Source organism: Mirounga angustirostris, unplaced genomic scaffold (assembly GCF_029215605.1).
Source record: "Mirounga angustirostris isolate CCGP_5_RB_7025 unplaced genomic scaffold, mMirAng1.0.hap1 SCAF_4, whole genome shotgun sequence".
NCBI classification, from domain to species: Eukaryota; Metazoa; Chordata; class Mammalia; order Carnivora; family Phocidae; genus Mirounga; species Mirounga angustirostris.
In genome coordinates this window covers 120,168,742-120,240,830 of record NW_026991712.1, presented here as the reverse complement: position 1 = coordinate 120,240,830, position 72,089 = coordinate 120,168,742, and the positions used below count along the sequence as shown (strand labels likewise).

General features: G+C 41.9%; 1 protein-coding gene, 1 long non-coding RNA gene and 1 other non-coding gene across 14 annotated transcripts in view; 1 reads left to right on the top strand and 2 right to left on the bottom strand.

The window, feature by feature from the left end:
• Nucleotides 1–9,140, bottom strand: part of LOC123859449 (uncharacterized) — a 17,847-nt gene extending 8,707 nt beyond the window's left edge. Inside the window, exons 1-5 of one of the 2 annotated variants that reach the window (XR_010410883.1) lie at nt 7,768–9,140; nt 6,130–7,093; nt 4,542–4,781; nt 3,108–3,391; nt 1,901–2,056 (exon numbers count right to left, since the gene is read on the bottom strand). This is a non-coding gene — a long non-coding RNA (uncharacterized LOC123859449). The remainder of the gene's footprint in view (nt 1–1,900; nt 2,057–3,107; nt 3,392–4,541; nt 4,782–6,129; nt 7,094–7,767) is intronic. The other variant, XR_010410884.1, reaches the window with a different exon arrangement.
• A 15,602-nt stretch (nt 9,141–24,742) lies between these two features.
• On the bottom strand, nt 24,743–66,115 carry SSX2IP (SSX family member 2 interacting protein). 11 transcript variants are annotated; one of them, XM_064588917.1, is made up of 16 exons: nt 65,960–66,103; nt 50,337–50,475; nt 47,060–47,191; nt 45,787–45,956; nt 45,108–45,320; nt 42,689–42,799; nt 40,955–41,090; nt 39,077–39,152; nt 38,817–39,006; nt 35,561–35,711; nt 33,414–33,550; nt 32,915–33,088; nt 32,627–32,671; nt 29,687–29,801; nt 29,214–29,379; nt 24,743–25,596 (listed from the first exon to the last, which is right to left on the bottom strand). In XM_064588917.1, exons 3-16 carry the CDS (start codon nt 47,100–47,102, stop codon nt 25,422–25,424), a joined length of 1,902 nt encoding a protein of 633 aa, XP_064444987.1. In that variant the 5' UTR covers nt 47,103–47,191; nt 50,337–50,475; nt 65,960–66,103; the 3' UTR covers nt 24,743–25,421. The 11 variants fall into 11 exon arrangements, with proteins under 11 accessions (XP_064444987.1, XP_064444985.1, XP_064444988.1 ...); XM_064588915.1 differs by lacking the exon at nt 50,337–50,475 and having other exon boundaries at nt 65,960–66,115; XM_064588918.1 differs by lacking the exon at nt 50,337–50,475 and having other exon boundaries at nt 32,915–33,085; nt 65,960–66,115.
• LOC123860620 (U6 spliceosomal RNA) lies at nt 47,803–47,908 on the top strand. The gene has a single exon (XR_006794747.1). It is a non-coding gene; the product is annotated as a U6 spliceosomal RNA (small nuclear RNA).
• Nucleotides 66,116–72,089: the final 5,974 nt, after the last annotated feature.

Here is a 72,089-nt window from a genome sequence, read left to right as displayed (position 1 = left end):
AATACAGATGAACACAGGGGAGGGGAAGAAAAAGTAAAAAAAGATAAAAACAGAGAGTGAGGCAAACCATAAGAGACTCTTAACTACAGAGAACAAACTGAGAGTTGCTGGAGGGGAGATGGGTGGGGGGATGGGGTAATTGGGTGATGGGAATTAAGGAGGGCATGTGATATAATGAGCACTGGGTGTTATATGCAACTGATGAGTCACTAAATTCTACCCCTGAAACTAATACTACACTATATGTTAGCTAACTTACATTTAAATAAAACCTTGGAAGAATGAATGAATGAATGAATGAATGAAGACATTACCTCATAATAAAAGCAAGTTCCCTTAAAATAGCACTTCAATTTGCAGTAGTCACTCTGGATGGCTAGGTGAGGTTATTTATATTATCTTGGTCAATTATGTAATTGCTACCATTAAATTTTCTGGGCAAATGAACTCATCACTCTTTGCTTCCACCCCTACCAACTTCAAGAATTGTCATGAAGATAAATCAGACAAAATGCATGAAGACAGAAGCTTTAAACTAGGGTTCTTTGGAAGTGCACAAGTGAATTGTGTGTAAGATTGGTGTATGCATGTGCACAGAGCATTTTTCTGGTTAGAAGCTTTTATCAAACTCTTTTAAAGGAATCCATAACTCCAAAGTGGTTAAGAAGCATTTATAGTCAACCAAAAAAAAAAAAAAAAAAGATTTCATTAGAGCTATTTTAGAGACAACCTCTACCTACTTGCCCCCGCCAAAGACACATAAATAAGATAAGGATCTTGAAAAAATAGAGTTCCTGAAATTACAAGCATCCTTGTAATGCCAAGAAAGTCACTACCCTGCATGATAACGAAATTGTCGATGGCAACACCAGCAGACCTCAACCTGAGTCATAGTCAATTTGGCTACTCCGATCAAAGAATACCCTTTCTGTCAACACAAATAAAGCCTAAACAGCCTCAGAAAATAGAGTTTCTTTAGCTATCACTGCCTCATCCCCTCTACCTGCTCCTCATAATCATTTCTTGACATGCACACTGACCCTCTTGATTTCTAATTCACGCTGGTAGTAAACAACAGATTCAATGACCTAGCACTTATTATTTCACAAGGATACATTGAGTGTCTCCCAGTTTCTGGGCACTGTGCTAGCCAGGGATGTGACAGCAAACATTACGAAGCCTGAGCCAACCAGAACCAGAAGGAAGCCAGGATAGTGCTGGGGGGGGGGGGGGAGGGCGGGCGGGGAGGGTACCGCACAAGGAGAAGCACAGCAGGCCACACACACACAAGATGAACTCCTAATTTGGTCTTGATGATCAGTCAAGGAAAAGAATATTAATAAACATCCCTTAAATAGCATTCACTGTATACCAGACACTCTTCCAAGTGCTTTTTATCACTGTTTAATTCACCAGAGGATTCCAATAATGCTAGCAGAAGAACCAGTTTGCAACGCAAGGAGAAAAGGTCTCTGGAACGTTCCAGGCAGAAGTAAGAGCAGGCATAAGGCCCCGGGGTGGGAGTGTGGCAGGGCGGCTCCCGCCAGCTCACCGCGTCTCACTGTTAAGTACGGGAGTTTGCAAGCCAGTCCCTGCTGGTAGCTCAACGCCAGCCACGGCAGGGGTATTATTTTACGGAAGGTGGCAAATACCACAAATCAATCAGAATTGATTTTTGTCATTGTTGTTGTTGGTTTGGTTTGGTTTTTGTTTTTGCGAGGCAGCTCATCAGCACATCACTGCCCCGGGGCGTGGGAAATGATGACTTGACCAAGAGGGTCATTAACCATTCTGATGCGACAGGTGGAATGGCCTTCTCTAAGATTCGATCCTTGCCTCTTGAAGATCAACCAAATGAGGTTTGTTAAAGACGCGAGTATAACCAGAAAATATCTCATACCGTTAGTCCATTTTATGTTGAGCTGAGGACACACCCAACCTGAAATTTTTTGCGTGTTTATCTGGGCATCACTTCCAGAGACAAAGTTACTTGTGTTTTTTTATGCAGTTCAAGGCCGCTTTGTTGACAGATGTTACAGTGGTGTGCCAGTGTAAACTTAAAGGGAGAAAACAGATGGCATGTTAGAATATCATATAAAAATAATTTAATATTTTGGGACACCTGGGTGGCTCAGTCGTTAAGCCTCTGCCTTCAGCTCAGGTCATGAGCCCAGGGTCCTGGGATGGAGCCCTGCATTGGGCTCCCTGCTCAGTGGGGAGCCTGCTTCTCCCTCTGCCTGCCGCTCCCCCTGCTTGTGCTCTCTCTCTCTTTCTCTCTTGCATGCATGCTCACAAATAAATAAAATCTTTTTAAAAATTAAAGAAAATAATTTAACATTTTACTGGCATTTTAACTGAACTGAACTTTAACTGAACTTAACTGGCAATTTAAACTGAACAATTAGATCCCTACATTGTATCTGAAATATACATAACATCCTCCAGCTCAGTAGTTAAGCTAACCTAGCCCTCTCAAATTATGAAACCACTCTTGTTGGCATAGTGCATAGATAAAAGCAATTTTTATATCCAGACTAGATGCAAAGTCTGTGAATAAAGCACAATATCTTTAAAACTCTTAGGAAATCTTTTAGGACTAGGAGGAAGCTGTCCCCCATTTCCCTTCACCTTGAAGTAAAATACACACACACACACACACACACACAGTGTAGATACAATCAGCCCCGAGAGGCAGAAGGACAGCAGTGTTTAATACTATGTTTCTAATGTATATCCATTCCCCTATGCTGAAACCTAGACTATGACAAAGAAGTGCCAGCTTTGAGGTAGGGGAAGCTCTGAACTCTTGGAAATTACATCCGAAATTACATGGCCCATTTTGGAGCATTCAGAATGGCTGTGTCCAGAGCAAGAAGAGGCCTTTACGGAGTAGGGAGATCACTTTCAATTTTCTATGGGTTCTATTACTGTCTGTAGGCAGATCATACACCAGGTTATTTATCTGTTCATATATTGATTCAGATTTTTTTTCTGTGTAAATCTTCCACTTTGTTCAAGTTCCCAGAAATGTATTTACAGATTTTAAAAACAACTCATCCAAAAGACAACTTTTATCTTGGCCACCATCCTTCCCAACCAGAGCTTACTTTTTTATACGATCATTCTGGCCAGTCTTCCTGATGCCATCACAGCCTCTGCCTGAAGCCCAGCAGGAAGGTCCAAAGCAGCAAATGGAAACTCAGACAGGGCAGAATGGTGGATTATCCTTTTCCAGCAAAATGTCACTGGGGGCCACGAGGAGCTACACCAGGCCAGTGCACATGGCCATCTTCCCTCATCCAACTATGCTGCTGGTGACCACCAACGTGTTCTTCACTGCCTGCTTCTTCATTTATGAGGTCACCTCCGCTAAATATACTCGGGATAGCTACTGATTATGTGAAAGAGAAGAGAATAAAATGACATTTGATTCTATTATGTGCTAAACAATTCACCCATCTTCTTTCATTTACTCCTCACCACAAACTGCAAAGGAGGTGGATTTAGGCTCATTTTACAAATGAGGGCAAGTAACTTGCATAGGATTAAACATCTTTCATTTAATTACTCATCCATTCAACAAACATTCATTGAGTGCTTACTATGAGCTAGGTGTTCAATAAACAACAGGTGTTGGTTTCGGTAAACAACAGCAAAAAAAAAAAAAAAAAAGGTCCAACTTCAGGTTGGTTTCAGTTTTCCTTGTCAGTGAAAGTCACAAGAATTGAAACTCAGGCCCAAGTGTTGCAATTTGGAAATGAAGTTCAGAGAAAGCAGTGCCTCTCCCTCTAATGAACATGTGTTAAGTGCCTATAGGAGGCAGGGTCCCATGTTAGAACTGTCAGAACCCTAATACTTGGCCTCATAGACTATCATTATTGCTTGAGAATGAAGAATTACCTTCTAATAGAAGAGAGGAAACCTACCATACAAAATCAATTAAAAAACAAAGCGCAGGGCTGTTCAATTTAGAAATGGGGGTGCTTGAAGCTTTACACATACCTCACCCCCCACCAGATGTTCTGGGCAGAACATCTCAAACTGTAGGACACACTGGGCAAATCAGTATGGCGTTGATTCAAGAGAGTGGGCATTGGATTTCATGGCCCCTGGGCTGCTGGTCTGGGAAGGTGCTAGGGAGCTCTAGTCCTGGGACCCACCCGAGTGTAGACCTGGAGGACATTCATGTACATTATCCCACTGCTCTTCATAACCTTCCCTTGGCAAGGGCTGACATCCTTGGTCTTGCTTATAATTACCCAGTTGTGCTTGGGGTCTTCCTGGATGGCACATCGGGTGGGCAAATTCTAGAAATGCCTACTATAAACAATCTGAGAAAAACAATCTGATCATCTTCTCCTGCAGCTGGGAAGAATGTCACCTGATCATCTCCACTTGTCATCTGACAACCTCTGTCATCTGACCAGCTCTACCCGGTCTCAGAAAGGAATGACCCCTGGCCATCTCCACCTTTCATGAGATCTTCACGGGGAAGCTGAAAGGAATGTCAGCAAGCCCAGGGCAGGGGCGTTTACACCCACCTCTGCAGGTCATACATCGATTGTTTTCCTGATAGTCGCATGCAACGTGTAGAATCCTCGGCTCTTGATGTTTCACATATTTCCAGAGGCATTAATGTTTCCAACCTTCCCATGGGTATGCTCAAATTTAACAGTATCAGAGCAATGGAATGCCATTAAAGCAGTCACCTTTGCTGATGCTATGAAGGGGTCTTTGGGCCAGTGGCCACTGTATTCATCAAACTGGAAACAAGATTAAATCTGAAAACAAGATTGTGGGAAATGGTTAAGACATTCTTCAGAGCAAAACAAATGAAATAAAATATAAAGAACATCCCTAGTATTTATCAAGTGCTTATTTAGTTCATTCTAGCAGTCTGTTTATTCATTCATCCTATAAATATTTAGCAATATCTGCCTGGTACCAGGCCCTATGCTAAACCTTGGGATGACTTTCAAAGAGTTGGTAATATTTCCATGATGTCGTACCTGAAGGAATTCCAGGGCATTTTAGGCTTTCATTTATTGTCATTTCTCCCCAGTTCCCTACCATTCCCTTTCTGAAAAACTGCAAGTCTTCAGGAAAACCATCAGGCCCTGGGCAGCAGCTGAATTGCCCTTGGGACAATCCTCAGTGGCCACAGTCATCACCACTGTCATTTTGAGCCAACCTCCCAACCTAAACTAGAAGAAGCAGATCTAGGGTGGAGGTGGGGCAGGATTTTATCACCTGCAGGCAGAAATCTGTCTGGGTTCTTCCCAGATGAGAAAAGGAGAATTGAGAAAGCCAATTTCAAATTAAGTTGGCAAGAGCCAGAGTGAAAGAGACAATATTCTGGCAGTTTTTCATTGGCTTCTAAAACCTTTGCACTTGAGAGAACAACTAAACCAGAAAGGTTAACACTTGGATTTCACTGGATTGCCTCAAGTGTAAAATAATGTGAGCAATTTTCTCTTCTAATTTGGGGAGGGTCACCAGAGTTAGAAGGGAAGAAAACACCTCCACCTGTCCTCTCCCCACCCCTCCTTCAGCTCTGTCCCACTAGGCTTCTGGGGCTCCCTTCCAGAATGCAGCACAGACTACCTGCAGGGTTGGGGGTGAGTCTCCCATTGTGCGAGCTCTCTGAGGGATCCAGGGGAAGAGGGGCTTGGGAGTCAAGATCACAGGCTTTCTGTGATCTTTCTGCTCTGTTCCTCCCTCCAAATAAAGTCAATGAATCCAGAATTGTGTTTAAAAGAGGAAGTTGCTGGGGTCGCCTGGGTGGGTTTAAGCATCAGACTCTTGATTTGGGCTCAGGTCATGATCTCAGGATCATGAGATGGAGCCCCACTTCGGGCTCCACGCTGAATATGGAGCCTGCTTAACATTCTCTCTCTCTGAGCATGCTCACTCTCTCTCTAAAAAAGAAAAAGAGAGAGAGAGAGAGAGAGGCCCTTTACCTGAGAAGATTCTGATAATGGTGGAAGAATTGCTGGTATTCTCCTTGACTAGAAAAATAGAAACATTATTCTTGCTCCCAGAACATGAACAGCTGAGAAAGCTGTGGATTTCTGCAAAGCCACAGCAGGAAGAAAGTGGAGAAGAAATATTTAAAAGGGGAAAACTTACTAATAAGAAGCGGGCCTCTCTGTTCTGGTTTCTTTAACTTCCTAGCTCTTCTGATTCATTGACATTATGAGCCATACAGACTCAGCGCCCGAGTCAGAAATTCATTTTGGAGACATTTCAGAATATCTGAATGGTCCAGAAGAAGGGGAAAAGTTCAAAACAGAAATGTGAGGTCTCTGGCTATAAGCAACATTCAGAAAACGGCCTCTTCAGGAGAGAAGCCAATCCCTGTTATACATTCAAGAGCTTGAACTGGATCCCATGAAGTTTCCGTGTTTTGTTTTCAACATTTGAATGAAGAACCTTTAAGAGCAGCCTTCGCTTCTGCTCCCAGACTTCCACAGGACCCATTTTTATTTCAAGCCTTAAAAAAAAATTCAAAATGTATAAACAAATGATGGACAATCCATGGGGGGGGAGGGACACTTCATTACAGTAGTTAATGCGAAGGTGAATAAGTCCTGTTTCTAAGGAACTGAGCCCTACATAGACCAGGAATTATACTATATAATTATATAATATCTTTGTGGAATTATACTTTACATAAGTCTCCATTTTGTTCTAATTTTATCAGTTCGGACAAACTGGATTGTGCTGCTAACTCAGGGACAATAAAATATTCCCATCACATACAGATTTCCTGTAAACTGTTTTGCAGTAGGAAAGTTAATAAAGGCCTGGAGGCTTAAAAATTCAATTCTGTTGAGGCATTTTCCACATTTATTAACTATTTTTACCAGAGGTCTGTATGTGGGTTCTCTTAAGACATGTTGGTGGGAGAAGTGGTGAAGCTGTTAAAGCAAACAAGAAAAACAAGTTACCATTTCATTGTTTAGGCAGGTGCCAATGAGACTGGGGGAGGGGGGTGCTGTCAGGACCCGGGGTGAAGAAATGGGATAGGCGATGACCATTCACTGAGAAGTTTTTGGTTAAAGGAAAGTTATCAGTATTTCATATGTGAAATCTAAAAAAAGACAAATGAATAAACAAACAAAAAAGCATAAACAGATCCATTAAGTACACAGAACAAACTGATGGTTGCCAGAAAGGAGGAGGGTGGGGGGATGGGCACAGCGGGCGAAGGGGCATAACGTGGGAGGCTCAAGCTTCCAGTTATGGAATGAAGAAGTCACAGGGATGAAAGGCACCGCACAGGGGATCGTGTCAATGGTATCGTAATAGCGTCCTATGGGGACAGATGGGAGCTGCAAGGGAGCGTAGCATGTTGTATATATTTGTGGAATCACCATGTTGTACACCTGAAACTAATGTAATATTGTATGTCAACTGTACTCAAATCCAAAATAAATATATTTTTAAAAATTATCAAGAATAGCAGCCAAAAGAAGCTGATAGGTAGTGGGATTCTGGGAGCTCCTATGTGTTTGAAGGTTTGACTTCAACGATGCCCAACTGGAAGGGGTGCGGGGCGGGGGGGAGAGAGGCTGAAGGTGTTTGGAAGACGGTCTGTCCAGAGGAGACAGCAGGATGGCCTGGAGGGCAGGGGAGGCCTTAAGCCTGGAAAAAAAGGGATGCACCTCTTCCTTTGTGAGCAGGAGAAAGCGGCAGCGAGGGGCGAGGGGCGAGGGGCGGGGCGGGGCCCCACGCGCAGCGGGACCCAGGCCGCCCGCAACTCACCTGGATTCAACTCCTCACGTCTTCCCTTCTGAAGTCGTGTGCCCTTAAAACATACTTGGGCCACACAGGTCTCATTGTACGCTCTTCTCCTGAAACCGCTTCCGTAGTTCTGTCACTGTTGTCCCAGAATCTAAACTCCCAAGCCGGCGTGTGAAGCCCACTCTACTTCTCACCACTCCTGCCCCCACTCCCACTCCCGGTGCTCACAGTGTGGTCCCTGGCCAGGAACGGGAGGACCACCTGGGAACTTGTTAAAAATGCAAAAGCTCAGGGGGGCTCCTGGGTGGTTCTGCCGGTTAAGCATCCGCCTCTTGGTTGGGCTCAGGCTGTGAGCTCAGCGCAGAGTGGCCGAGTCAGCTTGAGATTCTCCCTCCCCCTCCCCCTGCCCCTCCTCCCACCACACTCCCAAGGGCGCTTGAGCGCACTCTCTCTCTGAAATAAACAAATAAATCTTAAAAAAAAAGAAATGCAAAAGCTCATGCCCTGCTCCGGATTTAATAAATCCGAAATGCTGGTAAAGAGGCCTGGCAATCTGCATTTCACCAAGGCTTCTCGGGGATTCTGACGCATGCTCCGGTGTGAGAAGCAGGGGCCTAGTCTTACTGAACCACACTGGCAGCTCCCGGACCACACCGCGCTGGCCACCTCTGCCAAGAAGGCGCCTCTCCCCCCAGCTCCACTCCCATTTCGCCGGGTCCTCCGCCTCTCCCCCAGCCCACGGTGACTGCCTCCCTCCCTGCGCTCCCAGGGAAGCGGTGAGCACTTCCATCATTCAGCCTTGCTGCAGCTCCGAGTTTCTGTGTCTGCCTCCCCCAGAGCCAGCGAGCTCCCCTCCCCGGCGCGGGGGGCGGGGGGGGGGGGGAGAGTGGCGACTGTGTTTGTCCTGCCACAGTCCTGGGGCTCAGAAGCTGTTTTTTACTTGAAATGCTCATGAAAAGCAAAGTACAGGGAGGGGAGCGAAGAAGAGGGAGCGAGCATGCGGGAGAGAGACAACCACGAAATGCTAACCGCGGCTGTTTGCCCCATCCGCCTGTGGGCCGGTCCCGCGCCGAGTGCCTCGCTGAAACTGTCATGTAGTCCTCCAACGCGCTGGCGGCGCTGCTGAGCCACTCGGCAGAGATGGAAACAGGCACAGGGAGGTTACATAGTTGCCCTCGGCTGCTACGCGGCAGGAGGCTATACTGTCGACCCCACGGGCTGAGAGGGGAGGGAGCTTTCTTCGGAGCCCTTATCAATACTCACTAGCTCCGCAAACGTTTCCGGGACGCCTGCTCTGTCTGTGCCAAGCTGAGCCGACCAAGAGGAACGCAGAGAAGGGCACGTGCACGCAGTTGCTTACACGGCAGCCCTGGAGGAGCCCCCAGGCTAGAGAGATCTGTAAACCAGTGAGCACGACTCAGCGAAGGACAATTACTGAGGAATGTCCAAAGAGCTGCTTAGACCCCGCAGCAGGCAGCATTGTTCTGCCACAGGTTCCCACAGAAAATTCCAGAGGTAGGTAGTCAGGGCTGTGGCGATTCCGCTCCACGGCACCCTCCAGCTTGCTGCTCCTCCTGCCCTGGGGTGTGCCCCTCACCTTCCTGGTCCAAAATGGAAGCCATCACACCTTTGTTCCAGGCTGCAGGATGGAAAAGGGGGCAACAGAAAAGGAGTAAAGGACATGTTCTAGATCCCTCCTGCAAAAATTCTTGGAAACTCTCTCATGATTCTGTGCTTACATTCCAGCATCCAGAACTTTGTCACCTGGCCCTATTGGACGGCAAGAAAGACCATACTGTATTAGCAATTGTCATGATTTTAATCAGGAAGAAGGAGAGAACACATTGGGGGGCAGACTGTAGTCTCTCCTGCAGGATGCATGGTGGCGGGTGTCCTAGGAAGACACGGGGACGGCTGGGAACCAGGTGGGAAGAACTTGGTGTGGCATGACCAGTAGTTTGGAAGCTGTCGTCCTGGCAATGAGAACAGTCAGGTAGGTTTAAGCGAGAGACAGATGGAAACTGAGCGATGTTTCCCAGGGATCTCCCTGACAGCTGTGCAGACAGGTTCTGGTGGGGTGCTGCTGTGACCCTGAGACCAGTTAGAAGGCAGTTCCCCAGTGCGGGTGAGAGGCAATGTGGGCCTGGAGCAGGGCAGTAACAGTGGGGTGAAGACGAGAGAATGGAGAACAGGAAATGGGGGGGGGCGGGAGAGGATGGATCTTGGTGGCAATTAGGAAATGAGGGTGAAGGACGGGGATGGAATTGAGGATGACACTGAGGTTCTCAACTTGAGCAATGTGATAAATGACAATGTGGCTGAAGGTGAAGGAGGCTGCCGTCAGTGGCAGGGAGAATTGATCAGTTTGATTTGGGATATGCTGAGTTTAAGGCGCCTGTTGGGTGCAAGATGTTCAGCAAGCTGACAAAAATACATGTCTGGAGCTCTGGAAAGAAGTCAGGGATAAAAGTACCAACTCAGGAGTGGGTGGGTCCAAGTGAAGCTGCAGACACGGTTTGGGATGGCTTGACCAAAAAAGAATAAGGGAACAGAGTCAAGGATGAAGATTAGGGAGCGCCAAAGTTGTGTGCATTCTCTGCAAAGTCCATTCTGATGGAAGGTTCTTTGGAAATAGAAGCTCAAGAAATCTCAGGTTGCATCCTTTTCCCAGATATCCAGGACCTGGGTCAAACTCTCCATTTCAAGATAAGGTGAAACCACTAAAAGCTTTTGCTTTCCCTGGTTGAAATACTTGAACACCAGCTAATGTTAGGTTTGGGGGGGAAAAGTCATATTTAAGGTTGAGGTTTCCATTTCTACTCTGTAATACAGCAGAGCCTGTGCCCAGAAAACCTCCTGCCTCCCTCACCGTCCAGGGAGCTGTCTTTTCATTATGCTGCCAGGCCTCGGGACTGGGCAATGCCAGCAGGTTGAGATCCGTGTGGTAAGGGATGGCAGATCAGGGGAGCCCTCTCCTACAAACAGCTTTCAACTTCTGGGTGATTTAATGCCCTTTTTGATTGCTTTCAAGAAATGAGATGACTGTTGGTCCTAGTATCTGCTTCAATTCTAGAAAGGGTTAAAAAAAATGTATATAGGGGCGCCTGGGTGGCTCAGTCGTTAAGCATCTGCCTTCGGCTCAGGTCATGATCCCAGGGTCCTGGGATCGAGTCCCACATCAGGCTCCCTGCTCGGCGGGAGGCCTGCTTCTCCCTCTCCCACTCCCCCTGCTTGTGTTCCCTCTCTCGCTGTGTCTCTCTCTGTCAAATAAATAAATAAAATCTTTAAGAAAAAAAAAATGTATATAGCATCCCTTTCATTTTAATTGATTTCTTAAAAAAGATTTTATTTATTTATTTGAGAGAGAGAGAGAGAAAGCATGAGTGGGGGGGTGGGCAGAGGGAGAAGGAAAGGGACAAGCAGACTCCTCGATGAACTTGGAGCCTCCGTGGGGGCTCAATCCCAGGATCATGAGATCATGACCTGAGCCAAAGTCAGATGCTTAACAGACTACTGAGCCACCCAGGTGCTCCTTAATTGATTCTTTTTGTCCTTGCCCTTCTCCACTGCTTCTGATCCTTGACCCCCTCCCCTCCCCACCAACATCTGCTGCCCCTGCCCCTTCTCATTTTAAGCAGTTGGCTAGTATAACCCACTTTCAAAGCACTGATTTCTTGAAATGCAATGATTATAATTTGGGAAACACTTTCAGCCAAAGACTATGATATCAAAATGCTCAGTTCTTTGGGTGGTCACTAGCAAAGTGTCTTCAACTGATGAGAATCCAAGTAAAAGGGCCTTCAATTATCTAGAAAGCACTTAAAGTCCAAACCCAACAGGAACAACAAAAGCAATCTAAAATTAAAATAAATGGTGGTTTTCATTTTTCCCTTCCTACTATCTTTTTCTTTTTTTAACATATACTGTATTATTTGTTTCAGAGGTACAGATCTGGGATTCAACAGTCTTACACAATTCACAGGGCTCACCATAGCACATACCCTCCCCAATGTCTATCACCCAGCCACCCCATGCCTCCCACCCCCCACCACTCCAGCAACCCTCAGTTTGTTTCCTGAGATTAAGAATTCCTCATATCAGTGAGATCATATGGTACATGTCTTTCTCTGATTGACTTATTTCGCTCAGCATAATACCCTCTAGTTCCATCCACGTCGTTGCAAATGGCAAGATTTCAGGTTTTTGATGGCTGCATAATATTCCATTGTGTATATATACCACATCTTCTTTATCCATTCATCTGTTGATGGACATCTTCACTCTTTCCATAGTTTGGCTATTGTGGACATTGCTGCTGTAAACATTGGGGTGCATGTGCCCCTTCGGATGGCTACATTTCAACATTTAACATAAACAAGATAGGCATACATTAAATATTTAATTTCAAGATGATTGACCAAAAAATAATCAAGGTGATTGATCAAGTAGAGTTAAATGTAGATATAGACGTAGATGTGAGTATGGTTATCTAGTATAGATATAGCAGGGGTTTAAGATGCTTGGTTGTAGTGATGGCAAAAGTCAATTTTTACTCAATTTCTTACTTTATTTAGTACTTGTCTGCCCATTAACTAATGTCTACCGCATATTAATAAATTTTTAATTTGAGATCATAAAATAAATAAATAAGATAAAATAAATGGTGGTTCAAAACCACAATGAGATACCACCTCACACCCATCAGAATGGCTAAAATTAACAAGTCAGGAAATGACAGATGTTGGCGGGGATGCGGAGAAAGGGGAACCCTCCTACACTGTTGGTGGGAATGCAAGCTGGTGCAGCCACTCTGGTAAACAGTGTGGAAGTTCCTCAAAAAGTAGAAAATGGAGCTACCTTACAACCCAGCAATTGCACTACTAGGTATTTACCCCACAGATACAAATGTAGGGATCCAAAGGGGTACGTGCACCCCAATGTTTACAGCAGCAATGTCCACAATAGCCAAACTATGGAAAGAGCCCAGATGTCCACTGGCAGATAAATGGATAAAGAAGATGTGGTATTATATACAATGGAATAGTACTCAGCCCTCAGAAAATGAAATCTTACCATTTGCACTGACGTGAATGGAACTAGAGGGTATTATGCTAAGCGAAGTAAGTCAATCAGAAAAAGACATTATCATATGATTTCACTCATTTGTGGAATTTAAGAAACAAAACAGAGGATCATAGGGGAAGGGAGGGAAAAATGGAACAAGATGAAACCAGAGAGGGAGACAAACCATAAGAGACTCTTAACTCTAGGAAACAAACTGAGGGTCGCTGGAGGGGAGATGGGTGAGGGGATGAGGTAACTGGGTGATGGGCATTAAGGAGGGCATGTGATGTAATGAGCACTGGGTGTTATATGCAACTGATGAGTCACTGATCTCTGAAATTAAAAATACACTATATGTTAATTAACTGAATTTAAATAAAATTTCAAAAATAATAAAATAAATGATGGTATACTTGTCTAAGTTGGAAAGTTTGGGTACAGGATTAGTGTAGGATCCTAGGATTAGTATAAATTAGGAATTAGTATAAATTCAGCCAAATGTCTACTATATCTCACCTCAGTATATTTGGCATGTTCACTGATATTCAACATGATGGCCCGAAAATAGTGTAAGAAAACCTCCTATCAAATAAAGACTCATTTATGGTCCTCATGCTCTAGTGGCTAAGACACGAAAATAGGCAAAATGCAAGCTGCTAACATTTTCACTTTGGAAACATGAAAAATTAAGGAAAATATGGTAAAATGTTTTATAAAGTGAAGTTTATTTTTTAAGACAGTCCTTTATTCTGAGATCATGTCCTTTTTATGTCAGGGTCTCCTGTCTCATAGAAACAGTAGTGACAGCAGATGACAGGTTCTTTTTGAATGACCTTACCTGGCAAAATTAAAACCTGGCCCACCTTCACTGTCCCTAAATTTAATTTGGAATTTTATTTGTTGGTGAAATGTCAAAGTCTGGGAATCCCTGGAGTTCTATTAGGCCTTTCCCACAGGCTTGGAAGCAAATGAGATTTTCTGTGGATTCCCTGAGATTTGGGGATTGGAGGTTGGGCGGGGGGGTCTGGTTCTCTGTCCTCTCTCACCCTGTGCTGATTATGTTGGCTGGTGCTGAAACAGGTGCTCAATAAACAATTTATTGGAAATGGTTGATCACCAGGGAATGGAAAGCTTAAATAGGGCTCTTTTGTTTGTTTCCTCCACTGATTACCAAAATGTTAAACATTTTAATTATTTTTAAAGTTGTGGTTTTTAAAATATATGTATTTTTAATAAATCAGTTATATATACAAAAGTCAAAGCAGACCACCCTTGCAAAGCAGCTTCAAAAGGGAGCCTTGCGCGGGTTTGCACACATCTGCTCCTCAAAAATATCCTCGAAAGACCTGTTTGGGCTCCGTGTTCTTAAACCGATCACCAAACCCATTTCTGCTTTTTAGAAACCAGGAAGGAGAGAGGAAGAGACTTATAATTGCTACCTAACTCTCAAAGACAAGAAAGATTCAGGCTTGGTTAGAACCAGCTTTTAAATCGGAACTTGGGTTCTCTGCCCTGCAAAATCAAAGAAAATTTTCGAAATCACTTTTCAAGAATCACAAAGAAAAAAAAAATGCCCCTTCGAATGGGTTCTTGACCCAGAGAGTTTTGATAACCATCATCGTGATTCTATTGTTATTTCCCAGAAGCCAGCAGCAAACATTTTCCGAGGAATCGGAAACTGGTAAAAATGCAGGCAGTAGCGAAGTCCGTCATAGTCACTAATCACAGAGACTCAACCCTGGGTTCTGTTACTAGGGAACCGGGAGTGCTGCTTGGTGAAGCCGGGACGTGGTAATGCTGAATCTCTCCACGCAAGAGGCTCCGAGCGGCCAGTGGGCATGAGTCCGCTTTGTGTAGAGGTCAGGGCAGCCTTAAGAGTGGATGCGATTTAAATATGGTAACAACTCTCCTCCCACACACATTTTCACTGTAGAACATTCAGAAAAGAAGAATCGTTGTATTCTACCATCTACAAATTACCTCCGTTAACATTTTGATGAATCTTCTTCCAGGCATGGATGAATAGATGGACAAACACACAGATAGCTACAACGATAGACTTACTACATGGCTAAAAGTGCATTTGAGAACCATTACTAGAGGCGCCTGGGTGGCTCCTTCGGTTAAGCGTCTCCCTTTGGCTCAGGTTATGATCCCAGAGTCCTGGGATCGAGCCCCGCATCGGGAAGCCTGCTTCTCCCGCTTCCTCTGCTTGTATTCTCCCCCTCTCTCTGTCATAAATAAAATCTTAAAAAGCAAAACAAAAAACCTATTACTAGTTATTTATGGAGAGGGGAGTCGGTAAGGTTTGGTGAAGGGAGGCTGATCTTTTAATATACACAGACATGGATTTGTCACAACTACATACTACTACGTATGTTTTACTTCCCTAATTTTTTAAATTGCAAAAGCCCAGAGCAATCACTCTTGGGAGTAGTGGGGTCCAGTCGCGAGCTGCCCTAGGTGTGCCGTGGGGGCGCAGAGGTGAGCCGGGCTCCTGCGCGAGCCTAGAGCTCGCGGGGAGGGAGACTCCGGCGCAGGAGCCCGGGCAGAGGCGCCCGCGGCAGCCCGGCTCCGCCGGCCGCTGGCACTGCACCCGGGGCGGGGGCGGCCGCGGCCCTGGGCCCGGACGACGGTTACCTGTGCTCGGCGGCGTGACGTGTGGTGCGCATCGGCCAACGGCCGCTCGGCCTGGAGCCCGCTTCGCCGTGCCGGGTGCCTCGCTTCCGCGTCGGTTCGCCCGCCTCCCGGGGCTGTGAGCGGCGGGGCAGCACGTGGGGCGGCGGCCCCAGGGCGCCCTCTGGCGGGCAGGTGCGGGGCAGGTGAGAGCCCGCGGGGCGAAGCGCGGCAGCAGCAGGGGCTGCGGGCTTCCGAAGCCAGCAAGCAGCGGGAACGCGCTCCCTTCGGGGACCTGCCCTGGTTTTCTAAGGTTTGGTTTGGGTTGGGTTTGGTTTGGGGTTTCCATTTTCTCACCGCCTTGCCTGTCCATCCGTATTTCCCTCCTCTCAGGTTGGCTTTTTGTTTGCAACACCAATTATTTTCTATTCTTCAAAAGAATGCTTATTCGTTGTAAAAAAAAAAAAAAAGGGAAAGCACAGAAAATCATACACCTTTAATCTCACCATTCAAAGATAAGCACATGCTTAAAGTGTTTTTCGTCTAGTTTTTTTTCCCCCATATCCAACAGTATCTATAATAGTGAGTGTGTATGTAAACAAACAGAGCAATGCTCTTGGAGAAGTCAGGCCTGGTGAACTGGCCCATGGGAAGAGAAGCCAGAAAGGCCAAAGGGCAGCGAGTAAGGGCCTCGTATCTTAAAAACCAGGCCTGGCTGCCTCTTGGCTTGATAAACCAGTTAATCTAGCCCCAATGAAGCTTTATCTTTTTTCGGCTCAGCTGGGGGGCACATAAGCTAAAGCTCCCTCTCTTTACAGGGAGCAAGTAGGCGGCAGTGGCCAGTGGGGTGGGGAGGAAAGGAAAATTGGTCTCCCTGTTAGCTTTACATAACTAGAAGGTTCTAAGAGAGTATCTGGCCACGCAGTGTGGCTCCAGCTACCGCCTGGCACTTTCTCCCAGGCTTCTCCCTGCCGCTGTTTGACTCATCCTGTGTGGTCTCCTGCCTCTAGGCTGTGAGCCCCTCCAGCAGGAATACGTGCACCTGGCAGAACACTGAAGTCTCTTTGGTCACTTTGTCTTCGTTTTCCTCCACACACTTTGTCACATAATACAAACAGCGTGCTTGCTCTACAAATGCAGCTTCATGACAACTTGCCCCTCTTCCAGCCAGACTGGGGCCTCCAAGCAAGACTCTCCTTTATGGGAACTGGGAAGTTGTCCTCCTCTCCTGGGTGTGGTTGGCTGTCGGATTATAGTCGTTGGTTTGGGAGTAGAGAATCTGCTTCAGAGTTTACATGGCGCAACGCAGGTGTTCCTCCCTTCCTCTCTCTGGGTTACTTGACCTGGGCTGAGGCAGAGAGAGGGGACTGTAGGAGGCCAGTCTGTGGAGGTGAGGATGTTGTGGGGCATGGGGATGCAAGGTCAAATCCTCTGGCCTTCAGCTCCCTCGAAGTGAAATAAAATCTCCTGAGATCCACACTGCTCAGCAATGCCTAGTAGAGTTTCCCCTGTGGGAATGCAAAGAAGGGCTGAGTTCCCCTTCAAGTTCTGCCTGGGTGAAAATAAAGGCTCAGGAAGTAAGGCCACCACCACCTAGGGGACACTGGTTAAACTGGCTGGGCCATGCTGGTCTGACCTGGTGGTCTTTTTTGGGGAATCAGGTAGAAAATCTGTAATACCCAGAGTTAAAGGCCTGGGTTCTTCTTCTTTTTATTTTTAGAGAGAGAGGTAGGGAGACAGAGGGAGAGAATCTTAAGCAGGAGCCCGACATGGGGCCCCATCCCACAATCCTGAGATCATGACCTGAGCCGAAATCAGGAGTGGGACGCTTGACCAACTGAGCCACAAGGTCTGCGTTCTTCTTATGCTACGTACTAGCAGTGTGTTTAGGAGTAGATTACCTGACCTCTCCTAATCTCAGTTTGTTCATCTGAGCAATGCTCAACTTCTCGCTTCTAGCAGGGAAGAGTAATGTTAACTGGAGGTTATGTTCCGTGATTGCTGTGGGGCCCAAAAGAGCCTTGAAGCTACGTTTGCAAATTTTCTCAACTTGAAAGCACTGTACTTCCTTATGTTTGATTCTCCTGCATCAATGTTGAAACCTCTGAGCTAGGAGTACGGGCAGCTTGATGGAGGAGACATTGAACTAGATGATCCTTCTAGTGGCACTGTCTCAATCTTGTCATTCAAGGACTGAGCTGGAACCATCTGTTTTGCAGTTGGAAAAAAACAAGGCTCAGAGAGGTTGAACAACTTGCCCAAAGGCACACAGCTTGGCCATGACAAGGCCAGGACTGGAGTATAGTCCATAACCAACCCGTCCTTGCCCCATCTCTAACAGGAGATGGGAAAGGAGCATTTTCTTGGGATTGTTCTGGGGTGTGACACTGTCCCCATGCAGGAGACACCGAGAAAGGGGTAGAGGATCTCAGACTCTGCTCTAAACGTTCCAAAGTGGGAGGGTGAGCCCATTATTCTTTATGCATTTAGAATCTTTTTAATAATGCTCTTCACGTGCCATAACAGAGCTGAACACTCTTAGAAGCCATTTGAAGATTTTATACACTGAGATTTCAAAATAGACAACTTAATAGGCTGCATCTATATTAAATGAGTCACTTGAAATAAAGATTCTTTCTACATTTCTCAGAACTGATGGGATGATTATCTCTGTAAGACACTGTTTGGAGAGAGACTCTGACCTGAACTTTATAAAGACCAAACGCTTTCAGGTGGGCACACTGCTGCTTTCTTGATCAGTTTCAGAGACTGAGCCCTTAGGATTCTTCCCTTTGAAAGAGAAAAAGTTAAGTCCCCAGGTGCGGAGGAGGATAAAGAGCTTTTTTTTTTCCCCACTCCCCAGAAAGCGATCCATTGCGCCCAGGGCTGAATCTTGCAGGCTGCAGGTCCTGTCTCTGGGTCCGTGGGTTCGAGGAGCAGTTCTGATGCCCAGTCCCTGGGACCGGGGCTCAAGCCACTTTGCAGGACCCCTGGGGCCCAGCGCTTCTGCTGCAGGCTCCTCAGACACCCTCCACTCCCGAGCATCCTCTCTAGCTGCAGCACGTGACAGCTGGTCTAGAGAACTCTGCTAACACAGAGATGTTGTAAAGTATTATCCTGCCCTGGGGGAGAGAAGAAAACCAGGCTCCGAGAACAAGCCTCACCAAACTGAGCCAGTGCTAGCTGCATTTCCCCAGATATGAAATTGAGCCAGTTATATAACAGTAGTTCAGCCTCTGAAAGCACACACAGCTTTGGGGAGCTGAAGATAGGATTTCTGCACAGGCGATTGTTTGAAGACATAGCCTGTTCTCCCCTCTTCATATCGACAGAACAAAAAGTGGGCTTTAAAGGCAGAATCGTCAGAGCTGCTCCTGTCACCTGCCGTCACACCACTGCCTCCATTCTTCTCGCTTTACTTCGCCCTAGCGTCTCCTAAGAGCGTGGCACGCACAGGCAGCTTCCAGGAAGTAAATAATAGAATCCCAACACCCTGGCTTTGGGAACCTCCTCTTGGATCTCTTTCCCCTGCCCAGGGTCAGCCAGCAATGGGTCAGACCATTTTTCCAAGGAATTCCAGGAGAAAATGTGGGCCAGGAGAAAAGCTTTGGATGACTCTTTCTAAGCCTCAGTGGGAAAAATATTCTGTGAACTTGAGGCAGAAGCGATGAACTTCAACCTGTAGGTTGAGAACCATGTCGATCTGGAGCAAACCATCACGAGCAGCCCATTGGCAGCCTGGGAGCACGTTGTATGCGTGCCTCTCTCTCTCTCTCTGTCTCGGGTGGGGAGCTCTGTGCTCCTGCAGCACTAGTGCAGTGGGCCTTCTCTTGATCGCGGTCTTGCTGCCCAGGCTAGTGGTTTTTGTTTTTCCCCAAGAGACCTCTGTTGTTCTCAAGAAACCTAATGAAGTGCAAGTGTGTGGGAATGACAATAGGGATATACTTGAATATGCTCTAAGTAACACTGAAAAAAGGAATTCATTTGCAAGCATTAATACCTTCCTGACACTAATTTCTCGCCACATGGCTGTGGATGAGAATTGCTCTAGGACTGGGTTTCCGCTCACATGGGCCTGGGGTCCCGGCAGCCTCCACCGGCCTTGCCAACTCCTTCTCCTGATGGGAGGGACCACAGATTTTGCATCCTGCTCTGTTGGGGCATGTCACCAGTGTTTTTTCTGTGATTTATGGGACAAGCCGCCGAATTCTCCTTTTGCCTAAGTTACTTCCAATTGTGTTTCCGTCATTTATACATGGGGTCAGGCAGAAGTTTGCTATGATGGGATTGGAGCTGCTGGGACCAGTCTAGCAGCTGGGATGGTGACCCCATGCCGGGTCAAGCCCACTCCTGTCACCCCCAAAAGAAGAATATTTTGAGGAATGTAAAAATTGCATGGGATTCAGTTTCAGGGACCATAACTAAAGTTTTATGCCAACACAATCATGTTCATGTATTTGCCTACTGTGATGGCTTTCCTGCTGAGATGGCAGAGCGGGGAGCTGTGACAGGGACCGGGCATGATGCCCCCACTGCTTTGCACTCCTCCTAGTTAGAACTGCACGAGTGCCCCTGCTTCACCACACAGTGACATTTAAAAATTCTCTTTATTACCTGTGCACAATAAAAGTGCTTCTGGTCATCGCGACTGTAGTCATGGAGGGAAATGGCACACAGACCCTAACACGGCCAAGAGTGGACCAAGACAGGGCAGAAAAAGCAGAGTGTCTCCGTATATCTTGGGATTCCTCAGTGGCCTTTAGTGTATTATGTGCAATGAGCTATTTCAATTAGATCCTTAATGCCCCAGTCTTGAAAAGGTAAATGTTCAATTCTGAATGGGATTGCCATGATAACCATTCTCAAAAACAAGAGTGAGCCTTGCACCCGGATTGAATGATCAATAGCTTTGGTGCAGAAAATTATAGAATGGCGGGATATGGATTAAGAATTGAACAATTTCAGGGTGCCTGGGTGGCTCAGTCGTTAAGTGTCTGCCTTCGGCTCAGGTCATGATCCCAGGGTCCTGGGATCGAGCCCCATGTCGAGCTCCCTGCTCCGCGGGAGGCCTACTTCTCCCTCTCCCACTCCCCCTGCTTGTGTTCCCTCGCTCGCTGTGTCTCTGTCAAATAAATAAATAAAATCTTTAAAAAAAAAAGAATTGAACAATTTCACTTAAAAAGGGATACCAAAAGGCTCTGCAGCCATCTGGAACAAGCTGGAAATGTAGGGATCAAAAGATCTGGGTTTCAAGTTTCAATTTTACCCATTATTAGCTATGTGTCTTGGGTTCTGAGTCTGTTACTAACTCTTAGGAAGGTTAATATTCTGTTATTCAAGGAATCAAAAGAGAACATGAATGTTGAGCATTTTAATAACTATAAAACTACCATCTGGACACTTCAAAACTTTTCATGATAATGAAAAGGTCAGAGAAGGTAAAAGAAGCCTTAAATACAATACAAGTATATTCCTTAAAATATATTCTTTTCCAAAATTAAGAATATTTGATCTTTCTAATCAGCGATAAATCCTTCACACCAGTGATAGGTTTTGCCGGTTATGTAAGTAAATAACGGAAGGGATGAGCTATCAAACGCACCTGCATCAGGTAGCAAACTGTCAGCGTCCAGCACATGGCTGCATTGTGCACAGCTCCTTGTCTTGGTGGAGGTTAGGTTGGTCCCATGTCTAGGTTCTGGACAAAGCAGAGTAGGTGGAAGGCCGGTCTCTTTCAAGTCTGGTCTGTAAAAATATCTAGCACCACCTGCAGTTTTCCTGATCTGACAACGTTGGAGGCCACATGTTCCTGAGGGCTATCATACCTAAAGTTGGAGGAGACTGCCCGATCCACATCAGCAAGAATTTCATGAGCAAGAGTTAAATTTTTGTATTGAGCCGCACCGACTTCGTGTTTATTTGTAACATGGCCCAGTTTATCCTAATACTTCGCACAAAGAACTAAGCTAGATGGGGTTGGAAATAGGACTCCCACCCCCAACCCCCCCCCCAAAAAATCATAAAACAAGGTTCTCACACTCTTGAGAATTTGATAGTGTATTCATGCCAATGAGGCACTGTGCTAAATTTAATTAGTGTTTTTTTATTTCTTGTTAACAAATTATCTTCTTACCATGTGTCAAGCATCCTACTAGGTACAAATATTTCTGAATCTTAAATATAAGAATACTGAGGTGGACCTTTACCAGGGACTTATCACTGACATTACAGTACCTTCCAAATCCTCTAAATTCAGTTATATGTAAATGTTAAGAATTTAAAATCTTAACCAGTCAAGTGAAATAGTTTTTGTTAATCAGATAATTTATTAACATTCCACTCCATTTTTATATCCATCCTGAAAAATATACTTAGAAAAGGACTAGAATAAACTATTTTAGTATCCTTATCAACATGCCCCAAATCTCTGCAAATGCATTTTCTATTACATAGTAATACATGTTCTTGTGGGGAGAAAATCTTCATTTTTTTTTTAAGATTTTATTTATTTGACAGAGCACAAGCGGGGGGAGTGGCAGAGGCAGAGTGAGAGGGAGAAGCAGGCTCACCACTGAGCAAGGAGCTGACACAGGGCTTGATCTCAGGACTCCGGGATCATGACCTGAGCTGAAGGCAGACGCTTCACTGACTGAGCCACCCAGGTGCCCCTGCAGGACAGTACTTTGATTGTAGAAAACAAAATGAAAACCCAGCAAAACAAAACAATGATAAATTACACAGTACTTCCCATAGGAAATAATGTAAAGACTCTTTAACTGGAAGCCAGCCATGTCACTGTCATGCACAGAAAAATCAGTCCAAGTTCTATTAAGAGACCGAATGCTTGGGTAGCATTTACCATTCTTTGTTCTAACTTAGGTTTAGATAGCCAGTCTTCCATTCAACTCAGAGGCTCTCGGTGGCGGAGTGTGTGCCCTTAGCTGTCTAAGAACGTAGTCGTAAGCCCTCACATACAACAGGTACTTCATAAATGCTTATGAAAAGATTGACACAAATTAAGGACAAATACAGGGAAAAGTGTACTTACTAGCCTTTGTGACCCATACTTACCTTAAACCCAACCGAGAGACATACTCTGAGGATTCTTACAACAGGGCAATCACATGATGGGCTTGCTGGCTTACACTGTTCCGGTCATACACACTCAAGACCTCCTGGCATCCCGTCATGCACCACGGAACGTGTTTTCCTACAAAAGCCGTGTTACCACAAACCTACGCACAAGTCTGGTAAGCTAAGGTAGGAAACATGGAACTTTTTAAGTAATAAGTGTTTTAATTATACCATAAGGAAAATAATTTGCTGTGGACTATTCTGCAAATCTAAACATTTAATACATTGCTTCTACAAAAAACAAAAAACAACCCACTTATTAAGTTAAATTTTAATCTTTTAATTTTCTGGTATGATGATTCTTCTATGTTTCTCATCATCATAAATTCAAGATATAAAAGTTTAAGAGTAGGAAATAAAACCTTTCCCTTTTCTTTGCCACTTTTGTCCTTTGAAAATTCAAAATGAAAAGAGGAATTCAAAACGGATGCCATGTAAAAACAAACAAGGTACAAGATTCCAGATTTACATATTGATGAACAAGAAAACGTTTATCAGGAGGACTTGAAACCTAAGGTTCCCTGTGGTACCATCATCTAATCACGGCTGAATATAAGACCGCAGCATAGCTGGATTATAAGTACCCTGCAAAATCCTAGGAGTTGCAGGTGTGAAGTCAGGAGCTTTCCAACATAGAAACCATTCCAATAACCTGGGAAGTTTAGCATGACTGGGAATCCCTTTGGCATTGGAATTTACAGTAAAGCAAAACGGACGCTGCTAGGTCAAACATACGACTTCTAGCAGATCTATGCAGACTTTTTACCAAAAATACAATGAACCTGGCTGTTTCATTTTACTGTTTTTTTTCACACCTTAGATTTCAAAGTAGGTCTCAAGGAATTTTTCTTTCCAATATGAGAATTCAACCCACTTAAAATGGAAACACAACAAAGAACAGATGCTCCTTTGTAGAAATCCACTGTCATGGAATGCATTATTCCCTGGAGTAAGATTTACTTTAAACATTAAAATGTTCTTTTCTGGCAAAGGTTATCATGGAAACCCCTGACAAAAAAATTCCTGACAAATGTATCATGGACTATTTTAAAAAAATTTGATTGCCTTTCTTTGATCACATGACTGCTCAATTGTAAAAAAAATTAAAGCTGTTTTTTTTTTTTTTTTTTAAGATTTTATTTATTTGACAGAGAGAAACACAGCAAGAGAGGGAACACAAGCAGGGGGAGTGGGAGAGGGAGAAGCAGGCCTCCTGCGGAGCAGGGAGCCCAATGCGGGGCTCGATCCCAGGACCCCAGGATCATGACCTGAGCTGAAAGCAGACGCTTAACGACTGAGCCACCCAGGTGCCCCAAAGCTCAGCTCTTTCTTCTTTTGGAATATGGTATGATCCTAGAAATTTTCTATCAGTTCTAATATTTTAAACCGTGAAGAAGTGACCATGCATCAAACGAAGGTCATGAGTGGCTGCTTTAAGAGCCAGCTTCTCGAGACTATAAATGGGGTTATTTTGTTACAGGTGGTTTCATTAAAGTAAGACACTCAGTGATGGTCTATCAGCCCTGAAAAAATGGTGCTGCTACCCAAACTCATTTATAGTGAATGGACGACAAAAATAAGACTATTTTTCAGATGATGAAGGGAACAGCCATAAGAGTGAGTGTATGTCTGTGGCTGAACTGACTAGAGAACGGGAAGGCAGACGAGCTTTGCAGGATCTAGCCAGGCCGATCTGTGCAGGCTTCTACGTACACACAGGGTTAGGCGCTGAAGCTTTCTCGTAAAAGTCCTGGGCCTACGGTGATCATCATCAATAACGACATGAAGAAACATGCAATCAGTTCTGAAAGCGAGATGACCCAAGTTTGTCCAGAGTGGGAGGAGAATAGTAAGATAAAATCGGATGCTTTTTACATTGTCAGATTTATCATTAGCAGCTAACACCCTGAATTTATTGGCAACTATACCAAGCCCGAGCTGGTAGAGATGTTGCGGTACTGGTCCCCATCTAGTAAAGAAAATATCACCATAAATATCTTCTACCATCCCAAATATCTTAAACCAATATTCTTAAATCGTTTCATTCAAAGGTATGTTGTCATCTTGCCTGTACTACCCTATCATCAAGAGTCCTTGTAAAATTATATATAAAAGTCTACTGCTATAGAAATCTCAGAAATGTCAGGTTAGCAATGATAATTATCTAAAGAAGTTAGCTTCGTGGAACAGCTTTTGAGTATTTATTGCTCAGATGCATTCAAAAAATTCTTGAACATAACGTGGCAATGGCTCTCATACATCTGTAAACAGAACACCACTAAAAAATGTTATTGGCATGAAATACTATAATATGGATGTGTAAAATTTTTAAATCTTAAAGCCTCTTAACATAATCGTGTATATCTATGTACAAAACATACATAAATTTCACTTTATTTAAAACATATGAAAGAGGAAATTTCAAATCACACTAAACATAATAAATATAGAACTTGCTTTGTTAAAAATCTACAGTATACATTCAAGTAAAGGCTAAACTTCCAACGCCAACTATATATGAGACAAAATTAATCATTTACAATAATCAGTTTCCTAAAAGTGCTATTTTTAATACCTATAAGAGGAAACTCATTCTAGTGCTTCTGTTTCCATCCAAACATATACATTCCTTTATTCACAGAACCAGATGCTTCTGTTACTCAAAATATATATCCAAAGCTTTTATATCCTTTTAAATAGATTCAACATATTAGCTCTTTGGGGGAGGGACAGGAAAGTCCAAACAAACACCTCAGACCATCTTCAATCATTAGATATGACCGACTTTATGACACACCCTGTTTCAACTCAGATGTGAAATCTGATGAACGTGCTGATGAGAACAATTCCAGTCCACACGTCTAAGGTAAGTCATCTTTTTCTACATGGGAGTTTGTGTAGGTCGAGGAACACCCACTGTAGCAACCTTCCTGTGATCCAGGTCTTGAGGCCATGCTCCATTTCTGATTTGTACCTTCTCTTCCAACCTGATTTGGTTTAGTTTCTTCAGGAGTTATATTCAGTACATTGATGGAACTGTTGGGAAAAGACAGATCTTAATAATCATCTCCTCCTCCTTTTATCCTTAAGCTCTGCCTGAAGGCCTACATTCGAAGTGCCCCCTTGTCCTATGCTAAGTAAATTTTGAGGACACACAGATCAGGAACAAAGAAGTGTTTCAAAATGGTCTAATTTATCACTTTTATCTTATATATCCCACCTATTTATCTGTTTACCCATCTACTTACTTATTTCTTTGGTCTACTCTGAAGCTCTCTACACAACTGAAGCCTAAGATAGACAGAACATGTGGGCTTTGAAAGCTCGTGTCCCCCGATGTCCCCATCTTCCGGCCACTATTTTATAATCTCTTTATTGTTTTCTTCTTTACACATCCATTTGCTCATGCATGCTTTCCTCTACCCAGCCATTCACCCACATAGCTATTTAACGAGAGCCTACAAAGGCAGTAAGGAGTCCGGACTCTGAAGTCAGATGGTTTAAGCTCATCCCAGCTGGACCGCTCAGCTATGTCACTGTTCTTCAGCTTCCTCAGCTGTAAAATGGAAATAATAGTATCTATCTCATAGGGTTGGGTGGAACTGAGTTAACACATATTAAGCGCTTAAATCAATGCTCAATTAATTGTGTCACGGAGTAACAATCTTAGTGGCTGACACAGACACAGCTGCTACCCTTCAGTGACACAATCTGAGAGGTATGCTCTGTGGCCAGCCGCAAAACAGAAAAATCTGGGGCGCCTGGGTGGCTCAGTCGGTTAAGTGTCTGCCTTCGGCTCAGGTCATGATCCTGGAATCCTGGGATGGAGCCCCAGGTCAGGCTCCCTGCTTCTCCCTCGGCCTCTGCACACCGCCTGCCCCACTCACGCTCTCTCTCTCAAGTAAAATGTTAAAAAAAAATCTGCCTAAATGATTTACTTTCAAATCTAACGGGGTAAGTCAACAAATGATACACTTTTATCAACTGAATATCTTATGTAATTTTTTTCACAAATGTACATTTTTTCCCCAAATGTGCGTTTTTTGTGTCTTTGGTTTACTAACTCAACCTCAGTGTGGCAATCCTAAAAAGAAATGTTGCTTTAATTCTAAAAATCGAAACCCAAAACAATTAAAAATTTTACTTACGCTTATTTGCCAATACTTAAAAAAAAAAAAAAAAAAAAAAAGGAACTTGCTTATAATTCAGCCCTCAGAAACCCTGCCATCTCAGACGAGATGGGATCAAGGAGCAACTAAATTCTCTCCATAAATTTGTACCCGAATTACTTTGTATAAGATTCCATTCTACAGTGAAGGAGGAATGAGGTTGTTGCCGTAAGTATTAGCTACAAATACTCCTATTCGTTTTGCTATGATCTTATTACAAACCCAGATCCAAGGTGCTTCAGGAGCAAGGAGTCCAAATTTACCAAATAACTTAAAATTTTGAGAACTATGTCAGGCTCCACAGCTTCTCTCCTGGTAACTAGTAACACAACTCTTTTCTAGGTTTTATCTTCAGAGCCCGGTGACCATGAACATGAAGAGCTCAATGGAGTTTCTTTAGGCTCAAAATTCTGTTTCTATGCCACTGATGTTGTTTCGCCCTCGGACTACATGAGAGAGAAAAGCACTTTTACAATCCATATAGGTTTACATGTATTAAGTACTGTTTTAAGTGCTCTGTATGTGTCATCACTGAAATCTCCTAACACCCTGTGATGTAGGTACTAAATGCTGGACTTACCTTTGTTAAGCACAAAATAATGTCCCAAAGGATTATTATGTCAGATATTTCTTAACTAAAAATAGTAAGATTAAAAAGTAGGAATTGTAGAGACATAAAAATAATCGAGGCAACTGCTATATTCTCTCTTGGACACAGAATGCATTATTTGAAATTGGTGACTAGAATTTGTGTTATTTATACAGATTGTTCGGATTGGTCAAACTTGGGAGTTTAATAACATTCTGTATAAGAAAATACTCTGAGCTTACAGTACCTTTTGATTGTAAATCAAACTCACTTCCCATACTCAACCCATCAGTTAATCTGTTGGCTCTAACTGCAAAATATATTCCAAATCCTGTCCTGTCTACCTTCATGTGACGACCCTTGTCTAAATGGCGACTGTCTCCCCGCGACTCCCTGGGAGCCTCCTAACCACGTCTCCTGGCTCACAGCACGGGGCTCCTACAGTCTGCTTCCCACATGAGAGAACAGTCATCTTTTCAAACAGACTTTTTTTTCCCACTCTACTGCTTACACATCTCCAGTGCTTTTCCTGTTGCCCTTAGAACAATATCTGACCTAACAGATACCGACTAAATACTTTACAAATGAGATGTCAGGTACGTGCATGTGTGTGGGGGCAGCAGAGCGGGGTTCTGGAGGAACAACATGGTCATGAGTTGATAATGGTCATGAGAGAAGCTGGGTGATGCGTATACAGGGCATCATGACCTTATTCTCTCGACACTTGTATGTATCTGAACTTTTACATAAAAAAGTTTGTATCCTCATCTACTCACCCAGGGCCTTATAGGATGTGACCCCTGCCCACCTTCCACCAACCCCTCTCACCTCTTGGTCTTGCTCGCTAACACCACTTGCCCTCCACAAACACACCAGCGTCCCGCCTTTGGGGTCCCTACACTTGCCTAGAGGACTCTTCCCACGTTCTTTCTTGCCCCTCAATGTTTAGAGTCCTCATTCTTTTACAAATCAACAATATATACAGGGCTTCATATTTTTGTTTTGAAATTCATTTATTCAACAATTCTTGGTCCAAGGACTAGTGGGTTTCTTCCAACACTTAGGTCCACATCAGCCTCTCACTACCACAGATCTAGTGTGCCAGAGCCCCGACCCCTGCTCTCTCGGGCACGTGCCAAACACGCAGGCCCCCGTGACACTGTCTCCCACTTTGGTTAAGAGGAAAGATCACCACCACACTTTCCAAGGTATCCCTTTGCTCTTTTCTATTCCTCTCTCACTAGGAATGTTCTATGTGCTCAGCTTATTAATCTTGGAATAGGCTCTGAGGTAAAACATTGACATTATACCTTAGAAAATGATTTAACAACGTGAGACAGAGAAAAGTACCAAAATGCATCCGTTAATAGAAATATATGGGTTTCCTGGGGAAGGGGAGCAACTTTTTTTGACCCTGTCATCCCTGGGCACAGATCTTTACCATTCACGATGAGGACATTTTTCTCAGTTCTTTGCCCTTCAACACCAATAAAATGGGCATAGCAAAAGAAATTTTAAAATATATACTCTGCAAAGACTGTGAAAATATCCTTCTATTTAACAAAATTAAAGAATTCAAAATACTAAGCGATTCCTGTAAATGAGACTGTATTTTAATTATTTTGTATTTTGGACGTGAAATGAAAGGAACAACATTATATGATCTGGCTCCCAGCAGGCAGGGACCAGACCCACCTCATTCGCTACTGTATTCCCAGCACCAGCAGGTGTCCTTATATGATGACCACCCAATAAATATTTGCACAATGAATAATCAATCTACTAAATCCCTCTCCAAAGCCACTCCCGCTGCTAACACTACAGACATGCCTACTTGCCCCCAGCAGTGCAGATCCAGCAGTGGGACAGACCACCTGCTAGACCCCCTACAATACCTATGTGCAGATGCACAGGAACGCGTCTGGCAAAAGTCCGAAGTAGAAGGAGAAGCAGGAAGAGACTTAGTAAGTTTGGATGTGCAAACCGGAGACCCGTTAGACACACCGTGAGGCTTCTTCTGCCATGGCCTCGAGTGCACTGTAAGACTGTCCCGATCAGAACCTGTGAAAAGAAAGAATGTGGACAAAAGCAGTGCATATGGTGAGGTAGCAAACAAGGTGAAGGACATTAGCTATGATGATCATCTGCAGGGGAGTGAGGTCTGAGGTAGAACAAGTTAATGTGGCTGGCCACTCCAGCCCCCCCCCCGACTCTGGTCTAGCTAATCTCGCCATCTCTTATGCATATTCCATAAACATCTAAGGATCTAGTTTTTAAAATATTTGGTGATCTCCAAAGTTTTACATTAATAATGGACAGTATTTCATTTACATGCATTTTCAGATTAAAGGGTTAATGAAGTACTCACTTCCTGAGAAGGCACTGAAAAGTTTCATATTTTCGGAGTTCTGGTGGTCAAAGGTAGTCATATTTAAAAACTGTTGCTTTAACCAACTGGCTCTTTCTTCTTCAAATGCCTTTCTCTATCGTAACAAGCAAACCAAAGAAATATTGATCAACATTTCAACATTCACATTGTTGGCATTTCCCATCACTTCTGCAGCTGCTGGTGTTTGCTTTCTGGCTATCATAAAGATTTTGTAAATCAAATGAATTAACCTAGAAAACTAAGAAAAATTTCATTGAAGAAAATTATATTTAAGAAATAAAAATGACCCATTTCACCTAATAAACCAACTCATCACTATTTTCACACCCGTTTTGAGTAAACTCAAATGGACAATGCAAACAAAACAAAAACAAAAACAAAAAACAGCATATTAGCATAACTCCTGAGCATACAGAACATTATATAGAATTACCAAAAAAACAGAAAAATACCCACTGCAAATGAATCACTTGAGAAAAAGGAGCTGTGACTTCCCCGGGCATTGCTCTGGGCCTCTAACCACCTACCAGCATCAGCAGCCACCACCACTAAGCCACAAGAGGGCACATGTCAGACTTTCCCCTTCCCATCGGCCGATCATCCTAGACTCTCCCTCAGCCCTCAGGTCTTCACGCTTCCATCTCATCCTTCCCTGGCCCCACTGGCCCCAGAGCCCAGAGGCAGACAGATCCTCCTGCAGAGAGCTGGGGGCAGTACACAAAGTAGCCGGAGTATCTCTTGGAACAGGCTGGGAGACAGGGACCCAGAAACAGGTTCCCAGAAGTTAGGAGAAAATGCTGGTGCAAATTTTCTGAGAAAGTTAGCTATTGATAAGACAGATTTTCACAGCTGTGGAGGACATCCATGATAGCTACTTAAACAGAATATAGTCTTTCATTCCTAAATACGAATACAAAATTATGCATCACCAGACATTTGAAGAAAACTAAGAGCATGAAAGAAAAACAGCCAAGATAACTGACCACAGATAACAGATAGTTCAAGAGACTCTTTAAAAAAAAATTCTAACACAAATGATTAGATTTATGAACATCTGTAAAATAATATAGTGCTATACATGGAAAAGCAAAAAATGAAGACATGGGAGAACTTAAAAGATAAATCTAAAATAAAAACTCAGTGGATGAAGTGAAGAGTTAAAAGTGAGAGAATATCCCCGAACTCAGAACATAGTCAATCTACAGATGTAGTCAGAAGACCAATCATTTGTCTAATAAAAGTGTTCCAGAATACAAGAGAAGTCAAAGAAGGAAAAAATACAGAATCAAAGAAAATATCCCTGAATTGAAGAAATATAGTGTCTTGAGGCTGAAAAGAAGCTACACCTAGATACAGCCTAGTAAAATGTTAGAACTTTAAGAATATAAAAAGGACAGAAGAAGGAGAGAAGGAAAAAACAAAACAGGATATCCACAAAGTATGGTATATGTAGGTTATAGTTTAAACAGGCTCCTCATTAGTAAAACCAAACAGTAGAAAAAATGGAGTAAGTTTTGAGGGAAAAAAGTTGGAAACTAAATTCTATATCCAGCCAAACCAATCATATGAATGTATTTTTGGATATTCTAGAATTGAGAATATTTTTCACTCACACAATACTTGACAAAAAAAATTACTCAAGAAAGTAATACAGCAAATTGAAAAAGGAACCCAAGAAAGAAGATAACATGAGACATAAGCTGAATGTGAGTCAGGAAATCATAAAGGAGCTACAAAGAAAAGTCAAAGGATTCACTACACAGGGATATATGAAAGATTCTCTCCCAGATGGCAGATTCTTAGTAACAGACTATTTCCTAGGTGGCCAAATGTGTTACTAGGTTAGAGAATGAATAACATTTACAGAATCATGATGATATCAGTGTTCTTTCAAATGTTAAGTCTCAATCTTGCACAAAGTACTTACAACTGGATTACCTTACAGGCTAACACTTGACAATGAAAAAGAAAAGCAGAGACAAAAACTGCGAAGTAGAGGGACAAGAGAAAGGCAACAAGGGTGAACCCAAGAATGTCTTCATCTTTCATTGTGGGGACAAACTGATACTGTCTCAAGGGGAGCAGACATGGAATGGAAGCATTAAACATTCTATTTAAAGAAAAAAAAAAGTCAACCAGAAGAAACCATTTTTAAAAAGTTAGTTTAAAAAAGTAACAATATAGGGGCGCCTGGGTGGCTCAGTTGGTTAAGCGACTGCCTTCGGCTCAGGTCATGATCCTGGAGTCCCGGGATCGAGTCCCGCATCAGGCTCCCTGCTCGGTGAGGAGCCTGCTTCTCCCTCTAACCCTCCCCCCTCTCATGTACTCTCTCTCTCTCTCATTCTCGCTCTCTCAAATAAATAAATCTTTAAAAAAAAAAAAAGTAACAATATAATGAAGAAGTCACGTATGTAGGTGAGAAATAGTGTAGATGAGAGGTAGGATAAGGATAGGAAATTTTTTATCTTTCACAGCAGGGGAATCAACAGACTTATCAAGGAAAAAAGGCTGAAGTACATTAAAGTTAAAAACATACTTCCCAGAAGAATTATAAACTTAGTGGTTACCTCGAAGGAACCAAACTGTGGAGATAAGAATGGGTGGTTATTTTTTCACTTCTGGCTTTTTGTGCGGGTTTTTATTTTTGAAAACATGTTCACACATTACTTCTATAATTTTTGAAAGGAAAACATGTAGGTTAATACATCGTTAAGTAAAAAAGCGAGCTGTGGAAGGTGTTTGCACACATCGCTGGGTGGTGATGGGAGAACTTCGGTTCTGTACTCCCCCTCCCTCCCGCCCTCCTTTTTAAACAACAAACAGGCTCTCGGTTGCACGGTCTTTTGACCCTGCACCTACTGACAGTGGACAGGTCACAAATGTCCAAGAAAGATCTCCTGTGGGAAGCTGAACACTTACCAGTAGAAAGCCAACCCAGAGGGGATAATGGAGGCTTACGGTTTTCTAAAAAAAAAAAAAAGTTTCAACTCCCAAATCTGGTAAAGGCAGAACGATACCCTTTCTAAAGTAGTTCACGTGCTTCCAATCCCTTCCAGTTCACGTTATTTGTAAGATCACTGGTAAACTACTTGACAAAAAACCAAACTGGACAGCAAGGAAACAATGAAAGGCAGAACTTGGATGCATTCCGCTGGGCCTCCCAGAACTTTCAAAAGCTCTGCAAGGAAAGCCACTCGTTGAAAATACCTCCAATCCTAGGCGAATAGCCGCGTCTGTAAAGCTTCGTCTTTCCTTCTCAAAATTCTTTTTTTGCTCTTTAAACAGGGACCACTCTTCCTTGAGGCGCTCCTTTTCCTCCAGCAAGTAACAGTCTCGGAGCAGTGAGGTGGTATCATCATCACATGCAGTAGCCAGCTGCTGCTATTAAATTTTAAAACATAGTAAGTTCCAGAGGGTCCCTGCAATGCTCCCAGTTAAAATTAAAGCAAAGGAAGCAGGGTCAAACTTTAGGGGAAGGACAGAAACGATGGAAAACCAGAAAGTCAACGGAGGATTCTCGTTTTGCAGCTGGCGAAGCCCCGCCTGAGGAATGGCCTGCGTTCTACCTGTTAGCAAGCGAAGAACTTAGAGCAGAGAAATGACAAACACTACAGATCTTCTGAAAAACGGGAATAAAAATCTAGTAAGGTGTAAAATCCTGGCCATTCTCATGGGAAAACAGCTTGAAAAGGCAACTCACATTTACCTGTAAAAGCTGCTGCTGAGTTTTAATCATTTCTTTACACTGCTGAATTTCTAACTCGAGTTTTTCAGTTTCTTGTTCGTGGTCTTGTCGTGAGATTACGTCTTCATCATTAAAACCTTCTAGGTGTACCTTTGAAACTAACATAAAACCAGTCATTTGACATAGGCTTTACACCACTCAGTTTATGGTGTTTTTTTGAACTATATTTAAAAATCAAGGCTCTCAGAATTTCTTTCTGGAATCTCATAGGTTTTCTAAAAGGTACTTATTCCCTTTGCCCTTTAAAAATTTCATAAGCTATAATAATACAACTATATTTATAGTATTTTAGCACTATGAAAAAAAAATTTTTTTTTAGCACTATGAAAAAATTTAAAAAGCAAAGCAACTTATTATAAGGGATTCATGACAACTACAAATTCGTACTATTTTTGGACTAAAATGATATCTTTACTAATAGCTCTACTATGAACATTTAATTTGAAATCCGTATTTATTCAAGACTATGTCCTAATTAAAAATGGACAACCTATAAGCATCTGCCTTTGGCTCAGGTCATGATCCCAGAGTCCAGGGATCGAGCCCCGCACTGGGCTCCCTGCTCAGTGGGAAGCCTGCTTCTCCCTCTGCCCCTCACCCTGCTCGTGCTCTCTCTCTCACTTGCTCACTCACTCTCTCAAATAAATTTAAAAAATCTTTAAAAAAATGGACAACCTATATTCACAAAAGAGAAAAATAATTAACAAATCCATAAACTACTTTTGACTCTTCTTCAAAGATCAATGCAGTGCTACAAATCTTGCAAATTCCTATTTAACAAACAGGAAGTCCAAACATACTTGCCATTTACTAAGAGATGGCAACTGAAATCAATAAAATCTCATGTAAATTAATTTTAGTACAAAATTTTGCTGATTACCCTTTACTACTAAAGACAACTGACAGTTATCTTGTGACTTTTGACATTCAGAATAAATTTTCTTTCAACAGACTTCATTTACCGAGCAGAAACCTTAATTTTCTTGATTTAAAAGAATGCAAACTTTAACGAATATAAAATATTAAGAACACATTCATCAGTGTAGATCTATACTATCTACAGTGACAGGAAATGGTGTCTAAAATAACACAGTTAAATGAAAAAAGCAGTGTAGTAAAAATATGTAATACTCAATTTTTGTTTTTATATATTTTTTAAAGATTTTATTTATTTGAGAGAGCGAGCGAGCAAGCATGAGCAGGGGGAGGGGCAGAGGGAGAGGAAGAGAGAGAGAATCTCAAGCAGACTCTCCACTGAGTGCAGAGCTCCACATGGGGCTCAATCCCATGACCCTGAGATCATGACCTAAGCCGAAACCAAGAGTCAGACGTTTGACTGAGCCACCGAGGCACCCCAGTTTTTTATATATTTTTAAATAAATATTTTGTGGGCGCCTGGGTGGCTCAGTCAGTTGAGCTTCTGCCTTTGGCTCAGGTCATGATCCCAGGCTTCTGGGATCAAGTCCCACATTGAGCTCCTGGCTCAGCGGGGAGTCTGCTTTCTCCTTCTCCCTCTGCTTGCTGCTCCCCCTGCCTGTGCTCTCTCTCTGTCAAATGAATAAATAAAATCTTTAAAAAATGGATATTTTGTAAAGGCCTACAGAAAAAATCTAGAAAGATAAGCACCAAACTGTTAAGTGTCATGTATAGGGAACAAAAACCTGAATATTCTACTTCATATACTTCCTAATTGATATTTTATATTAAACATCTATTATTTTGAAAATAATTTAAAAATAAATTAGGAACCAGGAGTATGCAAGTACCTAGGAATGATAAGGAACAGGTTCATATTTATACCATATCACGATTAATAATTCTTAATTCCCAAGATCAGTAAGAGACTCAGTTCACTTTATTCAACTGTACACTGCACTCAGAATAGATGGAGATACGTCATATCCTGTTTTCAGAGAAAGATTCACGGAGGGGCAAAGTATTTCCCAGTGAGGTTCAAACCTCACCTCCAGAAGTAGACAGAAGCTTGATTATCAAACCACCAAATTGAGCTCAAGTACTTCAGGATCTGACCCCCTAACGTGACTCTCCAAGTGACTGAAATTAAGAGCTGAGTGTCACAACTCACTCTGCACGCAGTGAGAAGTTACCTTGGTTATCAAGTTTCTCTACATGACTTTTCAAAATCCTCCACTGTTTTCTGATGCTGTTGGTAAGCTGCTCTCTCACAGTCTCACAGGAAAGGTCCCACATACTCTCCCTACTCAGTTCCCCAGCATCTTCTTCAGCATCCGAGATAACCTACAAGCAAGAAAGATGAAAAGGAAAGACCAGTATCTTAAAATGGCTCTAGATACTCAGGCAATAGTAATTAAACTGATCATCAGAGATACCTATCAAAAGCATTTCTGTGCTGTATCTTATGCAAAAATGACCTAATAATAGAAACAGAAATTCTCCAACTCAAGTCTCTTCAAATGTAATTTGAATCCAAATACGGTTAGTGACAAGAGTCACGAAGCTGTGTGAGGAAGAGTTATTCACTACTTGTCCTGTATTGTGTTAGAGCTCTCACAAGCTAATTAATCCTCAAATCATGTTACAATGTGGGGAAAATGATGCTTAGAGAAGTAGAGATACTGCCCACTATCATACAGCCAAGAGGTAGAACTGAGATCTGAAGTTAGATCAACTTATCTCTAATCCTAGGCTGTTTAAATAAATAAACCAGTGAGATTATCTACAAAGTAAGCAACTGTGAATCCTATTTTTCTCATGTAATTTTAAAAAATAAAACTAGAGATTTTTTTTTTTTTACTCTACCAAGACATTAAATCATAGGAAAATACAGAAAACCACTGACACAGAATCACACAGAATCAAAGCAGGATAAAGAACATAGGGAAACAGTACTAATATATATTATGTCAAAATAATCTGCAGCTACATAGATAATGTGTGTGTGTGTATGTGTATATGTATGTGTGTGTGTGTGTGTATATATATGTATATATGTATATATCTGCATAATAATCTGCTAAGTCCTAAATTTGTTGTTAACATCCAGGAAAGTGATATACTTCCAGAGATATACCTCCCTAATATGAACAATAAAATATCTTGCTGGGGAAAAAAAGAAAACCTATCGAAGATGAAAGAAACGCCGATCAGACTGTTCCCACAGGCAGGTGCAGCAGGAATGAGGGAGTGACTCAGCCGGGAGAGCTGTATCAATAGCCCCAGGTCAGCAAAGGCTGCCAGAAGTCAAGCTCTCCCATGGGAAGCAGGTTGGGGAAAGGCCCAGCACGGAGCTCACTGTGACTCTGATTCTTGCCAATCAAGCCTCTGGAGCTACTTGCCAGTAATTCTTCCAAGGAGCTACAACCTGCCAGAATACTATAAATCCATTATTTTAAAAATGAACAATAATTGCTTCACACTGTCCAGACTGAAACTCTGAAACCACAAAATGAAAATAAAAAATTAACTTGAATTTTGGGTATATGTTTTGGCTATACTTAAGCACAATAACAAATTAATGAAACCTCAAGGCTACCTAGGCATTCTAAGGTTCATCTTATCCTCTTGCTATAATGCTCCAAAATCCTTAAAAGAAAGGAAGGACTGAATTAAATTGTAAGAGAAAAAAATTCTAGAAAAACAGATCTTTTAAAAGCAAGAAATATACTTGAGAGTATTGCTTCTCCAAAGGTAAACAGCTGAATTTTTAAGAACCATACAGAATACTACCCTGGCTGCAGTGGCGAGGAGAGAGGGTCCTTGACTTACTACTGACTTGTGCTGCACACGGGCTGGGGATGTTAGTAAAGGCAGGGCCAAAAACTGAACGCGCTGCGGGAGTAACGGAAACCGCTCACTCTGGAGAGGTATTTGTGCATGTGCACAACAAAAAGTGACAGACTTTGAGAGAAAAGGCGGAGGTCAAGCAGGTCCCGAACTGGGGAGTTTAAAAGAACTTCAGGTAATGCTTTTTTAAAAAAAGAAAGAAAAAAGAGCTGGAAGGTGGGATGGGCTTAACAGTTAGACTGACCATAAGGTAAATAATCCCCTCACATAGGTTTAAAAAACAAGTTCTGATGACTTGCTGATAATTAGCATTTCCCATCAATGTTATTTTCAGATTTTAGTCACTTGCCTGAATCCAGAATTTAAACATGGAAAGCAATTAAGTTAAAAGAAATTTTCACCATATGGGACTTGTTTTTTCCCGACCTCTGCACGTATTACTCCCCTTGTGTCACATGCTTCTACCCCCAAAACACCCACTTTATTTTTAAAGAACCAACTCAAATATCCCTTTCTCCGTGAGGCCCTCTTGATTGCCACAATTCCTTTGTTCAGCACGTTTGTACCACCCTATTACCGCTAAGATATGTAACAATTACTTTTGCACATGCCCCATCTCCCCAAAAGAGCTTCCTGAAGGATGCAATGGACTGAATGTTCATGTTCCCTCGAATTCATGGTGAAATCCTAACGCCCAATGTGCGGGTATTCAGAGCCACGTGGGGCCTCTGGGAAGTGAGGAGGTCATGAAAAGTAGAGTCCTCGTGAATGGGACGAGTGCCCCTAAAAAGGGACTCAGGTGAGCTCTCCTCCTCTTTCCGGCATGGCAGGGTGAGGGTGCAAGGAGCCGGCAATGTGCAACCAGGAAGACACAGTCTGCCCAGACACTGACCCTACTGGCAGCCAGAGTTTGAACCTCCCAGTGCCAGAACTATAAAAAATAAATTTCTGTTGTTCTTAACCACCTAGTCTATGGTAGTTTGTCATAACAGCCCCAACTGAGACAAAGGAAGAAGTCAAAATCCTTTTAGCTTTTTCTTTCCAGGGACCAGAACATAATGTACATTCTGCAAATTTCTGGACTGAATGATGAGTTGGTTCCCAAAGTTAATAAACATTTCACTCTGAAAGTAAAGCCTGCTTAAGTACACAATACCTAAACTATTTAGAGGATACTCAGCACAGTTAAAAACATGAACACTGGGGTGAGACAGACTTGGATTTAAATCCTAGTTCTGCCACGTGTGATACTAAGGCCAATGGGACGAGTGTGCCTCAGTTTCCTCAGCTATAAATGGGGATAATTATGGTATGAAAAGCATCAGATAAGAAGAATGAAATGAGACCGTGCTCTTAAAGTGCTTATCACAGTGTGTGGCACAGAGTAAGTCCTTGGAAAGTCACCTCCATCATCTCCCAGGCCATGTCTAGAAACATACAGGGACATTTTGTTGTTGTCGTCACAGTGCCTGGGGGCAGTACAGCAGTGAGCATCCTGTCCAAAATGCCAAGGGTGTCCCCACTGGGAATACCTAGCTAATGTCTGAATTGTTTGACTTAGCAATCCGAAACTGTATTAGAGAGGAAAGAGCCACTTACAGTTCCTGTACTATCATCTGCTCTTTCTCTAGGTTTCTGCTTTTGGGGAGAAAGAAGAGAAATCATTTCCTTTTTCATTTGCTGAAGAACCTTCTTAAGTTCAGCATTTTCCATTAGGATTTGTTTCTGACGATATTCATAATCATTCAAGAGAATTTTATACATTTCATCTTCATTCCTGAGAAAGAAACTGTCAGTATGAAAATGCAGTTACAGAAAGAAAATGCTGATGAAATGGGTCAATTTAAATTGGACCTTACCTGGCCTCAGTTTTACCCGTCCTCCAGGAGCCTCTTTTTCCATCGGCTCTCCCCACATAATTTAAAACTTCCATAGCTACAAACATGAACATGCAAAACAAAACCAATTCTTACCATACATATGTTTAAGTGTATAAAACCCTAACACACTCTATACACACTGGAGACATAAGTCAACCTGGTATAGATTAGGATTTGGGCTCAAACAGCCCAGATTTCAAGCTCCAGTTCTGCATCACTGATAAGCCCTGAGACCTTAACCAGTTATTTAACTACTAAAGTATTGATGAAGAAACAAAACAGAGGGAATGATGAAAGTATCTACCCAAAAGTTGTTGTGAACAGTAAAAGAAGTTGTTAAAACAGTTAAAGTACTTGTAAATATTATTTTATTATCATTATTAACTTTATCATTGGGGCTGGCAAACTCCAGCCTGCAGGCCAGCTGCCAGATTTTCTAAATAAAGTTTTATTAGAACACTGCCACACCATTTGTTTATATAGTTTCATGCTACAAGTGCAGGGATGGAAAGTTGTGACCAAAGACTACAGACCCCACAAACCTGAACATATTTACTATTAGAAGCTTTACAGAAAAAGCCTGCCAAGCCCTGTGTTGTCATCATCATCAAAGGAGTCAAGGCCCCTGTGTATTAATTTCTCTTCTGTCCCAGGGGGATGGATGCAGTTGGCATTAGAAGGAAGTAAGATGACACTAAGTTACTGTAATTTTAGACTTGATGAAATCATTATGAGCCTGTCACTTCCAGTTAGGTATGGACTAGGAAACAGCCAGACTCCCATAAAATAAGGGCTCTGTTACCAGAGTTCCATCTTTAATAAACTTCTCTAATTAGGTGTTACATTTTATACTTCCAGCATTTCATCCTGCTCTGTATATAATTCATGAATGAACACGAGGTTAACCAATGAAATTTAAATTTGATTACCTACAGATTTTCCAACCTTGTCTTAATTGCTTACTACACTTTCATTTTTCAGGAATTTTTAAAAGAAGATAGCTGACTAACTGCAAGAGCTCTGCTGTACAGATGAGCAGTGAGGCAGCCAACACCGAGCGGCCTGCTGACAGCCTGCGACGTGGGCTCAGCAGTTGTGTCAGCAAGTCCGACCAAGCTCAGCTTCGGAAACCGCAGCTCGGGGCATTACCGTACAAGGCAGTTAGGGTCCACCTGGAAACCACTGTTCGATAAATCAGTGCATAGATTTCCTGTGCCGCATTTTCCCAGGCCAGCAAAACTGTATCTGCGTGGCCCTGGTCGTGTGTGTGTGTGTTTCTACTTTTTCATCTACGTGATTTCCCTGAAATTATGGACATACTTGGATGAAATTGCCAAATGATTTTCAAAAGAATGACACAAGAAAAAAGTACACCTTATGAACAAACATAAGCATAACATTCACAGTCCATCTTTCAGACTGGTTGCCTCAAAAATGCACAGCCACACTTATTAGAAGGAACTGATGTAAATGATTTGGTCAGATGAATAATTTTATGAAGTCAATTCTAAAATCACACTTGTTTTGATACTCAGAAACTCATCGTGATTTTTCATATGATCAGTTCTTGGCTATGGAAGATCAGAATATCCCCTGGCTTAGTTTTTCCTCTGTGGAAGTACAACAGTCATATTAAAAAGTAATGTAACTCTTACATGCAACAAAGGAAGCGAAATTATTATTTTTCACTAATGAGTTATCTCGATTTCTAGTTTATATGGATACACACCATCCACAAACAATTGCATAAAGCATAAAAATACTTCATGAGGTATTCTGCTCCAACTACTGACATTTATTTCTTAGCATATTAGCTTATTTGTTTATTTTCCTCTATCTTAACCAGTTGTTTCTTACCTATTTTTTTATCCTTCTTGTTCATAACAAGTTGATGTAGACGTTCCTTTAATTTATTATATTCACGTTCTTTTCTCTTCATATCATGATTATATTGAGTAGCTCGACTTGCAATGATATTTTGTAATTTTTGTACCTGAAAAAAGCATTTTCCATCAAATGAATCCCTTTATGATTGATAACCCCAGTTAAAATTTGTAAATTCAAAAAAGAAAAGAAGTATTAGCATTCACCTCCTCATAAAATAGTTTATTTTAGGATTATTCTTCCTTCTCAATAACCACTGGAAATCACTTTTTAAAGTATCATTAAGTGAATCACAAAGTTTTTATTTTTTAATTCTGAAATTTCTAGAGCCAACTTCCTAAATTATTTTTCTACCACTTTTATGCTACATATAGACGCTGATCACTTAGAAACCAGAAACTTGTGCAGAAGTATTAAAGTGATTCAAGCTCCGTCTGAAACAAGAATTAATCTGATCACCTCTAGTGACTTCCTTACACTACCGACTTGAATAACTTTATTCCTTATCAATCTGCGACAAATTAGCCACAGTACGTCACAGCACATTCACAGGTTTGCTTTTATCTGATCATAAACAGTTCTCAAATTAGAGTAAGTCCACACAGCAGACAGAATCCGACTCAAATATTTGCTGAGTACCTACCATACGTCAGGCCCTACAGCTCAAGGTTTAGATCCACTGTGGCTTCTCAGGCAGCCCTTGACAGGAAGTGTGTTCTAGTCTATACAAACATTTCTAATCTCTGCTGGAGATGACCATGTTTAACTTAATTCTTACTAAAGATTAACTATATTCAAATCACTTAGGTGTAATCTGCAGATCATGTCAAAATTTTCTGCGAAATAACTCAAGGAAATGCATAAGCAACCTTGCAGTTTAATTAAGATATTTCAGTATCCACTAACTACATTACTAAATAGTCAAAATATGACAAAACAATCTGTCTAAATCACTATAAAATCATTAAAGAAATAAGCTCCCCTAAAAGTCCTTAATTATAGTTCAAAAAACACATATATACACTGAACATAAATATATTTTTATTGGTTATCACATGGTCAGGGATCAAACTGCAGAGCAGTAAGAACATAATGGTTTCTCCTTACAGAAATTAAAAAATCGTAATTTCAAACACATTAACTCTATAGATCCAACACATTAACTCTATAGATCCAAATACTAACTAGCCATTGTAGCAGAAATGAGATTAAAATTATGATGTCTTTAATAATCAGAAATAAGATTTTTAAATGTGAATTGCTTTTTTTTCCCCTAAACAATAACTCTTGTATCCATTTAGTCAAGTAATTAATTGCTTGATGGGATGAACAATGTCAGTATTTAATACAGAGAAAGAAGAGGCATGCCAGATTTAAGTATAGGTGTGGCAGAGAATAAAAGATCTGCATTTAAAGCACCCTTGTGCCTGAGAAAAAGTGACAATGCACTGGAGTCCAGGACAGACAGTAGAGGACACCGGCTGTCACAAGCTATGGACCAATATACTAAGCCCCATGAATCCACCTGGGGCAAGGGGTGCCAGGGAGAGCTCCTGATCTCAGTTAAATATGCTGCAATGCTGTACACAGAGGTCCACCATACCAGTTTGACAAAGGATGAATTAATGTTCTTGTTTTAAAGTGGGATACGGTCACATCAAACAAAAAATTTTATTTAAACTTCATCTTCAATAACTGATAACCCACCTCATCTTTTTCATTTTTCAGTAGCTGATGCAAATTCCGGTTCTTGCACTGTAACTGTCTGTCTCTTTCCTGAAGCCCAATCATTTCTCTCCTGGAGGTTTCCAGTTGTTCCTAGAACATCCACATGCAACTGTGATTAAAATTAACACAGGACTCGGAGCAAATGAATTCTTCAAAGATTAGTAAAAACAACATACACATACTAGGGTTTCTTAGCTAAAACTGCAGTTTAATGGCACACAAAATGTTTACTTAAAACAATTATTATAAGACAATACTATAAACTTATAAATTTATTTAAGTTTAAATATAACATTTTAATTTATTAAAATACCAACATTTTTATGTTTACGCAAATGGGTTTCAAAGTGGAGCCCTAGAAAGGCTCTTCACTTATTCCAGTGATGCTTCCACTGGACACTTTTTAAATTTCCTTTTAGGAGTTTTTAACACTTCTATGGTACTCTCTTTGAGAAAGAACCAAAGTGATACGGAGCTAAGTCTAAAGCAGATGTGTGACCAAGCAGAGCAGCAACCCTTTAGGTCAGAAAGGGTGGGACTCCAGCACGACCCTCGTTCTCCCTTCCAAGTGCTGAGCTCTGAAGATTTTTTCCCAGAGAGGAATAGCAGCATTGCTGGAATCAGTATGAGATACGATGTTCATTTTGAATACATTCCACACATTTTCTGAGGAAATGTGCCAAGTTCTGCATGAGGCCATTGGCATATTTTTAAAATCCTCTTATCTTTATAAAATATAAAAACCACTCAAGTTACACCATAACTGACCACAAATAACAACTTGGACAATCCCTGTAACAATGGACCTTAAGAAGATTTAGGAATTTAGAAAATTTAGGAATATACCTCGGATAACTCTAAAGGTGTCAGAATTTTTGGCACCCTCTTCTTCGGAGTGTTTGTGACTTCCTATCATGCCAGACCATTTGGAATGACTGAACTTAAAGGCACTGGACCAGTTGCTATGTCCCATATATGTCAAATCAGATTCACTTTGAGTGATGATCAACACTTTACTTGAACTCCCCATCAGCCCTGCAAATCTATACACCCCCCTCCTACATCACTCATCTCATACCATCATCCCCTGTAAACTTGAGACCGAGACCAGGTCGGTCTCTTAAATTCATGACTCTCTTATTCCCCAAATTCAATTTTTCATAAAATTCTACCCATTTTACCTCCCAAGTTTGCTTCCTATTTCACTTTTTCTATCTCCACTAGCACGACCTTAGTTCAAATCCAAAATCTCTCTGGCTTTGGCAGCTGCTAAGGCCTCCTAACAGCTGTCCTTTCTACCAAGCCTTCTGGGCTCCCCGCCTCCGTCCCAAATACAAATCTGTACCTTCCCCATAGTTTCTCCACCCTACTGCCAGGTTGATGTTTACATGACGCCCATGATGCCTTCCTCTCGCTTACATTCCTTGGTGCCTTTGTGTGTCTGCACAATGCCTCTCACATCCTCGGACCCCTGGGGCCCAGCCTCACCTCTATCGCTCTTCATCATCATCATTCATTTCAGCCCCTACAGAGCGACTGACTATTTTCTGGAAGTCAAATGCTCTCTCATATCTCTATGCTTTAAACAGGTTATATACCCTCTGCCTAGAATGTCTTTTCCAAACATTAGCAAATTTCTATTTACTCCTCAGATCTGAGATCAAGTGTTAACTCTCTGTGAAGCCTCCTCTTACCTCCCACACCAAGAACAACTAACGAAGCAAGTAATTATGGTTCAATGTATCTCCTTCCACTAGACTACAATCTTGAGAGCCGGGACTGGGGTTCAGTCCTCCGTGAAACCCAGTGCACCTGGCACAAAAATACTTAATAAATTTTGCTCAATGAATTGAATGAATCATATACTAGATCTAGAAGCTCTTCAAGGACAGATCGGCAACTTTTGCCACTGAACACACATTTCTGTCCAGAGAAAAATACCGGATTTTGGCCTAGGTCAAACCTGAATTAGAAGATTTCCTGGAAAACATTCTACACTCTGGGCTGTCCTAATAAGCAACCACACTTTGGAAGGAAAGGCTAAACAGGCCTGGATTACCAATATCATTCAACCAAGGTTACCCACATACAAAAAGTTTTAATGCAGAACTGCGGCCTTCAGGGGCTTACAACTCTGAATCAGTCTAACTCATAAGACCCTCCATAGGTCTCTCTGATTAAGATTAAAGTATCATCCACAACTCACAGCCTTTTTATAACTTGGAGGCAACTACCCCTCCAGCCCACCACAGTTACCCCCTCAGGAATAACCTCTATCCTTTAGGCATTGTAGGATGTATAAAAACCTAAAAATATTAAAGAGAAAACACTGTTATCACTTGGCTTAGCTTATGAGACAGTTAGCTTACTGAAATACAGGTCGACATGCAATTTCTACCTTAAGTTTTGCATAGCAGTTCTGTAGATGGTCCATATCACTTCCCAGTTTCAGATTCTGTGTTTCTACATTTTCCTGAGCTAGAAGATTCTTCCGCTGAAGTACAAGTAGCTCATTCATACAATTTAAAACAGCAACTATATTTAATTCTCTCTTTGTGTCTTTACCTTTGGATTCTTCATACAATGAAGGAAAACCGAAAGTAGTCAATTCCTGGTAGGAGAAAATGTTTTCCTCAAAGTTGGTTACCAGATGACTTAGTATAGAAACAAAAGATAGAAATCTTTTCTCAGAAATAATGAACACTATCCTGAGTTAAGAAAATTGTAAATATCCCAAAGGACAAAGAACTGAGAGAACTGGGCTCTTTTTAGCCTCTGCTCTACAAGTGCCTGTGTCCTGGGGCCAGGCACTTAGTACATCAGTAAAATAAGGGAGAGACTCCTGGTGGAGAAGTCCCTAGAGTGATGTGGAGGCCAACCTGCTCCTGACAAACACATTTACCATGTATCCAGACTAAATAATCACCACGGTTCTTTGCCTATCTAGTTATGTTACATAACAGGCCAATACATAACAACATATGTGTGCTTGACAAGTATTTTTCTCGTAACTTTGATATGTGCTATTATATAACATGATTTATGCTACTGCTTCTCACACAAAAAAATTTTTTTACCTGATCAAGGTATGAAATACTTTGTTCAATATTCTCTTCTGTGCAGAAGGCACTGAAAAAACTGTGCACATTTTTTGATAAAGGTATTGAAGAACATAGCACTTGCTGTGAGTATAAACTTGATGGAGACATCTTTGTTTCTGAGGTATATTGACAGATATTTTTGCTTTCTGAAAGAATAAAAGGCATTTACTCATACAATTTATAAAACATATGCAAAGCAAACTATCTCCATTACCAAAGATCTTGAATTATATAAATATTTTTAAGTATTTTCAAATTAAGACAAAGCTGTTTCTTGCATGAAAACTACATAAAGTTGACCCTTGAACAACACAGGGGTTAGGGGCACCGACTCCTCATGCATTGGAAAATCTGTGTATCGCTTTTTTTTTTTAAGATTTATTTGACAGAGAGAGAAAGCGCGTGCACAAGCAGGGGGAGGGGCAGAGCAAGAGGGAGAAGCAGGCTCCCCGTTGAGCAAGGAGCCCTATGCAGGGCTCCATCCCAGGACCCTGAGATCATGACCTGAGCCCAAGGCAGCCCCTTAACCGACTGAGCCACCCAGGCGCCCCCTTGCGTATCCCTTCTGACTTCCACAAAACTTAACTACTAATAGCCTACTGATGACCAGAAGCCTTACCAGTAACAAACAGTTGATAAACACATATTCTGTATGTTATATGTATCACATTAGTATATTCTTACAATAAAGCAAGCTAGGGAGAAAATCATAAGAGAAAATACATTTACAGGACTGTACTACATTTATCGAAAAAAATCCGTGTATAAGTGGACCCACACAGTTCAAACCCATGTTATTCGAGTCAACTGTACTTTTTTTCAAAAAGATACAACTATAAAGTGCCCTTAGTAGGCATGTTAAGCTACAATATACTACCTTAACTTATAGTATTTCAGACTTATAAAAATAACAGACAAAAACCACCTGAGTCAAAGGTTATGGATTAAAGGAATAAATCGCAGCAACGTATTGATGTACCCAGTAAATTTATTTCAAATGCATAAACATTCCTCTCCAAAATAATAACAATCAAACCCATCATCTATCAAAGGCACTGGACCCCACTAATTATGGCACAATTCTTAGCTTTCCCAGATAAACTTTCTGAAAATAAAAATTAGATATTTTACAACTATTTATGTCTCTCTCTAGTCACATCTTCGATATTTGTGGTAATTATTTATAGTTTCATTTAAAAACTCCCCTTTACAATTACTGCTTTAGTCTACCCTTATTTTAGACCGTTACCTGAAGACAGATCTGGGTCTGTAACAGTCATCCACTCTCCCATAGCAGTCACCAGGGCCGGGCTACCTGAGGAACCAATTCAGCGGCTAAACATTTAGTCCAGCTGCTGTCACTCTTCTATGTAGGCATCTCCTTAAAAAAAGCAAATTGTAAAACAGTAACATTTAACTAAAAATATAAAAGCAAATATAAAATCCATGTGTAAAAAGAAGGATTTTGCATTATTTATTTCCATACACTCCCATACGGAACATGGTAGAGCTCAACAATAACCCTGTGCGTGTGTGCGTGCACACGCATGTGTTTAAGGATCAGGAGTAAAGGGTTAACAAGTTCTACCAAGGCAGTCACCTTATTTCATTTGCAAAGTACATGATACATGATTTGACTCACAATATAAATCTAAGGTACAGCATTGTACTAAGTAATAAAGATTTCTATATTAAATCCTCTAAAATAAAGTACGAAGTATTTATACAGATAAGAGGATGAAAAACTTCTTAGCTAACATTTTCATTTTTTGTTTTTACTAACTATATTAGCAAAAAGAAATTTTAATTACTCTTCCCAATGTTGGCACAGATGTAGAAAAAAGCATACTTCCATACACTGCTCTCCAGAAAGATCACATAAATTCATACTACCACCAGCAATTTGGCAATATGTATCACATCTTACAAATGAAATAAATTTTGACCCAGAAATACCACTTATAACATTTTATCCTAATAAAATAATGATTTGTGCTTGCTTTGGCAACACATAGAATAAAATTGGAACAACACAGAGAAGATTAGCATGGCCCTGTACAAGGATGACCTGCAAATTTGTGAAGCATTCCCTATTTTTGCATGGAATTTAAGAACCAAACAGATGAACATAGGGGGGAAAAAGAGAGGCAAACCATCAAACAGACTCTTAACTGTAGAGAACAAACTGAGAGTTGCTGGAGGAAGGTGGGGGGGGATGGGTTAAATGGATGATCGGTATTAAAGAGAGCACTTGTGATGAATCACTAAATTCTACACCTGAAATTAATATTGCACTGTATGTTAACTGGAATTTAAATAAAAACTTGGAAAAGAAAAAAATGATTTGTATAAAAATTCATCTACACATTGTTCTTGATAACATCAAAAAACTGGAAATAGCTTATATGCTCCACAGGAGACTGGTTAAATGACACATTTATACAACAGAACACCTTTAAACACAACCACATGGAATTAAGGTGGTTAACAAATACATATGAATGAAGGGGACTAAGTGTAAGAACCTTTCATGTAACTGTTTCACATACATTTTCAGCCTCCCATCATGTTTCCACTTTTTTATAGAGAAAATGGAAGAAATGAGTATTTCTCCAGCATAAAAAATTCAAATGAACTTATAAATGACAACTGGGAATTGATTTCAAGGTCAGGGATAGAAGGCGGAATGATGACTAGAGGCAAACTGGAGAACACATGCCACCGCTTTGGACACCTGCTTCTCAGCTACAATAAACTGCGGCCAAAAGAGAAAGCAGGTCGTGTGTTGCTATCTTTCCATCTTTCAAGGGATGTTGGAATTCTGGATTTTTATGTGAAATCTCGAAATGCGTAAACGTGAGAAGCTACTTAAAAAGATTATGCAAGGTATCCTGTGGGAAGGGGGCGTGGCTGGGAGGAGGATATGAGAGAGCCTTTTGCATCGTGATCTGAGAAAAGGCTGCACAAGCCACCAAGTTGTACACTTAAGATCCGGGCACTTGACGGGGTGTAAGTTACCCTTCTAACAACATTTTTTAAGAAGCCAAATCAAATGTGTCTTTAGGCCAGCTCTGGACTGTGAATCAGAGTTCACAACTCCTATTCTGAATATTTTAAGACTGTGGAGAAATAGGGACACCTGGGTGGCTCAGCTGGTTAAGCGTCTGCCTTCGGCTCAGGAGATGATCCCAAAGGTCCAGCACCTGCATCGCATCATCAGGCTCCCTGCTCGGTGGGGGAGTCGGCTTCTCCCTCTCCTCCCCCGCCACTCCCCACCCCCTCACTTATCCCCCACCTACCCCCGCTCCCGCTCATGCTCTCTCACTCACTCCCTCTCTCAAATAAATAATCTTTAAAAAAAAAGACTGTGGAGAAATATTCATAATGTAATACTGAAGTGAGATGAAAATTTTCATTCATTCAATATATTTTTAATTGTGCTATACATGCCAGGCACACTCTTCTAGGCACAAGGGAGGCCCTGCCCTCAAGTTCACATGCTAGTGGGGGTGGAAATAGATAACTAAGCAATAAATTAACATAACAGAGTGTGATGAGGACTATAAAGAAAACAAAACACAGTAACATGAGAGTACTGGTGCGAGGGTATCCAGATTCACCAAGGAAGGCTGCACTGGGACACTGAGACCTAAATGATATACAGTCAACCACAAGATGATCAGTGACCAGAGTAGCCCAGGCAGAGGAAACAGCAGGTACAAAGACCCAAGATGGAAACGAACTTGGTAAACATGAAAACCATGAAGAATCCCAGTACCTCTGAAGCACAGTACACAAGGAGAGAGGGTAGGAAGCTAGATTTTCTCTAAGTTGCAACGAAAAGCTATTGAAGGAGTTTAGGCAGGAAAGCCAACAGGATCTTCTTTAGGCTTTGAAAAAGATCCCTTCAGCTACTCTACGCTCTGTGAGTATATTAGAGGTGGGCGACAGTGGGAGGCTGGAAGATACCAGGCCACTGCAACTAGGCAAGACCAGTTCTACACTACAGCTAGAACAGCAGGAGTAGACACAGGTGGATAAATCAGGGCTGGGTTCTGGAGATAGAACCTTCAGGACTTGAAGATGGAATGAAATATGGGCAAAAGAGAAGTCAAGGATGATTCCTAGGCCATACAGCAGCCTACAATATCCTAATGCAAATGATGCTATGTGTTGTAGTACATGTTAGAGTGTCACAAACACACAGGGGGCTGCCAAGTCTGGCACGGAGTTTTGCTATTTTTCTACTCATGTGCCTTGCTAAGAGCAACTTGAACTATTCTGCACTTTCCCCTGTCCTTATATGGGTGCCTTCAGCAACAGGATGAGCAGGATAAAAGTTCAGTCTGCACCAAGACAAGACAATGATTTTACTTTTCGCTTCCAGAGATAGTAGCCATAAACAAAACAAGATCCAAGGGACAATAAACCCATCTACTCTAACCCAGCTCTGCTTTGGGTAAGTTACTTAACCCTTCCAAGCCCTGGTTTCCTCACTGGTAAACTGCCATAATAATGACTCTTACTTCACAGTTTCCCCAGAGGATTAAGTGAGATGATGCACATAAAGAAGTATTCAGCACACATGGCCTGGCATATGGGGCACACGGAATTAATATTAGTTGTCTTCATCATCGCCATCATCATCATTATCTGGATACAGATCTGTTTGGAATAAATGACAGGATTCCAAAACCTGTAACAAAAGGCACTGTTGCTCTTAATAAAAGTTGAACACCTTAGAAAATTGGGAGACAGATATCCTCATAAAAACACACTAGGCAGTGGGATTAATTCTTTGTAATTGTTAGGTTGAGGGGAGGGACAGGATCAGAAGAAAAAGGCACTTTTCCAAGCAAGCCCTTCTTGTTCCTGTTTTTTTAAAATAAGACACAACACTGCCTTAAGTGCCTTTCTCCTCATACAGAAAGATCAAACACCAAAATGTCTACTGTACATCCATTCTTTAAAGTTGTAATTTCAGTCAGTTATTCTTCCTCTGTGAATTTAGCTCTCCAGCATCTACGGGTTCAGACAGTGAATTGTTCCCTGCCCTGTTATTTAGAATAACAAAAAACAACCAACTGTGAAATATTTAGGTCTAGTTAAATGTTCACAATGAAAACCAAAACTCCACTTTGAAGCTCTACGAAACAAAGAAGTTACCAACAGAATATGATTTCACACAATCTCACAGTTTCTATGTATTCTCTTCTGTTCAATGATGCACCAAATTATACACTAGGAGGTTTGTGATAAGAGTTACCCAATCAGACTCTTAATCAATATACAAACCGAAACCAAGAGACTAATTTAAGCAAGTTATCCTATTCTAGCTCAACCACAGTCAAATTTCACTGTTGAAGGTTACAAACTATTTTATAAAGATATTATAAGAAATCAGTATTAATTTCAAAAGAAAAACGGTAACAGAAGAATCTCTGCTTCGCATAAACCTAATACCGTCACAAGTACATTTCAACTTGAAAGCTTCAAAAGCAGCCAAAAAGGACTCCATTAGAGCTGAGGGCTGGAGGGGCGCCTGGGTGGCTCAGTCGGTTAAAGCTGAGTGCTAGAGCACACAATGAAGTTCCATATTATAGATCAATCAAGTCAGAGCAAAGCATTAGATAGCAGACCATGAGCATCCATGACAAGTCATACAAGAACAAACTTGGTTATAACTAGCATTGTTATTACAGTTTCATTACAGAAGAAGAAAGGGAAGAAGCTGATAGTAAATCATGTTTTGGTTCAAGTAATCTGTAACCCCCATTTCTCTCTCTATGCCATTGGTTAGGGAAGCTGTCCAGATTCCGAGAGGACAAATTCATGAGTGAATTTTATGAGCAAAACTTGAAGATTAAACAATTTAGCCACCCTGCCAAGTCATTTCATTCATCTAAGATTGTTGAGGATTAACCCTGAAATAACTTAAAGTAAGAAAAAACATCTATAAAGTAACCCATAAGAATTCTTCCTCCTAATCTTTAAGTCAGAGAGACATGGTTTTATTCCTTCCTGGTGGATAACATGTATATAGGCACCTAATACACTTCCTTGATTCCAAGTATTTCTCAATGTACATTCCAGTAAGTCAGTCTACATAACAGAAAATCTTACTAATTGCAGTAACACTGCAATAATTTCAGTAAAAATGTCACCTTACTATTTCTGAGGAACTACTTTGGCTTCCCTAATATGTTGCCATATCTCAGATGTAAATAAGCAAGGGTACTGTGTGGTCTTTCCTGGGTAAAATGATTACACAGACCTTAAGAATTATCTAACAGCATGTTCTAGGTTAGAATCCTGACAGAAAATGGGGAACTAGTGAGACATTTGACCTTAATATAATTGTACCCTTTCTGAAATGAAGATTTTAATAAAGTTTCATAAGTCTATCATTCTTCATGTCAAAGCACTTTCTTTCATATATATTTACCTATATTATAGACAGAAAACTTGGGCTTAGGGGAGCTAACAGGATTGCCTGAGGCCACATTTCTAATTGGTTGTGAAGCCTGGACACAAATCTGTCTTCAAAAATGCTTTTTTCACTCCATCACCACGTAACCTTTCTACACTGTTCACACAAACCTCTATAGAGTTAAAAGGAGAATAAAAAAGATTTCCATCAAGTTTCTTTAAGAGAACGAGTCCCATAGTTCACCTGAAATCATTCCACTCAGAGCATACAATCAATCCTTAAAGGAACTTACCTACTACTTATATTGAGGCATACTTGTAAACTTCTCTGCTACGCCACAAACAACAGCTTTTTTCTCACTTAGAAACGCTTTGCTTTGAAAAGGTTTAAAAACAATTCTCAGAAATGAGATCAGTTCTATTGAAAGTTTAATGAGGGTGAAATAACTCATCTTACCATTTTAAGACAACATCAAAACTCAAAGTTTATAGATGTTCAGTAAAAACATTTGTGATTCAGGTTACTTACACCTGTTTTTCTTTTTTCCATCAGAAAAGTTCCTTGGCTGGTTATTGCTCTTCCTTTTATCCAAAAAACTCAAGGGGTCTTAAGGTCTCAATATACAATGATCACTTGTAAAATCTGGGGGGAAGGCAACCTCTAAGATGGCTCCCAATTATCCCTGTTACCTGGCGTACACACCTGTGGGTGCCTCTACTCCTTGGCTGTGGGCTGCATTTAGCGGCTAGCTTCTAAAAGTAGACTACAGCAAGAGGTAAAAGGGATTTCTCTTCCAAATTCAGGTGATTAAGAGGCGTGACTTCCGTTTGGGATCCCTTATCACTCACTGTCTCCCTGATCCCTGTCATGAGAGGCTGGTGTGGCAAGGTTAACTGATGTCTCCAGCCAACAGCCAGTGAGGCCCTGGTGGCTGCCCAGCGCCACAGGAGTGAGTTTAGAAGTATTCTCCCCCAGTCAAACCTTGATGACTACCACCTTGGCCAACACCTTGATCACCACCTAGTGAGAGATCCTGAGTCACAGGCACCCACACAAGCCGCACCCAGATGCCTGACTGACAGAAATTGGAAAATAAATGCTTGGTGTTTTAAGCTGCGAAGTTTTGGAGTAATTTGTTATGCAGCAATAGATAACTAATACAAGTTTTTAAAATATATATATATACACATTTCTGAGTCCCTTCCATAATTTACCTGTCTCTAGCTGAAACGTAACTAAAGTGACACCATACACTACAAGTGCAACAATCAGCTTTATGACAATATCACCCAGCGGTACAACTAATCACTCCGTATTACTACAGGGAGATGCCTCCCCCACTCGTTTATGAACTTCTACAGGAAGTTACGAGCTTTCCTACAGGGTAGGGATCTTTGTTGTATCAGTGCCTGAAACAAAGCAGATGCTCAGTAAATATTTATAAAATGAACTGCCTCCTGCACACGGCCCACCCACCTCTCCAGGCTGTGCTTTCCCCTTTCACCTAACTCAAAACTTAACGCTTCCCCAAGCCCAGAACAAGAATCACCATCAGCCCCTCCACACAGGCTCTCTCGGTTCTCTGTTTACGGATTTGTTTCATCGTTCCTAGCTAGATTCTCACACACTGCACGTTTCACACTCCTGTCTTCCCTCCACTAATCTGAACAGAACGAGACTCAATAACTGATGACAAATCCACACGTTCACTCCAGCAAGCAAAGCTGGATAAAGGAAAACAGCAATGGAAAAGAGGCCAAAGATGTGAGTCTTCACCTCCTAAATCTCTAACACATCTACCAACTGAATGAGAGTTCAGCAGAAACATAAGTAGTATCTCGATTACAAGATTTCCTTCACACAGTACAATATTTTAAGTATTCTTTTCAAGTTCACTTGAAATTCAAACTTGAGAAGGCACAATTGCCTACCTAAGCAGCATTCTAAAACTTCAATCAAGTGTCAGAAAATAATAGCTCTTCATTACACAGGGAAGCAGTAACACTATGCCATCTAGGTTTCTAAATATTGCACAGGATTTGTCACAAACAGCTAACGACTAAAGTCTTGGCTAAAATCTCACAAAGTTAGACTTACCAAACTGTCAGGCTAAGAAAATAAAATTACTAAAACTCAATCTTTAAATATTATTCCTAGCTTACAAATGCAGTCATAAAAATTAAAAATTGTTATCCGCATATTTTAAATAGATGTTATTACTCTCAAAAAGCAAACACATGATTATTTAAAAATTTAATACCACCATCTGTATTATTGTTCCAAAGGACACTACAGATTTTAATTCCATTATAAATACTCTGCTGCCCCACGCAAAACCATTCAGGTGTGCACATCAATGTAGAAACACACGAATTCAACTTCTTAGAAAATCTACCTTTTACAAATTTAAAATCTAAATGAATTCACCTGAGTGGCAGAATTTACTAGTGTACTTTCCCACAGAAGCAAACTCCTCATAACTTAAATTTGAATAAATATCCAAACGGCTGAAACGCGAAGAGCGGCGCTGCCTCCCCCACCCGCCCCTCTGGCTGAGTCTGCGGCTCCGGGGACTGACACGCGGGAGCACAGCGCGCTCGGCGCAAGGCGCACAGGCCTCAGCCACACCGGCCGGGGTCCCGTCGTGACCGGGTCTCCTGGGAAGTGGGGTACACCGTCTTCTTTGGAGGGGGGTTGTGGGAACGTAATGAGGTCACAGGGGAAAACTAAGCACCGCGCACCTGGCAGAGAGGGAAATGATGTAACAGACATGTGCCAGGTGCGGCTCTCAACGCTTTACGTGTATTATGAAGCCGATCCTCACAACAATCCTACGTTATCTCCTTTTTACAGATGAGGACGTCGAGGCACAGAAAGGCTAGCCGCCCCCTCCCCAGACTCGAGAGCCCATCCTCTTAACCAACACACGCTGCTGCCGCCGCCGATGAGAGGCTCGGGAACCAGTCCTCCTCCCAGGGATCCTTAGCGGCCACCGCTCACTAACCGGTACCTCCAGCTGGGCCAGGACCACCCGAGATCGCGTGAAGACAGAGATGACGGTAAAACGCTGCATGTGCATCCCTTTGGGTTGAGGACACAATCCCATGAAGCTCCAGGCCACAACCTGCCGTTAGAAAGCCACCCTCTTAGCTTTGGGAGCTGTATTTTCAACTTCTGACACACACCCTGGAAGCCACCGTTGCGGCAGTATGAGAAACCGGATGCTCTAATGGTTAAAAGCACAGGACCCAGAGTCAGACCACCTGGTTTCAAACCCCAGTTCCACCACCCACAAACGAAGTGGCCCTGAACAGAAATCTCTGGACTTCATTTTCCTCATTTGCAAAAGGAGAGTAAAAACAGTCTTTAGTCTCAAAGGATTATCACATGACTAAGTAACACACTGAGTTTTAAAATTTATTTAATAACCTTGTTAAGTAGGTTTATGCATGTGCAGGGTTTAACACAGGGTCTTGGGTACATGGCAAGTTCTCAATAAATGTTAGCTGCTATTATTTTAGTAACTTGGAAAGATCTCATGATATTTTGTTAACTAAAAAACTTGCAGAACAATATCTAACACGACCTCATTTGGTCTTCAAAAAAAGCCCAAACCATAGGAGTATATACATATAGGTATAAATTCTGCTCTATAAACACAGAAGTTTGTATAAGAACAGAAAAAACTAGAAAAAAAAACCCAACCTGTGAGGAAAAAAGGGACTTTATCTCTTTACGTATTCACCCACACACACAGATAATTACGGGTAATCCTTATTTTTGGTGTCTCCCAAATTTTCTGTTAAGTGAATGTACTTTTCTTACAGTGAGAAAAAAAAAATCCATGTTTTTAAAAGGCAATTACAGTGATAAGCAGCAGCAATGGGCATGAACAGCATCACTCTCAAACACCAAAATTAATGGCAGAATGGCATAAGTAACAAAAAATACAAAATATTTATTTCCAGATTAATCAATCAATCTGCAGTATTTTAATGCACAAAAGCAAGCAGCTCTGTTGGGCAAATTTCTAACCGGCTCTCTGGTTAGAAATTATACGAATATCCCAAAGCTACTCAGATAACCAATTATGTAAGGGCAACAGAACTTTAGCAGAGGTCAGTAGTTTGTAGTTTTAGATGGCAATCTAGCAGTCTACAAAAATTTGCAATCCATAAATCTTTCCGCTAATCAATTATACTTCTAGGCATCTCTTACTACATATTCTGTCACACGAATGAGCAAGCAAATTGTAATGGAAAGGAACTGGAAACAATCTAAATGTCCATCAACAAACAGTTAAAAGCCAATACCGATAGTAGGGCCAAAACATGGGCTACTTTGGGATTATTAAGGCAGATCTGCATGTATAGCAAGGAAAAAAACAAGCTATGGATAATAAGAATAGTATGATCACCATTTTTCTTTAAAATCAAACTATCTAAAAACTACCTGAATTTAGGAGAAAGGTCTAGAAAAGTTACAAACTGTTACCACCATAACAATCCTGTGGAATGAGATCCACAGATGTCTATTATCTGTTTTTTACATTTCTCATAGGGAGGGGTGGACCTTACCTACAATTCACTTCTTCAGCAGTACATTTTGATATAGCTGGAGTGTTTTAGGAGCATGGATTATTTTGTAAAATTCTTAGAGCCAGTGGATTCATGCAGAATGAATGAGATAATGTGTGTGGAAACACTCCCACCTCAATCCCAGATAGTAGCACCCCTACCCTTTAGTGGAAATACCAACTTAAGACAAATGATAAATTCTTCCCACCAATGAATTTCACCTCTAGCACCATTCCCACATATTCACGCATACAAGTAAGCAAAGGTGATGCAGTCTTTACACTGATGCCCTGCTTTGTCAGAGCATATCTGTGGGGATCTAGCCCATCAAGGAAGACTCACCACCACCCCCCGCCCCAAACCCCACTGCTGTGAAGAGGAAAGACAGAAAGAGTACTGGCAGACCTGGCAAAGGGGGACTGTCCCTCTGGCTTAATTATAATGTAAACTTGGTAGGAGAAAAGAGGGGAGAGACTGACTTTGATTTTTAACTATTAAGATTCTTTCCAAAAAAGAATGTTCTTACTCTATCGACCTTCTATAACTCAAACAACTAGTAAGGTGTATTTCTCTCCTTCAGGAGAGCAGCTGATGAAGTTACACAGGTATGTATTTAGAGTTATGCCACACCATCTGATATTTCATTGTACACTGACTTTCTGTTGCTAATGTTTTCATCTGTTTTGGTCGTGGCTCCCCAAAAGAATTGTTAGTTGTTGTTTTGCTTTGTTTTTGAGGGTACTGTCACTTCAGGGAAGGTCCACAGGAGGATAGTGAAAGAGCACAAGACCAGGTGTCAGGGGCTAAGGTTCTCAGGGCCACTTCTATGATTTACTGAGCAACCCTGAGCTCCTCATCATTTCTTTGGTTTTGAGTTTCCACATCTATAAAATAAGGAGGTTGAACTAGATGATCTTTAAAGAATTTTTAGTCTACTATCTGTTTTTTACATTTCTCATGGGACTTAATATGGAATTGAGTAGAGCTATTCATATCAAAATGTCTTCTTTACATTTTTATAACAATGTGCACACATGGTCTTCACAACCATTTGTTTAGCTAATGAAATTCTACCAAATTCTAACAATAATGATTTATTAAGCATAAACCATTTATGAGGAAAAATTTAAAGCATTTTACGTGTATTAACTCGTTTAATCTCACAAAGGCCCAAAGAGTTACCCGCCCCCATTACAGATGACAAAACTGAGACCCAGAGAGCTTTCTTGCCCGAGGTCACACAGCTAGAATGTGACAAAGCCAAGATTCAAACCCAAGTAGTCCAACACATTTAACCGATTACACCCTGCAGTCTTTACCGTAGGAGAGGAGGCAATACACAGTATGTGAGCTGCTTTTCAAACTGAACACACACACAGGTACTCACTTTTCTACCAAGTCACCTTGAGATGAAATTACAATCAGAAAGTAATTATTTCAACTGAGTGACTGGGATGTGAACTATGTAAGAGGAGACAAACATTAAATGTTATAGCAATTCAAAAAAATTATTTTTGAAAAATCTAGCGAATAGAGATGTCAAATTGCCAGGCTTTCCCCGAACTGCCATTCCCTTCTGTTTGTGCTTCCAAGTGGATCTCGCTGTAATGAAACTTCTCTTCCACCACCTAAACGGAGCCCCTGGTCAGCAGGCCTGGCATTGTATTCTTTGTACTCTGCTTCGCCATGAGGTATCATAAATGACCCATGGTGGCATCCAGTCAAATGTTCGCTGAATAAATGTCAACTAGGTTCAATGACATATTAGTGTGAGGTATACTACTTTGATAGACAAGAATCCACACTTAAGCCATGCTGCATCTTAGAAGGGCTTTCAATTCAATCTTGATTGGTGCCAGCTCAGAGAAGCAGCAAGGGGTCCTAAGTATATGAATCAAGAGCATGACAATTTATAGATAGTACACCAATTTCAAATTCTTCCAGTGTACATGTAGGAAAGCATCATATTCTTATAAGAGGATTAAGAACAAAAAAGAAACAGTTTTAACATCTACCTTACTTTTTGAGGTTGAAAGTCAGCTAAGAAGTCCAAGTAAAAAAAGTTACCATTCGTTGGTATTTTATTCCTGAATGTATTAAAGACCATGGAAATAACAACAACAACAAAAACCCCACCATAACTCATGAATTTGTAATAGTGTAATCATGTATCTGTAGTAGCTTTTTCAATGATTCAGCCCAAATTCAATCATCAGTTATAGTTCTCAAATTGTGGTCCCAGGACCAGTGGCATCAATAGTACCTAGGAAATTGTTAAAAATGCAAATTCTCCAGGCACCTGGGTGGTTCAGTCAGTTAAGCTTCCGACTTCAGCTCAGGTCATGATCTCAAATAAAACCTGTCTCTCTCAAATAAAATCTTTAAAAAAATGCAAATTCTCAAGTCCCACTCCAGGTCTAAAGATTCAGAAACTCTGGGAGTGGGACCCACAGATCAGTGTTTTAACAGAACCTCCATGAGGTTCTGATGCATCAAATTTGAGATCATGGCTATACTCTATAGAATGTGCTTCAGTAGAAGTTAATATTCTATTTATGCAGTTTAGAATATGGAATACCAAAAGGAATTCTTACTTAAGGGTGCTAAAGAATGGATTTCAGGAATAATGTAAGTGTTCCAGAGTACTAAATGAGGGTCGAAAATAACAGTCCTAGAGAATGTCTGGCTAAGGCTTACTAAACCTTGGAGGGTGGGAGAACCTTTGAAAAACAAATTTGGCAGGTGAGATTCATATATCCTATTCACCCACTCTACAACCTAGCAGGTCCATGTCTAGGTATAAATCTAAGAGGAACTCTTGCATCTATGCGCCAAGAGGCATGAACATAAACTGTGGCACTCTTGACAGGAGCCAAGGAGCACAAGAGCATAACCCTGGAAGCAACCCAAACACCCATCAACAGGAGAATGAATAACCTGTGGCATACATGCAAAACGGAATACCGTGCAGCAATCAGAAAACTGCAGTGGCACACAATCTAGAGGAATGTCAGCAAATACTAAGTGGATGAATTTCAGGATTATAATAAGCGAAAAGCGCCTCAGAAGACAGGGCATGTAACATAGGTGTTAATTGTGTATGTGTTTGGAAAACTCACAGACGCAATAAAACTATGTTTTAAAAGATACCAAGGGAATAATGGATATAGATTCGGTAAACAAGGGGTGCCTGGGTGGCTCAGTCAGTTGAGTGACTGACTCTTGATTTCAGCTCAGGTTTTGATTTCAGCGTCAGGCTATCGAGCCTCGCATCGGGTTCTGCACTCAGCATGGAGTCTGCTTGTCCCTTTCCTTCTGCTCCTCTCCCAACTCTCTCTCTCAAATACATAAAATCTTAAAAAAAAAAAAAGTCAGTAAACAGTTGCCTCAGGTGAGACAAATAGAGCAAAGGATTGGTTGCGTCCATATGGTCACATAGAGATTATTGTTAAGGTCCTAGCTTATGTTAGGTAGTATTTAGTATTAAAACTAAGTAAATAACATCAGTTATGAGAATGTGTTCTAAGGCAAGCAATATAACTAACTCTTTGTACCTGAAGTCCTTTATTTTTTTTTTTTTTAAATATAGGGCTGCCTGGGTGGCTCAGTCAGGTAAGCGTCCGACTCTTGATCTCATTTCAGGTCTTGATCTCAGGGTCATGAGTTCAAGCCCCGCGTTGGGCTCCATGTGGAGCCTACATTAAAAAAATAAAATAAAAAATAAGGGGCACCTGGGTGGCTCAATCAAGTAAGCAGCTGCCTTTGGCTCAGGTCATGATCTCAGGGTTCTGGGTTTGAGCCCCACATTGGGCTCCCTGCTTGGCGGGGAGTCTGCTTCTCCCTCTCCCACTGCTCCTAACCCACCGTCGTGTGTGCATGCTGTCTCAAAATCTTTTAAAAAACAAAAAATAAATTAAATAAATAAATATATATATATATATATATACACTGTTCCTCAAATATGTCAAATACTTCTAAATTCTACCCAGTCTTGGCTATGAGACACTAAGAGCCCTGGGTCCTCAGCCTGACAACTGCCCAGGCAGGGGTTAAACTGTTTTGGGTCACAGAATCCAAACCCAGTGATTCTCCTCCCCTAAAAGTGCAAAAAACAAGTAGTTTTGGCTATAGTTTCAGAGGCTCTATGAAGCCATTCAGACCTACACAGGATCCATGGATAAGGAGTGAAGAATTGGAACTCCTGTACTAGTTAATTACAAGAAACTGGTGGGAGAGAACAACTCTCGGTGATGTGGGTCATCAGCTATGTCATCCTTACAATGGCCCCAGAAAGGAGGAGACAGAACACTATTTTATTGATGGAAGAATCTGAGACTCAGAGAGACTAAGTAACTTGCCCAGTTACAAACCTGGGGGGCAGGAATAAAAGCGCAGCTATTTAATAATATGGAAGGTAAGAATAAAAACTAGCTATTTATGATTCCAAAGTCTCACAGATCCTGGCCTTCTCTTGACTCTCAACAAGTATCCCAAGTAAATTATATAAATTCTGTGGGCCCAACTCTTCATTATAAAATAACACAGCTGATGATGGGTTGTATTTATTGATTTCTAGGATGTCTTCTGGAGTTTATATTCTAGATCTTATGTGCAAGGATACTTCTAAAACTTGGATACAGAATAAAAGAATAATGTTAAAGGTGCCAACTTTTAGATAGGAAAGTATAGACAAGCAAATAATCTACTGGCAAAGGACTGACACACTCATGACTGGGATCTTTATAACCTGGACTAACTTTCAGATAAAAAGCATATGCAATGGCTGGTACCCATCTTGGATTGTAAGTAGCTACTGGCCACTCGTTAAACTCTATACATGATTTTAAATTCATATATAGTGCTATGATTTCTTTAGAGCAATACTCTTCTAGCAATCTCCTCCCAACTTGATGTTTCCAAAACATTAAGGTTCCATTTTCAGCAGCCCTGGCACAAAAATATTATACCTAACTAGGCAATTAATGGTCAGGGCCTGGGTGATGGACTTAGCCATGACAATGAGAATTGTGAAGGACAGATAAATACTTCAGAAGTTGGACTGACAAACACGATGACTAGTATACAAAAGGGAGGCATTTATTCTCTCACGTAAAAATCAGTCTTTGATACTATACAGAGAACAGAGTCACTTAGATAAAGAGAACAGGGGAGTAAGATGAATAAAATAGGGTTTGGTTAAGTATGTGGTGATAATGAGCTCAGTGTAGAACTTGCTGCGTTTAGAGAAGCCCTCATAAGACATTCAAATAGGGATAAACTCTAGAGCTTGGAGATCAAAAGACATCAGGGCAGAATTAGGAGTGATCAGCATATGTGGTAGTTGAATCTATACAGAAAAAAGAGGCAGCAGAAAGAACCCCAAAGAACATCAACATGCAGCAGGTGAGTGAGGGGGACCTAGATATAGGAGATAAAAACCGGGGGGGGGGAGCCAAGGGAAAAGAAACTATTGGGGGGGGGGGTGATGAACAGCAGCAAATGCCATGAAAGAGCGAGATGGGAACAGAAAAATATGGTGGATTTGGCCATTAGTGACTTTATGACAAAGCTGAACAGTAAAAATGAAAATCAGATTTTAGAAAAGTGATCAGCAAGTAAGAAAAGGAGACAATAAATCATGTGCTCACAAAGCTTAGTTTCACAGAATGTGAAAATGGACCTGTTTAAATGTAGAAAGGCTTAGTTTATTAGATGCTCACGTATCCACTAAGACCTCAAAAAAAAAAAAATCCTGTCCTTGTTATTTCCTATTCAATTATAGCATTTTTATATGAAATAGAAATAATATTAAATACCCGATAAATGTAAGTTATTTTTCCAGGCACCATTCAGGATATTAACATATTTTCTTATTTAATCACAACCCTATGAAGTAGGTATTATTATTCCTAACTTACAAATGAGACTAAGGCATAGAGAAGATAATGTCCAATAGTAACGTGCCCAAGATTGCATAGCTAATAGTAGGATAGTCAAAACCAAAATCTGACTCAGCAGAGTTAGAGGGAGGGAGGGCAATGTGGGAAGCAAGAGTTAACCTGAGAACTGTGAATATTACTGGCTACCTGTAGTTTAATTTCTACTTAAGAACTTCTTTTTAACTTGGGAAAGATAGTTTGTGGCTTTTCTCATCTCAGAATCCTACACTGCTGGAACCTTTTTTTTTAATGGCCCTTAGGACACTTAGATTCTGTACTGCATTATAATTTTGTTATTTCTCTTACCGCACGGCAAGTTGCTTGAAAATGGAGCTGTATCTTACTTATCTTTGTATCCCTATTCCCCCAATCCTAAAAGTAAAACATGCTCAATAAAGGTTGGTTGTATGAGTAATCATTTCTGTTTTCCTCAAGTTCCTGGGGGCTTCAATAAAATATTTTTCAAGTATTTAATTGCTGAGTAGGGCTGATGTCTCTCAGAAGCTACTTAGACCATCTATGCTCAGAACATTTTCAGATTATTCAAATTACTGATTTGGTGGAAATACCCTTCTAAAAATCAAATATAATTCCCCCTGGATAATACCATTTAAAGGTTCCCTAGCACTTAGGGTCCAATGTCACAGCCCTGTTCTCTAACCTTATCACTCACACACCCCACCTGGCTCCAACAACCAATCCACCAGGACTTCCTCAATCGTATACTGGGCAGAACCAGACACCATGCACTTACCAGGTGAACTCCTTCTCTTCTGTCAAGACACAGCTGAAATTCTCCTTTCTAAAGCCTTCTCATATTTGCAATTTTCATTTTCTGTTTTTGCTCTCTCCCTTACTACACTGTTAATTTCCTAAAAACAAACTCCTCAAGGCAACACTCATCTTTTTTCTCTTCAGGCCTGGCAAGGATAAGCTCTGTTAGTGTTTATTAAAGCATAATTCAGCACATCTGCTGGTACTAGGCATACTATTTAATAGACCCACTACCAAAAGTAAAGATTTCAGGTTGTTCTCCATTAGCAATAAAGAATGGTGCACTTCTCTATTCTATCTCATCTCATTAACTTGCGAATTCAAGATTAACATGTACCTTCATTACCAGCTAATCATAATCACCATCACCAAAGACACAAAAAAGGCCATCGGAGGATCAAAACCCTTTGTGTCCTGAGCAAATGGTCAAACCAGTAAGACATATTTGCAACTATTGTAAAAAATACCCCCAAAAAAATCACTTGAAAAGCTTTGGAATGCCTCCAATTTAAGGATGGGAAATGAATTAAAATCACACAATTTTGGGGCAGTATCTCTCACCTTTTAATCTGTAGGTGTGTACTACACAGAAGACACTCAAATGTCTACCTTAATAAAAGCCGTGTCATATCCACCTTTGTCAAAGAGCAGCTAGGTCAGGTTTTTGGGGAACCCAAGAATATAATCTTTGTGCTGGCCTTCAGGCTTTTGACAAACCATCTGAACAGTGAACGCTGTAGTTTCTCATATAGCGCCTCAGCATGTCTGGAAGGGAATGTGCTTTAACAAGTCTTGTCACAAGGCACAATGTGTTATGAGGAGATCTTCACATTTCATCCTACAATAACAGTCTCTGCAGTTATCTTCGAGCTGCTTCACCCATGTTACTTAATCCTGGGGCTTTTTTATCTTCATTGCACAGATGGGAAAAGGGAAGAAAAGGCCCCCCTGCAAGTCACCAAAACAGCCTTCATTTTAACCATTAGCTGCTAATCCTCTTTTCAAAGAACCATTTTGTTTGAGGAACTTTCACTGACAGCAAGCACAACAGAGGGTCAAATTGGTCATTAGCTTTTACTTGTTTAGTGTGAATGAATAACCTAAGCTTCCTAGGCCTCTGTGTTATGATAGCTCTAGGAGAGGAGTTTTGATGGATTACTTTTGCTGACTGAATCCAAGTCCCTAAATCTACCTCTAACTTCTTCTAAATTTCAAGATAGCTTGACTTAAAGTTTAACTCTAAAGGCATTTTTTGGTCTCTCTCCAGATCGCTCATCCTTTTCAAATTTTATTCAGTCTCTTAAATGTGTCAAGTCACACCTACCTTTCAGTTCAGGATCAAGGCTACCAAAATTTTCTTCTACCTAAAGAGGAGACCAATCCCTCCTGAGCAACGCAATGTTCCAAGGCATCCATCATTCACAACCAACTCGAGAGACAGACTCTAATCTGTGTCGTTAGGGAAGCCCAACAATCTTAAACTGCAGGTAGCTTCTTACACTTCTGATCCACTCTTGGAGGAGTGCCTCGTCTAATCCTCTCCCCATGATGCTCCCCACCCCCAAAGGGAAAGCTCAATTCTTTCCGATTCAACAAGAACTACATCATCGGCCTTGCAAATGACATTTTGGCAATCACAACTATGGACCTTGAAGTGAGGTAACAACCTAAAGATCCCCACATTACAAGTGCTAAGCACAAATTATTTAGCGGATTCCATTTCCTGGGCCCAAGTGACTTGCAAAATAGGGCGATGAGCACTGGCTCAAAAGCGGGCAGGGAGCTCACAATCCGGTTTACGTTCTTGACTGTAAAATTCTACACCAAGATATTTTCACACTTGCCTGCCTTTTGGAGGATGTAAGCTCTTCCCCTTGACTTTTAACTAGATCTCTTCCCCTGCAGCGGCCACGGGCCACTCAGTAACTCATTCTAAGGACTGCCTCTTGCGGCTCGCCCCAACGAATCCCGAAGCCCGCAAACCCCGCAGCCTCCGCTAGCAACACACCGCAGCCCCAAACTGGCCATGCCTTCCTCCCCCACGTCCCCGCGTCGCTCGTCATCCCACGCCAGGCGCCACCCTCTCTCCATCCCGGAGAAGGTTTTGGGCTCCGCGGTCCGGAGCCCTCTCGTGGGCGCAGCGCCGCGACCGCCGGCGGGAGCGGACCCGAGCTGGCACCTACCTCCCACCTCCTCCTCCAGGCACCGCCGGGGTCAAGGCTCCACCGCCTCCTCCAACGGCCCCAACGGCCCCAACGGCCGCGCCGAGCCTCTCGCCGAGAAGCGGGGCGCCGAGCCAGGTGCCGGCGCTCACCTCCGCACCCGCCCTCCGGCTCCCCGCCGGCGCCCGCCCCAGGCCCCGCCGGCGCCCCCGCCCCTCTGCGGGCGAGCGCGTCACAATCCCCGTCGCGGGGGTTAGGGGCTCTCACCGTCACGGCCCCGAGAGCGGCGGAGAGGCACCGCTCGCTGTCCTAGACCGGCTCGCGCAGCCCCGAGGGCCCGCACAGGCGCGGCGGCACGCAGCGCCCCGCGCCCGCGGCCCCGCCTCGGCTCCGGGCTCCCGCCTTCCCCGCCCCCGGCCCGGCTCCGCTCCGCCCCTCGCAGCCACCCCCTGCCTCGGCAGGTTCGCAAGGTTCCCACCCCGCCCCCGCGCCGCCGGCGCCGCAGGCCCAGCCTTCTCCCATTGGCTCCGCCAGTTGCTAGGCGATGAACAACCGCGGCCTGCATTGGCCCCCGGAGTCTCCTCCCCCCCCCTCCAAAAAAACCTAGAGAAAAAGAAAACCTCATCTCTAGAGCCGGAGCGGGATGCGGGCGCAGCTGCGGCTGCGGCACCTGTTACGCCCTGTGATTCACCCGGCCGGGCCCTACTCCCCGCCCCCTCCTTGCGCCCGCAGAGCTGGGGCCCCCGGGCTCCGTGGGGGAAGCGGGTCGTGGTTGCTTTAAGGCGCGTGTTCCGAGCTCCAGTGAACCCCAACACCCACCCTAGAAGCAAAAGTGAAGCTCCCAGAAGACCCACGTGCGCTGGCAAAAGTGGAGAAATAAAGCAAACAACAGCCGGCACCCAGAATTAGGTCAGGCCCAGGGGAAGGGAGGTCCAAGCGTTGGGAATTGTGGATGCACACAACCCAACCCGGGGAAAGTTAGATGTAAAATTAGGGCAAAGAAACGGACCTGGGCAGAAGACAGAATTACTAACCAATGACACTCGTGAACTACAAGTTTATGCAGAAATGCCCCACACCCACTCAGTAAAATATGTGCAGAGAGAATGGACGCCTGTGCTGCACCCGTAGCCGGGGTCAGATCCGCTCCTCCCCTATTCCATGTCAGCCTAAAATTCTCCAGGGAGGAAGAGGGGCCAGAGAAAGGAAAGGGCTCAGATGGTGAAGTCGCAGGCTTAGGAGTTGAGTTATAAACACAAAGATGTGCTTTGATGGATTTTGTTTGTTTTTAGTGAAGTGCATGAATTTACTCAGGGTAGAAACAGGTTTGGTATTTTAAGGAGGCTCCTGAGACACTTTGAAACCTAAATAGGATGTGACAAAAACAAGAAATATTAACACTGAAGAACAAGGGACGGAGTACGGCTCCCACCTCCCCCGCCCCCAGTTTACACGCACAGACCCCCAATCCTGGATGAAATATCGAGATAGAAAATGAGCACGCCCTGGTGACAACTTCCGAGTCCAATGAAATCCTCCTCTTTGCTTTTGGCCTAAGCCATCAGGAGGCTGGCTAGATGCTGGTAAGCATAGATGAACGATAGCCAAAGAGGCTGGTAGGGGTCCATCTTCGTAAAGACGCTATGAGCGCAGGGCTAGTGGGGAGGAGGAAACCAAATACTACCAGTGACTACCTAACTCCCTAACCTAGGCTACTGATGGGGGCAGAAGGGAGTTACTCCTGCTCCCAAGAAGGGTTTTGAAATTTCCACTGTCCACCCCTCAAAATTCCACACCCCTTCCCATCTTAGGAAACAACTTAATGTCACCGTTTTTTCTTGACATAACAAGGCTTCATTTTGACCATTTCCCCTGACAATCAAAACGCAGTGCTCGCTCTTCGAAGAGCACTGCCTTTTTGATTGTCAATTCGGTAAGTAGCATCTGGCACACCCTTCTGTGATCTAACCACTAACAGCTGGATTCTAAGAACGTTTGGGTAAGGCTGAGGTGAGCTCTGGAAATTTCAGAACCGCCCGCACCCCCAAGGATGAATCCGATCTGTCTGAAAAAAACAAAAACAAAAACAAAAACAAAAACAAAAAACAAAAAACAGCAGTTTTCAATTTTTTGGTTTCAGGGAACCCTTTCCATTCCTAAAAATGATTGAGGGTCTCAAAGAGCTTTTGTTCATATGGGTTATATCTATTGATATTTACCATAGTAGAAATTAAATTTAAAATGTTTATTTAAAAAATAAAAATTACACCTTAATATAAATGACACATTTTTATGGAAAATAACTATTTTCCTCCAATATAGTAAAGAATGTCATAATTTTAAAAGTTTGTAGATTTCTTTAATGTCTGGTCTAATGGAAGGCAGTTTGATTTTTATATCTGCTGAATTCAATCTGTTGTACTATTTTAGGCCGTCTCCACTATACACTCATATGAGAATGGCAGTAAAAAGGGCAAATAACATTTTAGCATTATAATTAAAATTGGTTTGACTGCACCCTCCCTGAAAGGGTGTTGGCAATGTCCCCCGCCCCAGGGTTCCTAAGATTACACTTTGAGAACCACTGGTCTACACCTGTCTTGATACTCTGTCCCCCTTTGTTGACCACCAGTTTAGGAGCTGAGCATATGCCTTAATTCTGGTGAGTACATAATGTGAAGTGGGAGAATATTGGACTTTGGGGGAAGAGTTTTATCCCTGAGAACCCAGAAGTCTTTTCCTTACCTCTTTCCTTGGCCATCCTCCAGTGAGCAAGACATGTTTGGAGCTGTTATGGTACATCCCACAATAGTGAGAGAAGAACAAGAAAAATACAGGAAAAGCAACCCAGAACCCGGACATCACTGAGTGGCTGAATTAACCTGTCCTGGCTCTGCCTATCTCCAGACTGCTCGCATGCTTGTTCACTGATGTATCCCCAGTGCCTAAAACAGTACCTGGTACTTAGTGGTTGGTGCTCAATACTTATTTGGTAAATAAATAACAAAACTTCAAATGAATGTTTTTCATTTCAAAGTAATCACCTTGGCGGGCTGCACAGATGACCTAGTCCATTGATGCTGCTCAAAAGGTATCACATCAGGGTGCCTGGGTGGCTCAGTTGGTTAAGCGACTGCCTTCGGCTCAGGTCATGATCCTGGAGTCCCTGGATCGAGTCCCGCATCGGGCTCCCTGCTCAGCAGGGAGTCTGCTTCTCCCTCTCCCGCTCCTCCCTCTTGTGCTCTCTCTCTCTGACTCTCTCTCTCAAATAAATAAATAAAATCTTTAAAAAAAAAAAGGTATCACATCAGTAGGCACTGAATTTGTTGAAAAGAATTCTTTCTTTAAGAATCAACCTGAGTTTTGGAACAATCCAAAAGTTATTGAGAGCCAAATCTGATGAACACTTTCTGGAGCCATGTTAAAAATGCCAAACGTGTGTTTTCCAACTAAGTTACTACATTTGGGGAGATAGAGAAAGGTCAAAAAACAAGATGTGTTTGATATTCTAAAACAGACAGTAAACTGACTCTGAACATACTTTCAAAGAGAAAGAGTTCTAAAAATGTACACCAATAAAAAGTTGCAGGAAAAGCATATATATATATATATTTAAAACTATATGCTTGTGTGTATATGTGAATGAATCACTTTCAAACTGTCTGCAGACTTCTTGCCCCTACTACATTAGAGTCTTTCAAAAATGAAAATCAGCTCCTTTCTGCCCCCCACCCCAATTAAGAACCTTTAATGGCCTCTCATTGTACTTAGCATGAAATTAAACTTCATAGCCAATTGTACACACATGATCTGTCCCCCATCCCCCTCTTGGAAATCTCACTTTGGCCCATAAATGGCCAGAGCCATAGAAGTCCCCTTCTTGGTCCTCTGGCCCCTTTGAACCTGCCATTCAGTCTGCCTAGAAGGTTCTTCCCACAAAGGTTTAAACTCTGATTCTTTTTCATCATTCAGACCCCAGTGTCATATATAAAGTAAGCTTTCCAGGCTTTGTTCTATTTGTTGACCTGTTTCCTTGCTTACGGTCTGTCTCCTCCCACAAGCATGCAAACCCCACGAAGACAGTGACTTTGGTAGTGCTTGTCTCTGCAGCCCCAGCCCCTCCGTGCCTGCACTGGAGGGTTGCCAACCAAACTATTAATTGTGAGACTGGGAGGGAGGTAGATAGGAGGGAAGGAACATCTGCTTCACATTTCATTAGCTTCTGTTATACATGAGATTTTTACAAGTATGACTTCCTGTAATTTTAAAATATTTTCCTTCTGCTGAAATAAATAGGCTCTGACTTTAGTATATGTATTAAGTTAATAATCCACTCCCTAGTTACTCATATGTGTGCCTTAGAAACCAGTGTTTCACATACCACAGCAAACATTTAGGTCATGCAGCTTCTCCTAATGTGTATATTCAAATCTGGATAGTAATGGACCAACTTAGAAAGGCTTTCTGTTGCAATTCATACCATCTGGATTATTTCAATAACCACAACAATTTCTGGACCTAGAGGAGAATATTTCTTGTCAGAGCCTGTATGCTCTAACAGATGAGAAGATGGGCTGAGTCACTTCTCCTTAATGGCAACACTTTTATTAATTCTGCTGTTCTGGCCAGGACTACCTTTCCAGGGTGGCAGAATGAATAAACGAGGTCTTACTGGGTATTGTACTAATAACTCTCTTATCTGTGGCCTCATCTTATTTACGAGATAATTTAAGGCTGTTTGTAATTAACTGCAAAATAGGGTAGGACAGATTTCAAGGCCCAAGAGACTTCAGAGTCCTCCTTGTGGGCTGGGATGGTGTGGGAGCACTCCATAGAGGAGAAAGAGCTGGGGTAAGGCCTTGGGGCCATCTTCACTCAGCTAGTCTGGTGAAAGGCAGAGACCAGACCACCAGCTCTGCTTTCCGACTTTTTTTTTTTAAGATTTTATTTATTTATTTGACAGAGAGAGACACAGTAAGAGAGGGAACACAAGAAGGGGGAGTGGGAGAGGGAGAAGCAGACTCCCCGCTGAGCAGGGAGCCCCTTGTGGGGCTCTATCCCAGGACCCTGGGATCATGACCTGAGCCGAAGGCAGACACTTAATGACTGAGCCACCCAGGCACCCCGGCTTTCTGACTTCTAAAAGGTGGTGTTATACTTGGCTAGGCATGGTCCCCCTAGCTATCTGACTGAATTTCTGCATCATGCTGCATTTCCAAAGATGATTTATTTCTGGCCAATCCCTTTGGATTTTGGCCAGTAGTCGTCCAGCTTGAAATGACAGTCCTATGCCACTTACAAAGTACTGGTGCGTTTGCAGGAAAACAGACCACTGCAGTCCCCTTTTCCTTTCATCTCCACCGAGGTGAAAACTTCCAGAAAAGAAAACTATCCCTGCACATAACCTGCTCACCCCACCTTGCCACCCACAAACACACAGAACAGTAGACAGTTGCCTGATCATCTTCCAGGTATCCCATACTTAGTGCTTTAGATTTTTGTCTGGTCAGCTGAGTGTTTTACTCTAGTATTTTTTGTTTGAAAGGGTTTTTTTTGAGCAAGGATGTCAGGTGAATTTTATTAAGCTCTTAACACTTTGGTTTCCAACTCTCCATTAGTCCAAAATCGATATGTTAATTTTAAAATATGCCATGTAAAACTCAATTATGCATAAATCACTCAAACAGTTGTTAAGATACTATCATAGAAAGGTGGTAAGGTATCAACTAGAGTAGTTCTCAAACCCTGTATTTCCAGGAGGGAAGTATACCTCCTTTAGTAAATGCAGCAAACACATGTAACACACACACACACACACACTGGGCAATCATTTTGAGCATTTTGAGCATGAAGAGGGACTGTCCTGAATTCTGATGTAAAACACATAGACCATACAAGTCATTGACACAAAACTCATCTTCTTTAACATCCAGTCACACTAAGTATATGACTTTTATATTTCTACTGAAAACTTACGGGGTCTCATCACACAGCGTATAACACTTCACTTTTTAAAAACTCACCAATCAATAAAGAAGATGTGGCATATATATATATATATATATATATATATATATATATATATATATATATATATTGGAATATTACTCAGCCATAAAAAATCTTGCCATTTGCAACAATAAGGATGAACCTAGAGAGTACAATGCTAAGTGAAATAAGTCAGTCAGAGAAAGACAAATACTATATGATTTCACTCTTAAATGTAGAATTTAAGAAACAAAACAAAGAAAAGAAGAGACAAACCAAAAAACAGACTCTCAGCTATAGAAGACCAGAGGGAGGTGGCTGGGGGGATGGGTAAAATAGGGGAAGGGGATTAATGAGTACACCTATTATGATGAGCACTAAGTAATGTACAGAATTGTTGAATCACTAT

Bases quoted from the DNA above. Each gene is read 5' to 3' on its own strand.
- SSX2IP (XM_064588915.1), bottom strand. From the start codon at position 47,102: ATGGGAGAGTGGATGACTGTTACAGACCCAGATCTGTCTTCAG. The intron at 39,153-40,954 runs GTAAGAAACAAC...TCATGTTTGTAG, and splicing joins CAAGAAGGATAAAAAAATAG to CTATGGAAGTTTTAAATTAT. The intron at 35,712-38,816 runs GTAAGTGGCTCT...TCTTGCTTGTAG, and splicing joins CAGATGATAGTACAGGAACT to GTTATCTCGGATGCTGAAGA.